At 43.2% G+C, this 72,089-nt stretch overlaps 1 long non-coding RNA gene across 1 annotated transcript; it reads right to left on the bottom strand.

Moving 5' to 3' along the window:
- Window positions 1-18,942: 18,942 nt before the first annotated feature.
- On the bottom strand, window positions 18,943-69,883 carry LOC118525078 (uncharacterized). Its single transcript, XR_013443733.1, has 3 exons — window positions 69,806-69,883; window positions 20,934-21,148; window positions 18,943-18,988 (listed from the first exon to the last, which is right to left on the bottom strand). It is a non-coding gene; the product is annotated as an uncharacterized LOC118525078 (long non-coding RNA).
- Between the last annotated feature and the right edge of the window lie 2,206 nt (window positions 69,884-72,089).

Here is a 72,089-nt window from a genome sequence, read left to right as displayed (position 1 = left end):
TCAGAATGGACTCTGGAACAAGAAACTGGAAGTTTCCTGTTGTGCCAGGAATTTACCGTTGAGTGCTAACTCGTGGTGGGGAGCAGTCCTGGAGGTGCTGGAGACAGATCTGAGGGGCCTGGGCCATAGGGGAAGGGGCACTCAAGGGGCTCAAGGCAGCAGCTCTACTAATGTTTTAATGATCTATTGTTGTGTAACAAACCTCCCCAAAACTTAATAACTTAACATAACTATTATTCTTATTTTGCAATCCAGGCTAGTTTCCTCTGGGTGGTTTTCCTGCTCCTTGTGGTATTCACTGGGGTAAGAATGCCCAAGATGAGATGACTTCTTCAATCACATTTGATGTCTTAGCTGGGAAGGCTGAAGAGTTGGGACCTGGCTGAACATCGTTCTCTCCATGTGGCCTCTCCGCACTGCTAGCTTGGTTTCCTCACAGCACTGTGGTCTCAGGATATCAGGCTTCTTCTGTGGCGGATAACATTGAAAGGGTAGAAGCAAAAGCCAACAGTTCTGTTAAGGCCTTGGCTCAAAAGCCTCATAGCATCCCTTCCGAGCATTCTCCTGGTCAAAGCAAGTTCCAAGACTAGCCTAATTCAGGGAAGAGAAAAGATTTCCCCTTTTGATGGGTGAAAAAGCATCAGTATACGCAGAGGGAAGGAAAGGATGGTGGCCATCTGAGGAAATGTCCATGTGGATATCTTAAATATCTTAACATGGACACAGCGGTATATTTGCTAGTAGCTGAACATCAGCCAAGTACATGCCTTTCATTTAAGTGATTGTTGCAATTTTACATTTGTTTGTGATTTATTTGATGAGAGTCTCTACGATGGCAGGAACTTGACTGCGTTTGCTCTTGTGTCAGGCCCAATGTCTGTCACACTGCAATATTTGCGAAGTATCTGTTGAATGAATGAATGAATGAATGTCCCTTTTAAGAAACAGCAACCACAAGCATCGCTGAACTGCTTCAGTGACTGAACTGCTTCAGTGACTGAAATGCTTCAACCTTTGTGTGGTGAACATTTGATGAAGGTTTTTTAAAGGTAGAAAAACAGAAAGGGTAGTGTCAGAGTTCTCCCTGGCAGAAGAACTAGTTTTGCTTAAAGGTACTAAAATGCATATTTTGGCACCAATACCAGGTGTCTGTGGGAGGCAGGATGGAGAAAACTGAAAGGAGAAAGAAAGATTTAATATAATAGGTTTCTCCCTCCCCTGTTTTAGGGATGTTCTTAACACCCAGCACAGATTCCCTACAACTGATAAGACCATCAATAAGAGCAGCCACCCACCACGAGGACTTGATGAGCCACCTCCCAGGAAGGCTCTCCCCAGGCAAGAACGAATACCTTCTTCCAGCTTGGAATGTGTAGTGTGAGGTAAAGGTTTTACTTGGGTAGCAGCCTGGGGTAAAGAGAAAAACAGGAATCAGAAAAACCCAGTTCCCTTCCAGTTCTGCCGCACTCTAAAAAATAACCCAACATCTGCAGAGGGCTCAGCTACCTCAGATCTCAGACACTCCTGACTGCCTTCATGAAGTCACGCTGTGCCCATTATAGGATATGACAATGCCACCCTTCCAAACTCTTTGTCCCCATCGGTAATGCCCATCTCCCTGCTGGTCCAGCCTTGATAGTATAGGATGCATCATTAATTCTACCACTCCTGAATCTAGGTCCTCCTGGAAACCAGCTTTGGCTTCGTTCCTCCAATCCCTGCTTCCAGGCTCTCACTTCTCTGCTCCTGAAGATTTCCGATTCTTCTTACGTCATGACAGCAGACGCTGATGGTTGTCTTCCCGGAAGGCAGAGGTAGACTCACCACTTACCATGAAGCCATCGAAGCTTAAGCTCCCAGGCCACTCACTTGGCTGGGCTCCTTTCCAAAGTCAGGAAAAAGAGATCCCACCTTCAACGTTACCTGTGTGTGTAAGATATTTTCACTACAATTGGTGTGACTACGGTCATTTTCTACCTCAGTTTTCTTCGCTCACATTTCCCCTCATGTTGCACTTCTTCTGCCAGCAACTGATTAAGTCATGCGCATGTGATGCAGTTCTGGCCAATGGATAGGAAGAAAGGTCTAAGGAGCATTTGGGGAAAGGTTTACTGCTTTGATTAAAGGGGAAGGGGGAAAGCCATTCAGGTGAGATGCCCTATCCTTGTCATCTGGATATTGTTAAGTTTGGGTGTGATGTCTGGAACTTTAGCAGTCATCTTGTGACCATGAAGAGAGCCAACCTCAGAACAAGCCATCAGAGAACAGCAGAAGGAAAAGGGTCAACCCTGGCCCTACATTCAAACTTCTAAATGAAGTCATATTGCATATGACTCAAGGCTAGGTGCCAGCTAAAAACAATACAACTGCATGTCTTGTTTTAGCTTTGGCCTATGTAAAATCCATATACATTTGTCTTCATTTGGAAAGATGTCAGTGCTAATTTAGCCAATTGTCTATTACAGTAGAAATAGAATCTCTTCTACTTTTCTCTTTTTAAGTAGAATTGAGTAGAATCAAGTTTTCTATTACATGCATCCCAAACCATCTGAACCAATACACATACTCTCAATAGCTTTCCATTATCTCCAGCAAATCTCTTTTAAAGTGATTTTGAAAGTTTCTCTGCAGTCTTGCCCTACCCTATGCATCCTACCATATTTCCCAGGTCTCCCAACCACACACTCCCTAATCTTAATGAGACACACACCATGTGTTCTTCTTCCCTCATTATTATTCTCACAATCCCCCATCTAGTTTGCCCTCCCCTTTGTCCTTAGGGTGCCATACCCAACTCAAGCTGTGAAAGTCCACATGAAGGCTTCTCAGATTAAATCAGCTTACTCATGTCTCTCTTCTATGTATTTCTATAACTTCTATAGCTTTTTATCTTATAATATGGTATATAATTTGCATTATGCTAAACGGTAAAAAAATCATCCCATCTCTGTTGGACTTATCTCATTCATTGCATCCTCATGAGGCAAAGACCAATTCTTATATATTTTTTCTATCTCTAAAGATACAGTAAGAATTCTATAAACATTTATCCAAACTCCACCATCTGAGACATACTTTGGAATTAAAATTACTTACAATATCAACAATACATCTCAATTACATACCTGTCAGTGATGCATTCAGTATTGCTTGAAAAAATCCTCAGACAGTGTTAAAGGATCAGCCCATCCCATGACCTGAAGAAGGCTGATGCTACAAACCAAGCACAACCCCAAGGACTTTGCAAATGAATAAAAATGAAGAGCAACATTCAGTCTGAAACTTAATTCTTTCCATTTACATATAAATAAATATGGCTTTTTCCTGATGAATTACTATCAATACTTGCTTTAAGAGCTACTTAAAATGCCTTTAAAATAATCACCTACTTCTCATTGCTGTAATAGACAATTAGCTAAATTAGTGCTGACATCTTTCAAAATGAAGACAAATGTATATGGATTTTACATTGGCCAAAGCTAAAACAAGACATGCAGTTGTATTGTTTTCAGCTGGCACCTAGTCTTGAGTCATGGCCAATATATAATGCTTATGTATTATTTTTTATGTCACTGAAACATGATTTTGTATTTGGCTTTATGGTGGTATACTTGCAAACATTCCTCCTATCTGTAGACTTCAAGTGTGCAGGTTTCTCTCTTCTGAGCTCTGAGGCAAGAAATCTGCTTGCTTTGGCTTGTGGATCACACCCCAATCTCCCTGCCCCCTCCCCCCACCTCCCCCACTCCCCACCAGCCCTACATCCCCTTCCTTCCTCTCCACCCCCACCTCTATGCCCTTGACATAGAGAGCTGCTCCACACCCACTACAACACTTAAGGAATGCTTACTGATACACATTTACATATATTTATTCATTCATTAATAGCTATTTAGGGACTCCGTGATAAGCAAATTGATTTGATCCTTGTTATCATGAATATTACTGTCTAGTTTAGTGAGCATTATTAAATAATCACAAAAATAAATAGATATAGTTAAACTGATTTTCACTCAAATCTAAGATGCTCCTGACCCCTTTACATGGCTCATCAGCTCTACTGCACAATTGTCATTGCCTCCCATCCTTATTTTATGCAATGAATATCCGTGACGAAGACTCTGGGGGGACAGTGGAGTCCTATGGAGAGAAGAGCAGATCCCACTCTACAGACTCAATCTTTAGAAAACCCAGTTTCTAGCTTTGAGAAGTCCCTCTTTTTTTTTTTTTTTTTTTTTACCTAAACAGACTGTAATCTGGGTATGCCGTCTCTTCACACTACATTGAGTTGTTCTCATTCTAGGTTTAAAAGAGATGCATTAATTAGAATGAGTTACATTATACTGTGGTCACAAACACTTTTAAAATACCAGTAGCTAAAAGCAACAAAGGCTGATTTCTCAGTCATGTTACATGTCCTTCCCATGGAACGTGCTCTCTTTTTGTCGTCCTCACTCAAGAGCCCAACCTGCAGGAGGCTTTGTCTCTGAGAAAAGAAGGAAGCATGGAGGTGAGTCCAACAAGGAAGTGGTCTAGCTTGCAACACCTATCATTTCACTCACAACCCTTTGGCCAGAGCTGATCAGAAGACTCCACCCAAGCACAGAGAGGGACAGGAGACTTAGCTTTTCATGTGCTTGGAATGAAAAAAGAAGTGGGTGTTAGTAGTGCTAATGATTGCCTCCGTGTGTTTCACAGGACCAAAGTCACCTGAAAGAAAGTCTCATGTCAGACCAGGAGCAGCAGATCCCTTGGTATCACTGGTCTTCCGGTGATGGTGTCTTCAGTCAGATAACATCCTACCTCTCTTCACTTTCACTCTGTGGTACGATGCTTCTCCAAGAAGTTGATACACATTTGAAAAATTAAAACCAAATATATTTGAAAGGTTCTTCTGAACAGAAGACATCCATGAGAATTATGCATGATCGGTATATATTTCTTGAAGATCCTTGGGGGTTAAGGTCATTGAGAACATATACAGATCAAGTGGTAGAGGAAGCCAGTGCCCACATCCCAGCCTGTAAGAGATGCACACAGGATTGAGTTCCCATCTGTACCAAAAAAAGTGATGGAATCCCAACTCTTGTCCTTCTAGGAACTGAAGGATGCAACCTCATTGACTACATAACACAGAGAAGGCAGTTACTGGCTTGTTTATTTTGAAAAGATAGTCTGTCACAAGCCTAACTCCAGCCCCAGTGGCCATGTTTTGTTCACCAAACCAACAGTGCCTTTGGAAACTCTAGAACTGTGCTGTTCAATCTGGCAGCCACCAGCCACATGCAGGGCTTTAAATTTTGATTTTTTAAATTATAAATTAAATACAATGTAAAAATCAGTTCCTTGGTTGCACTAGCCACATTTCAAGGGCTCAATAGGCACATGTGACTGGTGGCTACCATAATTCTACAACACAAATATAGGATATTCCCATCATCAGAAAGTTCTATTGAATAGTCCTACTCTAGAAAACCTAGAGCAAAACACGATCTAGGATGTGCTCTTATCAAAAGAATAGAACTTGAATCTGATCAAGTCTCTGTGATTTATAGGAAATGCAAAGAAGGGAAGAACATGCTGTCTACACCACAGAGATACAATCAGAAAAATTCAGAGTGTGGGAAATTTGATGGGACAAATGATACAGTTTCTTAAAAGGAAGGTTTCAAGAAAAAAAAAACAAGGAACCTATAAATACTTGTCAGATATATCAAACAATGAAAATATGTGAAATTTATTGGAATAAATTCAAATAAAAACCTATAAAAGTATATATAATAAGTATGAGACAATAATTGATAAATAATAATTGATAATAAGATATTTAATAATTGATATTAAGGAGTGACTTTAAAAAGCCCTTATCTTTTAAGAATGCATAATGAAATATTTACAGAAGAAATGATATAACATCTGGGCTTTGTTTCTAAGTAATTTAGGATGAGGGGATGGATGGGCATGTAGAGGAAATAAGATTGGTTATAGGGTGATGGCTGTGGCTCTGGCTGAGAGATCCATGGGCATTAATTTTATTATTCTGACTACTTTTGCATTTATTAAAAATTTTCAGTAGTGAAGAGTTAAAAAAAAAAATCGCAGTAAGGCAGGACCAGGAGAAGAGAGCTATGGGAAATAAAGATAGTCTCTGAATTCTCTCTCCAAACACTTAGTAGGCATTGCCCTTGACTTTGGTCTTTTCAGGCAGTCATTGTAGAAGGCCTGCTTCACACACAGCCCTGACAAAGGCATCTGGAAGTCAGAGCACAACAGGGGATGGGAAATGAAGTCTGATAGTGTGGATAAACACAAACCATTCCAACTTGTGGCTATGAATGCCTCAAACTCAATGGCTATGGGAAGTAGAGAGGGTGGAGGTGAGTTTGGGTAAGTCCCCCGGACGCCTGTGTATGGAACCTTCTAAAGGGGAAAAGAACTTTACACACCTCACCAGGATAGGGGCCCTGAGGGAACAGATAAACTGGTGTGATGGACAGAGTGTTTGTGAACCCCCAAAATTCATATGTTGAAACTCTGTGTGATGATGGTATTTGGATATGGGGCCTTTGGGAATTGCTTCGGGTTGTTTAAGCCATGCACACAGCCTACAGACGGGTTGTGGCTGCCCAAGCTGACTAAGACAGTTGGTCAAGGAAGACGTTATTTCGCCATGGTCAGCCTTAATGTTCCTCGACGGATAATCTGAGAATCTCTGAAGGAGGAAAGAATGTGACAAAGGTAAGGAGTTAATTTTTGTTAAATGATTCCTGCTTTATGAATGTGGCTGGATATTTTATAAGGTATAACATTACATGTTTTTTCTCTTGTATTTTTCCTTTCCTTTCTGTACTCATCACCTCAGGGAAAGGGAAATGGAGGCAGCATAAAAATATCTCTGACCATGATCTTGCAGAAATTTAAGGAGACCTTAGGAGTTCAAGACTGTAGATGGGATCTCGGCCAGAAACAGGGGCTGCAGCTGGGTTCCTTCCCCAGGTGCCTAGATGAGAGGAGGAGTTCCCTAGCTTAGGGGATGGAAGGGAAGAGAGAGAGATCTGTGGGCCTCTCCTGGCAATGCCACAGGGAAGGTGGTAGGATCCAGAGAAGAATGGCTCCTTGTCCACCAAGGCAAAGCAGACCCCAGGAGCCTCCTAAGGGTCCCTTACCTGAGTGAGGCCTGGAAGCATCAAAGACACCCAGTGGGTGGTTTAGACCCAGCTCTCAGCTCTCAGTGGTAACCTTATTGCCTACACCTCCCCCAACTTTGGCACTTACACGGGTCCCCTGGGAGGGATCTGAAAGAGGAAGACTAAGGTGAGGGTGTCTGTTTGTCCAGGTGAAGGGAATCTCAGACTCAAAATTTACAGGTAATGATAAAGTATAGAAAGAAGAGTTACTGTTCTCAGATACCTGAGTTGGAGACTGACTCATAACGTGCAACAGATACCTTATCTCATGTACTTCAGTGCCTCAACAACCTCACAAGATCAAAGTCTTTGTGTTGCCTGAGATTTATCCTTTCAACCACTCACTCTACCCACAGGCACCGACCCCCCCTCTCGGCCCCCCAGGTTCCAGGCACTCTGCTGGGTGCTGGCGAGATCGAGGAACAAAACTGATCAAGCATCTGTCCTCACAGAGCTCACAGCCCAGCCCAGTGGGAACGAGCACACAGAGACAACCAAACAAAGAAACAAAATCAGTACGAACTCTGATAAATTGCTCAGATAATAAACTGGATGTTGTGATAAAGAATTCTTGACCTATGAACAGGATAAGGAAGCCTGAAAAGATCTCTCCAAGCAGGTATTTTGTGCTCTAAGACCTAGAGCATGGGAGCCACCTAGTCCTGCCAAGGGTTGGGACATGCAAAAGAAGGGAGAGGAACTGCAGAGACTTGAGAACATGTTTGAATAATGAAAGGAAGGTAGCATGGTTGGCCTGAACAGAGGAGAAAGAGTGAGGAGGGGAGGTCAGATCACTCAGAATCTGGCAGAGCAACGTAGGGAGGTAGAAGGTGATTCTTCAAACATTGGGAAGCCACAGATTTGTCTTAGGTAGGGGATTCGTCTACTTGTAGTGTACGGATTAAATGAGGTAATACACGTAATGCACTTAGAACAGTGGTCAGCATAGACGGCACTCTAGAGGTATTCTTATCCTGATTCTGATTATTAATGATGGGTTGGAGGAGAACCGAGAATGGAAGCAAGTAGACAGGTTGGAAGGTTATTCCCCTAGTCTTTCCTGATGGCTGTGAAGTTGGAGAGCAGTGCTCTGCGCAGAGCATAATGAGAGTCAGACGTGTGATCGTTAGGGCTTCCTGATGAGCAGGGAAGAAAATGAAGGATTCCTCCCAGGTTTCTGTCCTACACTATCAGGCGAGGTTGTGTTATCATGCCGAGGAGGGCTGCGGAACAAAGGAATCTGGGACGAAGAAATGAGCGTCATTTCATTCTGTCGAATTAGAGGTGCCTATGAGGTATTGCATTGGAAATGTCAGATATGTCATCATCCTCGTTGCACATTGAGGAAACTGAGGCTCCTTGACATGAGGAAGCTGAGATCCAGGAAGAGTAAGTCATCTCAAAGTGGAACAACTATTAGGAGAGAGTCAAACCTGGAACTTAGGCTAAGAACCCGTCGCAGCTAGAGATCTCGCCTCCTCGTGGTGGAAGACCTCAGGAGGGGCAGCAGCTTCCTTGTCATAAACCAGGCCCAGAATCAACCACAGTGGCGCTGGCGGTATAAGCACTGACAACAGGATCCCAGCAATTCTAGGCAAGTGCTTGAGCCAGCCACAGAGGCCATGAAATGTGCCTTAGTTCTCTGAGTCTTGGAAGGCAGCTAATTTGCCTGGGAAAGAAGGAAAAGCCAGGTAAGAATTGTACACAATTAAGGGTAGTGACGTCAGCTTGCTAGGCCTGGTTTCCTGCTCTCCAAAATAGGGAGGGAAATCTAACACAATTTCAGGTGCATTATAAAGAATTATTTTCAAAAAGAGAAACAAGCATCAGCGAGATCGTGTATTTGGTAAGTTTTCCAGGGCTGTGTGTTCGTTGAACCCTGGCCATAAATTAAAAAATTAAACTGGACCAGGGGCTGGGGGTTTTGAGAGAAATGGGGACTTATTGCTTCATGGGGACAGAGTCTCATCACAGGGATGAGGAAGAAGCTCTGGAGATGGATAGTGGTGATGGTTGTACAACAAGAATACGCTAATGTCACTGAGCTACATATTTTTAAATGGTTAACATGGTAAATTTTATGCTATGTATATTTTACCACAATAAAACCAAATTAAACCAGACATTTCTTTATATTATTGAACAGAAGCTAGCATAACACACTTCCACTGTGTTTCTGTCATAGGAACCGAGCAATGAGCCAGTGTCACTCACCATTCCCACACACTTCGGATGTGAAAGAGAACTAGTTTTGACTTGGATGGGAAAGGTGCTGGAACTGAGAAATAAGCTATAAATAAAACCATAACATTCGTCTTAAAAAAAAAACAAAACTGGAATTAGAGGCTAGATTTCAAATGGCATCCTATTTTATCTGAACAGGATCACGTTCTGTAAGCAAGCATCTGTCTGCGTCAGTTTATGAGCCCCTCGGGCCAAGATCTGCCTCTGCCTGTCTTGTCAGTACCCTCACAGGGCCTCACATGAAAGTATTGTTACGTTATTGGGAAAGTTGACTGGAGAGATCTAGAGGCAGTGTAACCAGAGAGAGAAAACGACAGTGACCACCACTAGAAATAAAACTGCTAGGGACTGCATTCAAATGGAAGTCAAACTAAATTGAATGGATCTTTCTGAACTTTTGAAGCTAGTTGACTTTTTTCTGCTTCCAAGAGCTTCCTTTTTGTTTGTTTTCAAATATATTTAATTATGGTAAAATATACATCACCATTTTTAAGCATAGAGCAATGTTAAGTATATTCACATTGTTGTACAACCAAATCTCCAGAAATTTTTCATCCTGCAATACTGAAACTCTATACCCATTAAATACCTCCCCATTTCTTCCTTCCTCCGACCCCTGGTAACCATCATTCTACCTTCTGTCCCTGAATTTGACAACTCTGGGCACTTCATGCAAGAGGTATCCTACAGTATTTGTCTTTTTGTGTCTAGCTTATTTCACTCATCATAATATCTTCCAAGTTCATCCAGGTTGTAGCATGTGTCAGAATTACCTTTCTTTGGCTGAATAATACTCCATTATACGGATATACCCTATTTTGTTTATCCAGTCATCTGTTGAGGGACACTTGGATTATTTCCACCTCCTGGTTATTGTGAATAATGCTGCCATGAACATGGGTATATAAATATCTACTTTGAGACCTCGCTTTAAATTCTTTTAGTATATACACAGAAGTGGAATTACTGGATCATATGGTAGTTCTATTTTTAATTTTTAGAGGAACTGCCTTCTGTTTTCCATATTGATGTCACCCCTTGACGTTCCCATCAACAGTATGTTAGCATTCTAATTTCTCCATATCCTCACCAACACTTGTTATTTCATGAGTTTGTTGTTGTTTTTTAAATAGTAACCATCCTAATGGGTGTGAGGTAGTACCTAATTGTGATGATTTTTTTAATATTTAATAGCTAGTTTTTAGAGCAGTTTTAGGTTCCCAGAAAAATTGAGCAGAAAGTACAGAGAGTCCCATGTGCTTTGTGCTCCACACATGCACAACTTCACACACTACATATTCTGAACCACAGTGGTGCATTTGTTATAATCAATAAACCTGCATTGACGCCATCATTACCCAAAGTCCATACATTAGGGTTCTCTTGGTGTTGTATATTCTGAGTTTTGAAAAGTGTAAGATAACATGTATCCACCATTATGGTATCATACAGAGTATTTTCACTGCCCTAAAATTCCTCTGCACTCTGCCTACTCATCCCTCTCTGCCCCCTAACCCCTGGAAGCCACTGATCTTTTTACTGTCCCTAATTTTTTGCCTTTTCCAGGATACCATATAGTTGGAATCAGAGAGTATGTCGCCTTTTCAGATTGGCTTCTTTCAGTTAGTGATATGCATTTAGGTTTCCAGAGAGCTTTCATTTTGATATAGCTTATTCTCAGCTGGTTTGCTTCTCACTTGTCTATGATCTCCAGTGAAGACATTACTAAATGAAGGGAACTCCCTAGGTTCCACAAACATGAATGTCAATGGCCCATCAGCCATTCCTGGGAGCCTGGACCAGAGACTTAGAAATCAAGGCTCTCAGGCACCTCTCTGGAAGAAAGGCAAGCCAAGGCCAAAGTTTGCCCTGATCAGACACTGCTGTAGCCTAATCTCACAGCATAACCACCCATAGCTAAGAAATCTACCACTATTGGTCACTTGTGACCATATTATGTTAGCAATGTTAGATATCATGAAACTTTTTTTTTTTTTTTAAGACTCATTTATTTTATTTTATTTATTTTATTTTTATTTTTTTAAAGATTTTATTTATTTATTCATGAGAGACAGAGAGAGAGAGATGCAGAGGGAGAAGCAGGCTCCCAAGGAGCAGAGAGCCCGATGCGGGACTCGATCCCAGGACCCTGGGATCATGACCTGAGCCGAAGGCAGATGCTTAACCATCTGAGCCACCCAGGCGCCCATCATGAAACTTTTTTAATGGAAGAATTTTAGAACCCAGTATGAGCCCTTTTAATCTCTAAACATTTGGAAACTAAACAATACACTTCTAAAAAAAAAATCCACAAATCAGAGGAAGCTCAAAGAAGTAAAATAGTTACACAGAACAGAGAATTTAAATGAAGAAAAAGTGGTTTTCAAAAAAAAAAATCAGCCAAATTGATTCAACTCTAGCAAGACTGACAAAGAAAAAACAGAGAAGACATTAATTACCAGTATCTGAAATGAAACAGAAAATATCACTCCAAACCCTACATATACCAAAAAGATAATAAGGAAATACCACAAACAACACTACACACATAAACATGACAACTTAGAGGATATGGGCCAATTTCTCAAAAAGCACAAACAATCAAAATTCACCCAATATGAAATAGATAACTGGAAAATTTGAATAGCCCTACAACTATTAAGAAAATTAAACTTGTAACTTAAAAACTCTCAAAAAGAGATCTCCAGGCCCACATGGTTTCACTGAAGAATTTTTCCAAATGATTAAAGAATTCTTTCAATTCTTTCAATAAGATCGATAAACCACTGGCCAGACTTATCCAAAAGAAAAGAGAAAGGACCCAAATTAATAAAATTATTAAAGAAATGGGAGCGATCACAACTAACACCAAGGAAATAGAAACAATTATTAGAAATTATTATCAACAACTATATGCCAATAAATTAAGCAACCTGGAAGAAATGGATGCCTTCCTGGAAACCTACAAACTACCAAGACTGAAACAGGAAGAAATTGACAACCTGAATAGGCCAATAACCAGTAACGAGAATGAAACAGTGATCAAAAACCTCCCAAAAAACAAGAGTCCAGGACCTGATGGATTCCCTGGGGAATTCCACCAAACATTCAAAGAAGAAATAATACCTATTCTCCTGAAGCTGTTTCAAAAAATAGAAACAGAAGGAAAACTTCCAAACTCATTCTATGAGGCCAGCATTACCTTAATCCCCAAACCACGCAAAGACCCCATCAAAAAGGAGAGTTTCAGACCAATATCCCTGATGAATATGGATTCCAAAATTCTCAACAAAATCCTAGCTAATAGGATCCAACAATACATTAAAAGGATCATCCACCACGACCAAGTGGGATTTATCCCCGGGATGCAAGGGTGGTTCAAAATTCGCAAATCAATCAATGTGATAGAACACATAAGTAAGAGGATAGAGAAGAACCATATGGTCCTCTCAATTGCTGCAGAAAAAGCATTTGACAAAATACAGCATCCTTTCCTGATTAAAACTCTTCAGAGTATAGGGATAGAGGGAACATTCCTCAAGTTCATAAATCCATCTATGAAAAACCCACAGCAAATATCATCCTCGATGGGGAAAAGCTGAGAGCCTTTCCCTTAAGATCAGGAACATGACAAGGATGCCCACTCTCGCCACTATTGTTCAACATAGTACTAGAATTCCTAGCAACAGCAATCACACAACAAAAAGAAATAAAATGTATTCAAATTGGCAAAGAAGAAGTCAAACTCTCTTCACAGATGACATGATACTTGATGTGGAAAATCCAAAAGACTCCTCCTCCAAATTACTAGAACTCATACAGCAATTCAGTAATGTGGCAGGATACAAAATCAATGCACAGAAATCAGTTGCTTTCTTATACACTAACAACGCAACTGTAGAAAGAGAAATTAGAGAAACGATTCCATTTACAATAGCACCAAAAACCATAAGATACCTTGGAATAAACCTAACCAAAGAGGTAAAGGATCTATACTCTAGGAACTACAGAACACTCATGAAAGAAATTGAAGAAGACACAAAAAGATGGAAAAATATTCCATGCTCATGGATCAGAAGAATAAACATTGTTAAAATGTCTATGCTGCCCAGAGCAATCTGTACTTTCAACGCCATCCTGATCAAAATTCCAATGACATTTTTCAAAGTGCTGGAACAAACAATCCCCCGAATTGCCAAGGAAATGTTGAAAAAGAAAAACAAAGCTGGGGGCATCATGTTGCCTGATTTCAAGCTATATTACAAAGCCGTGTTCAACAAGACAGCATGGTACTGGCACAAAAACAGACATATAGACCAGTAGAACAGAATAGAGAGCCCAGATATGGACCCTCAACTCTATGGTCAAATAATCTTCAGCAAAGCAGGAAAAAATATGCAATGGAAAAAAGACAGTCTCTTCAATAAATGGTGCTGGGAAAATTGAACAGCTATGTACAGAAGAATGAAACTCGACCATTCTCTAACACCATACACAAAGATAAACTCTAAATGAATGAAAGACCTCCATGTGAGACAGGAATCCATCAAAATCCTAGAGGAGAACAAAGGTAGTAACCTCTTAAACATCGGCCACAGCAACTTCCTTCAAGACACATCTCCAAAGGCAAGTGAAACAAAAGTGAAAATGAACTTTTGGGACTTCATCAAGATCAAAAGCTTCTGCACAGCAAAGAAAACAGTCAACAAAACAAAGAGGCAACCCACAGAATGGGAGAAGATATTTGCAAATGACACTACAGTTAAAGGGCTGATATCCAAGATCTATAAAGAACTTCTCAAACTCAACACCCAAAAAACAAATAATCAAGTCAAAAAATGGGCAGAAGACATGAACAGACACTTCTTCAAAGAAGACATACAAATGGCTAACAGACACATGAAAAAATGTTCATCATCATTAGCCATCAGGGAAATTCAAATCAAAACCACATTGAGATACCACCTTACACCAGTTAGAATGGCAAAAATTGACAAGGCAAGAAACAACAAATGCTGGAGAGGTTGTGGAGAAAGGGGAACCCTCTTACACTGTTGATGGGAATGCAAGTTAGTACAGCCACTTTGAAAAACAGTGTGGAGGTTCCTCAAAAAATTAAAAATAGAGCTATCCTATGACCCAGCAATTTCACTACTGGGTATTTACCCCAGAGACACAGATGTAGTGAAAAGAAGGGCCATATGCACCCCAATGTTCATAGCAGCAATGTCCACAATAGCCAAACTGTGGAAAGAGTTGAGATGCCCTTCAACAGATGAATGGATAAAGAAGATGTGGTCCATATATACAATGGAATATTACTCAGCCATCAGAAAGGATGAATACCCAACTTTTACATCAACATGGATGGGACTGGAGGAAATTATGCTAAGTGAAATAAGTCAAGCAGAGAAAGTCAATTATCATATGGTTTCACTTATTTGTGGAACATAAGGAATAGCATGGAGGACATTAAGAGGAAAGAAGGGAGAAATGAAGGGGGGTATATCGGAGGGGAAGATGAACCATGAGAGACTATGGACTCTGAGAAACAAACTGAGGGTTTTAGAGGGGAGGGGGTGGGAGGATGGGTTAGCCCGGTGATGGGTATTAAGGAGGGCATGTGTTGCATGGAGCACTGGGTGTTATACAAAAACAATGAATCATGGAACATTATATCAAAAACTAATGATGTACTGTATGGTGACTCACATAACATAATAAAATTAAATTAAATTTAAAAAAAAAGAAAATAGAAAATAGAGGAGGGTACACTTCCAAAAATTCATTTTATGATGTTACTATTACCCTGATACTAAAATCTGACACAAAAAAATGACAATACCAAAAAAAAACAAAACAAAAGAAAAAGGAGACTATAGACTATTATCTCTCATGAATACAGATGCAAATCTTCTGAACAAAATATGAGAAAATAAAATTCAGTAATACATAAAAAGAATAATACACCATAACCAAGTGGCCTTTATTCTAGATATGCAAAACTGATTGAATATCTGGAAATCAATCATTGTAATCTGAGAAGAAAAAAAATCATGTAACCATATCAATTGATGCAGAAAAGTCACTTGGCAAAATCCAACAGGCATTCATGATAGAAATCCTCAGAAAAATGGAAAGAAAGAGGAACTAACTCAACCTAATAAAGAGCATCTACCAAAAAAACCTTAAAGCTAACATTATATTTAATGGTGAAAGAATGAATGCTTTCCTGCTAAGATTGAGAATAGGCAAGGATATCTCAAAGGGACAACCATGCATTACTTACTCAATATTCACCATTCATTCAATATAATACTGAAAGTTCTAGCTATATGGCAAGGCAAAAAAAAGTAAAGTGAAATAAGGTAAAAAAAACTGTAAATTTGAAAAGAAGAACTATAATTGCCTCTATGTACAGATTATGTGATTGCCTACAGAGAAATTCTCAAGAAATCTACAAAAAAATCCATAACTAATAAGTGAGTTCAGTAAGGTCACAGGATACAAGAACAAGATACAAAAGTCAATTGTATATTAGTATATATCAGTAATATAGTAGTAATGACTACATGGTAACTGAAACTTAAAATATAATACCATTTACCATAGCTCAGAAAAATGAAATACTATGGATAAATCTAACAAAACACATACAGAACTTGTATGCCAAAAACTTCAAAATGTTAATAAAAGAAAAAAAACATATGTGTCATATAGAAGTGAACTTGAACACTTCACATGATAAAAATGAAAATTGGTAGAAAGATTTAAGCCAATTCCTATTAAAATATCAACAAAAGTTTTTATGGATACAAGCAAGATTATTCAAAAATTTATATGGAAATGCAAAAGGAATAGAGCAGCTAAACAATTTTGAAAAAGAAGAATAAAGTGGGAAGGATCAGTCTACCCAGCTTCAACACTTATTCTGTAGCTACATGAATCAAAACTGGGTGGTATTGATGAAAAGATATCAGTGGAACAGAATAGAGAATGCAGAAGTAGACACACAAATATACTCAACTTTTTGACAAAGGTGTAAAAACAATTCGATGAAGGAAAGATAAGCCTATCAATAGTGTTGTAGCAAGTGGACATCCACAGACCAAACAAACAAACAAACAAACCTCTATCTAAGCTTATACCTTATACAAAATTTAACTCAACATGTGAATCATGAAGTGAAATGTAAGATGTAAAGCTATAAAACTTTTGAAAAAAATTATGAAGATATCTTCAGAATCTAGGGCTAGGCAAAGGGCTCATAGACTTGACTCCAAAGCATGGTCCACAAAAGGAAAAAGTGGTAAATTGGACTTCATCAAAATTAAAAACATTTGCTCTGGGACAGCTGGGTGGCTCAGTCAGTTAAGCATCTGCCTTCAGCTCAGGTCATGATCCCAGAGTCCTGGGATAGAGTCCAGCATCAGGCTCCCTGCTCAGCAGGGAGTCTGCTTCTCCCTCTGCCTCTACCCCTCACCCCTGTTTGTGTTCTCTCTCTCTCTCTCTCTCTCTCCCCTGCTCTCTCTCTCTCAAATAAATAAATAAAATATTTTTTAAAAATTAAAAAATAAAAACATTTGCTCCATGAAAGACTTTGTTAAGAGTATGAAAAGACAGGATGCCTGGGTGGCTCAGTCGGTTAGGCGTCTGCCTTCGGCTCAGGTCATGATCACAGGGTCCTGGGATCGAGCCCCACATCGGGGTCCCTGCTCAGCAGGAAGCCTGCTTCTCCCTCTCCCTGTGCCCACTGCTCTGCCTACTGGTCTTCTATCTCTCTCTCTCTGTCAAATAAATAAATAAATAATCTTTAAAAAAAAAAGAGTATGAAAAGACAAGATGCAGACTCAGAGAAAATATTTGCAAATAGCATATCTAACAAAGGACTAGTATCTAGAATATGTAATGAATTCTAAAAACTCAATAGTAATAAAACAAACAACCCAACTAAAAAATGGGCAAACAACATGAACAGACCTTTCACCAAAGAGGACGTACACATGCCAAATAAGCACATGAAAGAGGTTTAGCATCATTACCACTAGAGAAACACAACTCAAACCATAATGAGGTATCAGTATACACAGAACAGGAATGGCTAAAATAAAAAATAGTGACAAAAACAAATATTAGGGAGGATGCAGAGAAACTGGATCACTGATACATGGCTGGTGGGAGTGTAGAATGGCACGGCCACTCGAAAAAGGTTTGGCAGTTTCATAAAAAAAAAAAACTAAACATAAACTATCTTAGAGCCCAGCAATTATCCTCCTGGTGCATTTGCTCCAGAAAAATGAAAATGTTGGGTCACACGAAAACCTGTCCATGAACGGTCACTGCAGCTTTATTCCTAATAGCTAAAAACTGGAAACAATCCAAATGTCCTTCAACAGTTAAACGGTTAAACAAACTTCAGTTTCAATACCATGGAATATTACTTGGCAAGAAAGGAGTAAACGCATGATACATCAACAACTTGGATGAATCTCCAGAGAACTGTGTTAAGTGAAAAAGAAAATCAATCGCAAGAGGAAACGTGCTATATGATTCTACTTATCCAACATTCTTGAAATAACAAAATTATCGAAGTGGAGAACAGATTAGTGATTTCCCTGGTGTTATGAGTAGAGAGGGAGATGCAGGAAGGAATGAGGAGTATCTATAAAAGAGCAACATGAGGGATCCACGTGGTGATCGAAATGCTCTGTATCTTGACTGTGTCAATGTCAATATCCTAGTTGTGACATTGTACTCTAGTTTTGCAAGGTGTCACCATTTGGGAGAAACTGGATAAAGGGTACAAGGAATATCTCTGTATTATTTCTTACAACTGCACATGAATCTATAATTATCTCAAAATAAAAAGTTTAATTTAAAAATGTTTTGTCCATTAATTTGTTCAAACATTTATTGAGCATCTCATTGTGCATTATAACCAAATGGGTCTCCCCAGAGTTTTTATCTGCTGTTTCAACAGTTGGGATTATAAAACAAGATCCAAGAGCTTGCCCATGGTCTGGAGGAAGAATTTCCTTGGAGGGTAAACTCAAACTGTGAGGCAGAAAAACATTCCAGTCAGCTCTCCAATAAATGAGGGAAAGTATGTTGGTACAATTCTCTCTATATACTTCCAAATGTTTAAAAAGAATGGGCTGGCTGAGTGGTAGGTTCTCAGAGGACCACCTTTGCCATCTGAGGCCAACCAGCCACTCCCTACCCTTTCAGTTTTGCTCTCAGGAGAGAATGAGCCCTTCAGAGCCTTGTGTGATGCCAGCAGTCAGGATTTCCAGATTCCCAAGGGAAATGTGCCCAGATTAGCCTCAGCCCAGAGCATGCTGGGAGTGAGAGAAGCTGGCATGGGGGTTAAGAGCACTGGCTTTGACGCCACAAATACCTGGTGCTTGTTCTTTCTCTGCCATCTCTTGGTTGTGTAATCTTGGCCAAGTTACCTATCCTTCTGGAGCCTTGTCTTTTCATCTTTTTCATGGGGCTGTTTTCATTAGTTTAATACATTTTAATGGGGAACTGCAGTAGACCAGGCACTGTTGTAGGCACTAAAGAAACCACAATAAATAACACAAATTAGCAAGGAAAGGAGGAAGGAAGGAAGGAGGGAGGGAAGGAAAGAAGGAAGGAAGGAAAGGAGGAAGGAAGGAGGGAAGGAAAGGAGGAAGGAAGGAGGGAAGGAAAGAAGGAAGGAAGGAGGGAAGGAAAGAAGGAAGGAAGGAAGGAAAGGAGGAAGGAAGGAGGGAAGGAAGGAGGGAAGGATCGGAGGGAGGGAGGAAAGGGAGGGAGGGAGGGAAGGAGAGAAGGTCTAAGGCAGTGTCTAAAAATGTGGCCTACAATTCAGCAGCAGGGAGTTTGTGAGGAATGCAGAGTCTCAGGCCCCACCGCAGACCTGTTCATCAGAATCTGAGGGTGGGACTCAGGAGTGTGCATGCTCACCAGCTCTTTAAGGGATTCTGACGACCTCCAAATTTTGAGAACTGCAGGTTCAGAGGGAACACAGGAGCCTTTACCACGTGCCCTTGCTCAAGGCAGGGCTCACACATATTATCTGGATCCTCACACCATGGTAAACGTTTTAGTTGTCAGAAGGGACATACCCTCTGAGAATTCAGGACCCGGAACTCAAACCCAATTCCATGACCCTCCAAATGGCCTATTCTCTCCGTTGCCCTCATGCCTTCACATGCCATAAATGCAAATGCACAGCAAAGAGGGGGTGCTCCATTCACCCCGGGGCCCCCAGCACCCTGTGAATTGTGTGTCCTGTCTCCAAGGTGTCAGCGCCCTGCGGCATCCTCATGGCGGCCGCAGAAGCTTCATTCCCTCCTTGGAGATGATGGGATACACAACGAGACAGTAGCTTGCCCACCTAAAGTCAACTTTTTGCTTCTGAGAATTTTTGTTTAAACCAAAGAGAATATGACTTGGAAACAAATCATTCCCTCGTCTGAGCCTTCAGAGGTCTGTGGATTCTTTGCAGACTCTGGAGCGTGCACGTCTATTAGTGACATTGGATGATGGCCCATGTGCTTCCCGTATCCTCCTGCGTCCCGAAGCGGCCCACGGTCCTGCAGGCCTATTCAGTTTGTGCAGTGGAGGGGACACAGTTCCCGGGGTTAAGAGCTGGCAGTGGGGCGCGCAGGAGCCCAGCCACCCCCGCCGGGATGACCATTCAGAGCTCCGTGTGGGTCTCTTTTGTGCGGTGGGTGAGGCTTCCCACCATGGGTTCCGGTGACTTGGAATGCCAAGGGCCTAAACTTAATTAACTTCTCCGGGCTGGGACTCTTCCATCTCAGCCCGCATCCTGCTTCGTGGGGCGGCAGGACGAAAGTGCCCCCTGCACAAACAGAAGGCCAGGGACCTTAGTGGGAGCGTTGGCAAATACAACAGGGCCAGTGGCATCCTCATTAAACTCTGATTAGCAAGTGGACTTGATCCAGGCTAAATCAGAGCTGAATGAGATTTCTTTCTTTCTTCTTCTTTTTCTGCTGCCAGTTGATCAGATGTAGGCAATTAAGAAGCCCCACACCTCCAGCCCTTGTATTTTTTTGAAGCAGGGAGCCCATACCAGTCAAGCCATAAAGAGACTATTGTCCTAAGAACAATATTCCCCACTAATCTCACTTCTGGCAATTTACTTTTTTTTTTCCCAAGCAGATTTAGAAACTTAAAAAAAAAAAAATCCTTGAAAGAGTACAGTGGGGGGAGGAATACTCCACGGTATCTAATCCCATCGCAAAGTGGGAGTTTTCTTGTTCCATTCAGCTTTTCTTTGAATGAGCACGGGATAAATAAACTTCTGCTGCATCACCACATTGATGCGGGGACCGTGAGGGTCCAATTATGCATATGGGGGCGTGTGCATTCTGGTTTGCAAATCAAACACAAAGAAGGCAGCACAAGTGCCCCCTTGTAATCAGTTCTCACTACAAATTTACAAACCTGTGAGGTGAGATGGCCTTTTGTTAAGTGTTTAAAAGCAATTATTACCTTTCTTTAATTTTCTGGTGGTAATTAGGCTCCTGAATCTAGTCCAACCTGGTCTGTGCCTTGAAGGCTTCTTGCTCCTCCCTGTGGTCTGCACGGGTGAGGGGCAGGGGGTCCTTGGAGCCAGGCTTGAAGGATTCCTGAGAACTCCAGAACTTTTCCAGCCTGAGGGCCAAGAAGTCTGACAGGCGGACGCTGCGAAGCTGTGTCCTTTTTGCCTTGAAAAAGAGAAGATAAAAGACGATGGTGAAGAGAAGAATTCAGGGAGGGCAAAAGGAAAGACACAGGGTGGAGGGGAAATAAGGCAACAGAAACTTGAGAAGGGGAAACAAGACAGGGGGGATTATCTAAAAATGAGACAAGAAAGGACAGTCACCTCAGCACTGTTACTCTGTTCACACTTTTATATTCACTTGCAGGATTCCCGTTAATGAGCCCGGCTACTCCAGGCACCCATGCCTCAATGCATTCGGGTTCTTGCAATGAATGAAGAAGCTGAGGCTCTGCAAATAAAAGCCAAAGGGGAAAGGAAACAAGAGGATCCAAAAGCCCTGCGAAAAGCTAACCAAAAAGCTACACCTTGCACCATGCCCCAAAGGTCATCCAAGTTGGCAGACAAGAGAGCCCCCAGAAAGAACTGCCTACAGCTCTGCCTACCCAGACCCTGCGTGGAAGCCAGGCCAGGAATTCCATTGCTCCCGTCACGTGCTGTGACAGTACAGAACATGGCCCCATTCCTAATAGCTGGATCCATGCCCACAGAGGCCAGAGTTGACATCCTGTGGGTCTCTTGTAAGGACAAACTATTTTTCGATTGTTGAGTTACTGAGAATTGGGATGACTGAGCCTATCTGGGTGAGGGTGGGGTCAATTGTAAGGGAGCTGGCAGGGAAACCTGGCTGGAGTCAGAAGCAATCCCTGTCACTATGCACTGAGCCAGAGGACAAAGGATGCACAGTGAGCCATCTCACTACTGTCCGGGGGAATCCAAAGCAGAGGGGCAGTTTCAACACCAGGAATAAACCAGAGGTGGGAGTGGTCACCTGCTCTGTTTTCTCCTCAGGTACAACATTTCCTCCCAAGATGAAAGGGAAGAGCCTCTCCCCTTTCACAATGTAGAGTTTTGAGTCATCCTGATCTCACTTCAGGCCCTGGCCCGGTATCTACAGCTCCCCAGTCTCTCAGAGACTTAGTTTTTCATACCTGTACAATGAAGGGAATCCCTCCTGGAGAGGATAAAATAAAGTATGTAAATCACTGAACACATTATCTATGACAGACCCTCCATATATGATCGAATCAGAAAAGTAGTCCAGTAAATGATTAATATCTGTTGATTATGTTTAAGAGACTGGGTTAAAAAGAGAAGCAAGTACCATTTCCAAGAAAACAGCCATGTGGTTGAGAAAATAGATTAAAAGAGAGAACTAACTGTATGAAAGCATTGCTCTGAAACACAGTAACCGGGTTGCGCACGGAGCGCTAGTAACGTGACTTGCGTCCCGCCTCCACTGAGAGTCAGCTATGTGATGGGAGCTGTAAATATGAACATGCACCTCATCCAAAAAACTTACCATTTGGGGCCACGAAAGCAGTGTAGCTAACCCACCAGGCCGAATGTGATAATAGGCAAAAGAGTTGCATAAAGAAACACAGGAGCGCATTGAGGAAGGAGAGATTAGTTCCAGAGAGCAGGATTAGGAGAGGCTTTAGGTTGGAGCAGACATTAAACCAAGAAGTGAAGATAGGTAAAAATAAGAAAGGTGTGCGGGCAGGAGGGAGCAGAGTACATGCAGGAAAGGCAGGTACGCCTGAGTGATGGGGAGTGGAGCCGCCCGCTGGGCGCCAAGCTGTGCGTGGGGGTTAGGTGGCAGGAGCGCTCACTGGCCAGGGTGGGTTGGACCTTGATTTTGTCTGCAGGGGACGGAGCGGAATGGTTTGACTAACGTCGCCCCAGGAGCTGGGGTGTGGATTGGAGGTGGAGACAGACCAAAGGCCTTTGCAACGAGAGAGGAAGGCGGCCTGAGGAAGGGTGGTGTGAATGCACATGAGGGGTGCGGAGGTGGACACACTGGGGAGCTGCCTCGCGGAGGACTGGCGATGTGGGGAATGGGGGGGCGATGTGGGGAATGGGGGGGCGATGTGGGGAATGGGGGGGCGATGTGGGGAATGGGGGGGCGAGGTGGCGGGAGGAGCGGCAGAGAACACTGGAATCTGCGCCTGGGGAATCAGAAGAGCTGGAAGACCACGCGCACTGAAAGAGGACAGGAGTTGGGAAGGTTGATGCCTTCCCCTCGGGACCTCCTAATGCTGGCATGACGGCGTTTCAGCCAGGCAGTTGTCAAGCGGGGCTGCCGCAGGTTCGGCTTTCATCTTACCACGGATGTAGTTTGAGAGCCGAGCTATTTGGGGTCAGAGTGCAGGAAACAGGAATGTGACTGCGTCTTCCACGCAAAGGGAATTCAACGCAGGGAATTAGAGACATGGCGGAAGCCCAGAGAAGCCAAACAGGAGATGTTAAGGCACCCCAGAAATGAGAACAAGAGGAAGGTGATATTTCCTCTGAGGTTGAAGGGACGGTGAGTGGAGGAGAAGTCACCAGAGCGCCAGAGCTTGAGCCACCTTGCAGGAGCCACTGAGGAGCTGGAAGCAGAGCAAGAGGCTCTTCTACGGGAGGTGGCATGATGGAGGAGGGGACATGGCAGAGACCCAGTACACAACACAGAGGGCACTCCTCATCCTTCCACGCTCGAGCGGTGGGCTGCTGAGCCAGAACAGGCATCCTGGGGGGAGGAAAGGCCAGGTGTGATGGTGCCTTGGAGAAGAGACGGAAGGAAAGCAAACACTAGAAGCAGTGGTATCCCAGGGCTGGGGGAAACTGAGGAAAGAGCAGAGAGGAAGTGCCTATGAGTTCTTGACCTCCCTGCCCCACGTGGACAATGGCGGGTCGGGGAGAGAAAATGAGCCCACGGCTAGCTTCCCACTCGGGGCGGGCCTCTGAAAAGCAGTGCCCAGCGACCTCCGGAGCAGGGAAGATGGGAGGGCGGCCCTGACCCCCACTCAGGGCTGCGTGAGGCCTGCACGGTCCTCGGGCCCTGACACAATACAGTGGCCGTGTCCTTACTTCGCCACTGGACTACTTACCACTGAGGGACTCTGCCCCCATTGGGTCACCACTACCCCCTCCTACAAGATCATCGGGGGGCTGTAGTGCCTCAGTAAGGCTCTTCTCTCACGCTTTCCTTTTACTTCTTTAAAAAATCTACTGATCAGGGTGCCTGGGTGGCTCAGTCCTTAAGCGTCTGCCTTCAGCTCAGGTCATGATCCCAGGGTCCTGGGATCGAGTCCCGCATTGGGTTCCCCGCTCCGCGGGAAGCCTGCTTCTCCCTCTCCCACTCCCCCTGCTTGTGTTCCTGCTTTCACTGTCTCTCTCTCTCTGTCAAATAAATAAAATCTTTAAAAAAATTTTTTAAATTAAAAAATTAAAATTTAAAAATCTACTGATCAGAGTGCCTGGGTGGCCCAGTCGGTTAAGCAACCAACTCTTGATTTCAGCTCAGGTCGTGATCTCAAGGTCCTGGGATCAAGCCCTGCTTAGAGCTCTGCCCTCAGCAGGGAGTCTGCTTGAGGATTCCCTCTCCCTCTCCCTCTGCCCCTCCCCCAGCCCGTGCACACGCTCTCTCTCTCTCAAATAAATAAAGAAATCTTAAAAAAAAAAAAATCTACTGATCACAAGTGCTCTCATTAAAGCTTTTCCAGAGATATCCATTGAAGGGGACAAAGGAGCCCCTGGAAATATAAGGATATTAAAATATCATACCCAGGGGAGACCTCAAAAAAAAAAAAACAGATCTCATCTGTTCCAGTGTTTTCCAAATATTTTGGGTCTTAAGCATCACCTGGGCCTTTATTAGAATTATAGAAGAAAACCAATAAAATGCACCAAAACCATAAAAAACAATTCTAGATTCTTAGGCCTCATCTTAGATCTACTGAAGCAGAACCTCCAGGTGATTCATAAGGGGGCACTGATTTAACCCAGGCTCTTCACCTCCAAGACGAGTTCCAGAAAGGTGAGTTGCCAAGAATTCAGTCTCAGGGGAACATGGGATGAGTTTGCCTTCCAACACAATTTCCTGGGGGAGGAAAATGTTCTGGGTAAATCCATATATTGACCAAGCAAAGTTTTCATGTTTTTTTCTCAAGCTTGATTTTCACTAATAAATCTATTCACTACAACAAAAATGAGCGATCTTTTTTTTTTAAGATTTTTTATTTATTTATTTCTGCGAGAGAGCAAGAGAGCGAGACAGAGTGAGCACGAGCGGGGGGAGGGGCAGAGGGAGATGCAGACTCCCCGCAGAACAGGGGACCCTAAGATCATGACCTGAGCTGAAGGCAGACGCTTAACTGCCTGAGCCACCCAGGCAGGCGCCCGAGCAATTTTTCAAATACCTTTCTGTGTGTACTTTAGAAAGCAGGTTTGGCATGTATCTGTATTTGTCTATGTGTATGTATGTGTATGTATGTGTGTACGCTTATATGTGTGGGTATAAATACGCATGGATCTGTATGTGTGTATGAATATGTATCTGTATATGAATATGGGCATGGATATATATATAATGTATCCGTATAAACCCAGGGCCCAGAACCATCAGGTGAGGACCAAATGTGTGATGAATGAGTGAGTGAGCGACATTATCCCAGGATCTGGTCAGGCAGCTGGTTTTCTCAACCAGCAGGTTATGGCCACAGATACTTTCAGCCCAGAAGCAAGTCTTTCACTTTGAAGACCCTAAATCGGTAAGGGCAGGAGCGTGGATTTGCTGTGCTTTCCAAACCTGCCATGTTCAGGGCAGGATTTCTTTTGTAAAAGACTGTGAATGGTTCTTTTACCGGCATTTTCTGAGTGTGGAAGTGTTAGCAAGAGATTGTAGAGTTAATTAGCCAACCCCACCTCCCTCCGTCCTGTTTGCCCAGCTCATTCAAACACATAAATGCCACTACAAACAACCACTAAATCTACAGAGGCTTGTTCTGGCTGTCAAACACAGCCGTAAAAATAATATGCCCTCCAGCAGGGGAGGGGAAAGAGAAGATGGCAAAGCACTCACTAATTTTCAACAATCCCTCTTTAGAGACATAATCTTCAAATAAATATTTAACTTGCTCTGTCTTCAGTCTTAGATTATTTACAAATCAGGCTTTAAAGGCGATTTTAAATGATCCTTCCCTGAGCTATTTGCACACCTAGAGTCGCCCGGGGGAGGAATGAGCCTTCCCAGGGGCCGGGGCTGGCCGCCCCTTGCAACCCTACATGGCCTGCGAGGCGGGAAAGCAGGAGGCTCCAGACCACAGGCAGCCACGTACCCCCAGTTTCCAGTGCCCTCGTGCCTCTGTGAAGTGAAGCCTGCCCACCTCCAGAAAGTTCTCATTCAGGGCCCTTGTGGGGACAATAGTCAAGCACTAAGGGAAACTTAAGTGACAGAACCAGAAATCTGTCCTCAGGAGGCCCCTGGCACCAACTGAGACACGGGCGGGGCGGGGGGAAAGGTTCAAAGGGCAGGTCTCAAATCTCAAGATCACCAGGGGGAAGCTCCCAGCCAACACGATTCTATCTCTCAAGCCCTGCTTCCCAAGGCTGCACAGAGTGCAGTGGAAAGTGTGTGAATCACGTAGATGAACTGCTTCAACAAACAATACCACACACAGCAGAAGTTTATTCTCATTTGTATGAAGTTCTACTGGTGTTCCTGGTCGGTGGGCAGGAACTCTTCCACCCAGTAATTCTGGACACGGGCCCTTCCTTTTTGCGGCTCTACCATTCCCAAGGGTCTCCGAGTCTTCGAAGGGCTATGTCTTCTGCATCTGACCAGCAGTCAGGGAGGAGACAGAGGGAGTGAGGAATGGAGCAGAAGACTTTATGGACCAAGCAGCTCTGTGAACACCTTTGGGCCCTGCACCGTGGGAAACTCGAGGGGAAAGGCTTGGTGCCTCCCTAGGGAACCAAAGACAAGCCCACGCCAAGTGTATGGACTCTGTGTAAGTCTGTACATTGGGTCTTAACCTGACCTTCATACTATTTCCCATGCACCACAAAGGCTCTTTCTATTTATTTGCTTTATTCCTTTGTAGTGTCACAGTAAGCTACTCCAATTTATTTTAGCATAGGAGGAAATGACTAAATAAAATGTAATAACGAGTCATGTTTCAAGAGGGGGGGAAATGCCCACTGAGGTAGCTACCGTTAAAAACAAACAGACAAACAGAACAACAACAAAGCAGAGCAGAATTTACAGGAACTCTTGTGAACTTTTTCCTTGTTTGAGACAACACTCACGCGTGGATGGCTCTCTCCAGGTTGGCCTGGCCATGGCCGCTCCAGCATGGGAAACCCAGCCTCAACTCTGCCTCCATTCCAGAGACTGGTCCAGACAGAAGAATCCGGAACTCTGGCCTGTCTTTCCATAGTCTTGCTGCAGGTTGTGTCCTTCCATGAGTCTGAGTGGATTCTGAACCACAGGCCGAGGCTAGACAGGGGCCATCTTAAGGTGGGCCGGACCCGCTCCCACCCCAGCTTGGGCACCATCTTGTGCTTCCTGGCCTCCAGCTGCTCAGGGTCCACACAAGCACCAGCAGACACCCACAGACTACACATCCCACCCAGTGAGAGTTAAATTCTAACTAGGAAAAACTGGTGGGGAGGGAGAGGGAGCAATAAATCTCATCTCGGGGGAGAAAATGAATACTTCTTAGGATAGTTCTGGAATATTAACTGCCATCTTCCTGAGGCGGGAGGAAAGCAAGGAAGGATGACAGGCCTCTTGAACCACATCGTAGGACACATACTCATGTGCTTCTTTTGATATTCCTGACTGTTAACAATAATTTCTTTCATCAGGGAAACATTTCATCTTTAAAAAGCTGGATGTCCAGGAATGTAATTTTTTGAAAACAACGTGGAGACAATCTGTAAGCCGCACATACTTAACTCTACGAGCCCTCTTCCCACAAATAAAGTCCTACACTGAATGTGCCTTCCTCCTCTCCCAAACATAGGATTCTTTTGGAATTGGAATGATAAACTCAAATTTTTCTACCCTATCTCCGTCCCTCATTATTGTCACATTTCACATAAAACAATGACTAGGAGATGGTAAAAGTAATTCATACATCTGCGTATGCATTAACTACTGAGACCTGCAAGCGCACAGATAGATGAACCTATGCATATATATTTGTATCTCAGACAGTTCCCGAATTACATATTCGCATCTCATCTGCATGACAACGCATGAAATAAGCATGGCAGAAATTTCTCCCGTGTCACAGTCGAGGAAACTAGAATCAGCCGGGTGAATGAGGTCGTAGGGAGCCAGGCTCCGCAAAGCAGGCCCCAGACACGTCTCTGATAACGGGAGTGGGGAGTGACGGCCCCTAACCGGCCTCCTCCAGCGCTTTGCGCCCTGTGTCTGTTCACCCACACATCCACATCCACACTTGGAGTGTGAGCCACTCTTATCTCCTAGTCATGGCTTTGCAAGAGTAGCAAGAAAGAGGCCAGAGCCCACAGCCGGTGAGCTGGGACCTTCCCCGCACCGAGGGCGGGTTAAAAGCTGCAGGAGGCGTGCCAGAGTAGATGACACCCATCACGGCGCGGTCCGGTGGCTCTGGAGCTGTGTCTGATGCCCCTCTGACACCGGAGCTGCACCCACGCTGGGCACCGTGAAGCACGGAGCTAGGACGTCCGCCCTGCGCCCACCACCCCTAGCTGCCCCGGGGCTGATGCTCCTCTCGGCTCAGGCCGAAGCAGCCTGATCCCCGCGCTTCTGCCACGTCTGCGCAAGTGAGTTCGTCCAGCCTGGTGGAAAACTGCACCCCTAACCTTTGCAAAGCAGAAAAAAAAAAAAAAATCAGTGCTCTTGACAGAAATCCGGGCACGTTTATACCATCAGAATCATCTGATACATTCAAGTCCTGTTGTTTTTACTAACGTTATTGCTACCTTGTTTCTCCAGGCGTGACTCTTCTTTTAAGAAAACAGTCTACTCCCTGTACCTGGAGCACAAATGAACAGTGACGGGTGAGACATAAAATCTAGGATCCAAGGTACCGCTTTGGCTGTAACCCGGTGGCCGGGGCCTCAGTGGCCTTTGTCACCGCTGTTCCAAATACAGAGGGAAAGTATTTAATGTTCCCGATGTCAAGGAAAGAACGCTGTAAAAAATGTTACATGACTTAAAGCAAACATATATAAAGTGTATTCCTGAGGGAGAGGAAGAAAGGATGTACAAAACAGAAGGAAATTAGGATTGGAAATTAGGCTTTCTCCCCGGAGCATTCAGAGAACTTTAAAGACCACTGTGTCTTAACCGATTCTCACGCTAGCTCTCCCCCAGCCCTTTCTGCAGTGGAGTTGCCAACATTGAGAGGGGACGTCAGCCCCCTTGTGGAATGCGGGTAACCTTCGGAAGGTCTAGGACGGCAGAAGATTATTTCCAAGGCAAAACAAAGACAATGAAATAGTCTTGCGGCGACATACTGATTGTTTATACACTGAGCCGGTGACTGCACTGAAACCACAGAAGCACGGACTACCCTCGTTGGCCCTCGTCACACTCTGTTATGGGCTGAATTGTGTTCCCCCCAAAAACCATATGTTGAGGACTTAACCCCAATGTCTCAGAATGTGACTGTATTTGGAGACCAGGCCTTTAAAGACATGGGATTAAGTTAAAAATGAGGACTGGTAGGCTGGGCCCTGATCTCATCTGGTGTCCTCCTAAGAAGGGGAAACTTGAACACACGAACATCAGGCATGCGCACAGAGGGAGACCAGTGGGGGCACAGTGGAAAGGAGGCCACCTCCAAGCCAAGGAGAGAAGCCTCTTGAGAAACCATCCCTGTCGACATCATGATCTTGGACATCTGGCCTCCAGAACTGGGAGACATAAACTTCTGTTTTTCTGTTTTTGTTCTTGTTGTTTTATATGTTTCTGTTTTTTAAGTCCCCATCTGTGGTACTTGTTATGGCAACCCAGGCAGACTCATACACACCCGTTAAGCCTCAGAGCGGAACAAGGGAAAGCCTTTGGCCTTGGAATGAGGAGGCTTGTGTTCAGGTGGGGCTTTGTCGCTAAGTCATGTGCCCAGAAAAGTCGGAGTTTTGAGCATCACTCTCTTCCTGTGCAAAGTGTGAGGGTCAATGGGGACAGTGAGAGGTCCCTCCTCCCCACATTCCATGACTTCAACCGCCCCCCCACCTGCCCCCATCCATTAGCAGGACTCCCCACCCAGCCCTCAACTGCGGGGGTCCCACAGCAGCAAGCCTCGCTCAGTGACCCCGCAAACTATGAGCACACTGTTGCCTCGGACGTGAGACACGGGGGGGAAGGATCTGCGTTAATTCCTGGCAGGAATTAATGAGTTGGGAAGCCATGGTGTGGGTTTTGTCATTCTCCCTAATTGGCTCTTGTTGAGGCCAGGGACGCCTTTGCCTGGAGACCTTTGCAATTCTGACTGCTCAGGTGTGCAGCCCGCCCCTCACCCTCACCCTTCTTCCCACACACGCCTCTCTCTGAGGGCTTGCTAAGGCTTGCATGGCTGCCAGACTCCCACCCAATAACCAATTAAGTATACCAGGCAAGGTCTGCCTGTGCCTGATGGGGGAAGCCCTCACTTGCTAAGGGACTTAAATCACTTGACATATGCGTGCCAATTTTCCCCTCCATATCACTTGTACTGATTAGCCTTTTCTTTTTCCTTTTCTCAAGAAAATGACTGCAACTCATTATTTTTAAAGAAGCCTTGATGGGATTTGGCTCAGATACAAAACAAAAATCCAACCAATGGTGAAGAGCACAGATTGTTCGGAAGGATAAAAGGCAGAGGCACCCAAGACCACCTAAGTAAAGGTCCATTGAAATTGCTTGGCGTGCCCGCTCCAGCACCACCACACGTGGCCTCGCTCATTTCCATGCACCTACAGCAAGTTGGGCACATGAGTCCAAAGTCCCCTGATTGTCTGAGAAGCTGCTGCCCCCCCAGCCCCGTCTTCTTTTCTTTTCTGTTCTTATTTGCTAATTAACAGCAGCAACCTTAGTGTGTCCTATATGTAGCAAGGGGAAAAACCAACAGGGACACTGCAAAGTGATAGTGTGGTGACATCTTCACATTATCTTAAATGGCATTTTTTTTCAACCTTAAGTCTCTTGAATTATAGGAGATGGAAAATGACCAGAGAAAAAAAGAGTTTTTGAATACAGAGAAAACTGCCAAGTAGCATGTAGTCTGTAAGTTCCTCCTGTTTCAATCTGAAACTAGGTCACTGAATTTAAGCTTCTCCCACAGGCTTTTCTAAGGTCATATGTAAACAGAATTCTTGTTTGGAGGAGGGGCTCAAAAGATGTGTGAAGAGAATTGTATAAATCCATGCAATCACAAATAGGAAGAGAAATAGCTAGAATAGGATGTAGTCACATAGTACTGAGTCTTAAAAGCAGAACATCTCTGTGTTTTAGAAAACTGGACTTTGTGCAATTGGAGGAAGAAAGTGAAGATTCCAATATTATTAAGAGCTTTGATGCGGGTCAGATGTGGGCCGCACACCATATAGGGGAGGCAAGGGAACACATGGCAGTGGAATACAGGACCAGAACACAGAGGAGAGTTATGACCAGACATGTTGTTGTCCTCTCCCGGAGGAGATGTCACCATCCCTGAGATAGCACCCCCCAGGAGTCACACAGGTATATGATGAGCTGCTCCTCTCTAGATTTGAACTTTAGTCCCCTTCAGTGGGTCACTGTGGAGCTTCCTGGGCAGCTCTGATGTGATCCACACTAGCTGAGAGTAATGTGTGCAGGTGGGAAGCAGCCATCCCCTTGGTGCTTTATAAACAGATTAATAAAGATAGAGTTAAGATTACTCTTGAGTATTTTGGTTTTTTAGATATTATTGGAAATGGGATTGTTTTCTTAATTTCCTTTTTGGAGAGTTGGTTGTTAATGTATTAAATGCAACTGATTTTTTTGTTGTTGTTGATTTTGTAGTCTTTAATTTTGTCAAATTCATTCATTGGTTCTAACAGTTTTTGGTGGAGTCATTAAGGTTTTCTACATATAAGATCGTGTCATCTGCAAATGAAGATCATTTTACTTCTTCCTTTCTGATTTGAATGCCTTTTATTTCTTTTCTTGCCTGATTGCTCTGGCTAGGACTGCTTGTGCTTCTTGAATAGGAGTGGTGGGAGTGCTTTAGGTAGTGTGAACATTTTAATAGTATTAATTCTTCCAATCCGTGAACATGGAATGTACTATGATGTGAATGTTTGTGTCTGCCCCAAATTTATACGTTAAAATTCTAACCTTCAAGGTCATGGCATTAGGAGATAGGGTTTTGGGAGGTGATTAGGTCATGCAGATACAGTTCTCATGAATAGGATTAATGCCTTTATAAAAGAGGTCCCAGAGAGTTAGATCACTCATTCCACCATGAGGATCCAGTGAAAAGTCAGCAGTATATAACCCAAAAGAGGGTCTTCTCCAGAACTCAACTATGCTAGCAACTTGATCTTGGACTTCTAGCATCCAGAACTATGAGAAATAAATTTCTGTTGTTTATAACCTACCTGTCTGTAGTATTTTGTGATAGCAGCCCAAATGTATGAAGGCAGGTTTTCTTTCCATTTATTTGTGTCTGCTTTAATTTCTTTTATTAGGGTTTTATAGTTTTCAGTGTGCGTGTCTTTCACCTCCTTTCTTTGTTCCTCAGTAGAAAAAGAGACAGAAGACTCAAATAAATCAAATTAGAAACAAAAAAGGAGACATTAACCTGATGCCACAAGATACAAAGGATCATAAGATAATACTCTGAACATTTATATACCAACAAATTGGATAACGTAGAAGAAATGGATAAATTTCTAAAAACATACAAGCTACCAAGACCCATAGTTACTGATAGCTTTGAAGCAGGGGAGTGATGTGAACAATACCAAGAAACCTGTTTTAAAAGATGGATGTGGCAGGGCGCCTGGGTGGCTCATTCAGTTAAGCATCTGACTTTGGGTTTCAGCTCAGTTCATGATCTCAGGGTCCTGAGATTGAGCCTTGCATCAGGTTCCGCGCTCAGCACAGAGTCTGCTTGTCCCTCTCCCTCTGCTCCTCCTCCCCACTCACTCTCTGTCTCTCTCTGTGTGTGTCTCTTTCTCTCTCTAAAATAATAAAACAAATAAAATCTTTTAAAAAATAAATAAAATAAAATAAAATAAAATAAAATGCTTTTGTACAAGGGAAACTATCAACAGACTGAAAGGGCAACCTATATACTGGGAGAAAATGTTTGTAAGCCATCCATCTGTTAAGGAATTGATATCCAAAACCTAGAGAACATTATGCTAAATGAAATAAGCAAGTCACAGAAGGACAAATATTGTATGATTCCACTTACACGAGGTATCTAAAATAGTCAAACTCAGGACCATTTGTTACGCAGTTGAATCTTCCTGATTATGTGAGGAATGTCTAAATCAGTTTTACGGTTTAGAAAACTGGCACTAAAGAAGTTAGGTAGCAAGCAAGTCTGTCCATAACTGGCAGGCTCTGAGTCACTGCAGAGACCCAGGTGTGGCTTTGCCTGGGCTTCTCGCAACTCCAAGAGTGGCATTCCAAGGCTCAGGAACGCCATGGTGCCTCCTAGTCTGATGATAAATTGAGACCCACTGGATAGCGACATTCTGATAGGCCATCAACATCTTTCCCTCCAGCTCCGGTTCATCTCTCCGGGACAAGCTGAGAATGTAGCTCACTTAGGAATTCTTCCTGATTAACTCTGTCCTGTGCCACCCCAGCAAGCACTCTGTCGAATGCCCAGTTAAGTCCTCCTTCAGCTCTGCTCTATGCTTATTTCTAACATAACCCTTCTAGTCTGTGAACATTTGGAGTGTCCGTCTCTCACAATAGACTATAAGCTTTCTGAGGGGATAGACTCCTCATTTACCCCAGGGCTTGGCACGCAGTAAATGTCCCCATGTTTGTTGAATCCCCCGGTTAGTTATTAAAGATCACTCAGCCACAATTAGTGCCCCAGCCCCTTCCATGGGTCTCACTAAATGGCATTGAGTTTACAAAGCATAAAGAGCTTTCTTGATGAGGAAAGATGGATAGGAATGACTACATTAAAATGTAAAACTTCTAGATGGCAAGAGACACATAAACAAAATTTACAAGGCAAGTGGCCAACTGAAAGAAAATATTTACATAGAAAACAAAAGATTAAATCCTTACTATATAAAGAATTCCTATAAACTAATATTAAAGATGCATAGCACAATACGACAGGGGAAATTATAAATGGACAATTCACAGAAGAACAAATGCAAATGGCTAAACTACAAAAAGATGTTTAACATGACTCATAACTAAAGAAATGACTGTCAACATAGCAAAAATGCTAAAGGTGGTGTTTACTCAGTTGGAACACTGGCGTAAAGAAACATACCTTCACACAGCACAGGTATCAGGGTAAATCACTATGACCTTCCAAACAATATTTGCCAATATTCTTCAAAATTTCAAATGGACATCTCCTTAAATTCCATGATTCCACTTTTAGCAGCACTTACTAAGGAAATATGTCATGTGTAACTCAAGTTGTATGGAGAAATATATTTTCTGCAGTATTATTTATAATGGCAAAATTATAGCAAAGAACTAAATATTAACCACAGTCAAAAAGTAAAATAAATTTTATAACATTCTTAACTATGAATCTATTTCTTGAGGTCATTCTAGATGTGTTAATATATCTATGCCGTATAGCTGAAAAAAGATAGGTTGCCAAACAATACAATAGTCAATTGATTTTGTTTGAAAAAGAATGCATATTTGTAGAGATTTGCATAAGCACTCCAAAAAGTTCTAATGATACCCCCAAGCTGTTAACGGTATTTATTTCTGGGACTGGAAATGGAGTGAGCAAGAAAAAACTTTTCCTTCTAACTCTCTATTTGTCTGTACGTTCAGGTAAATGTGTTACAAATTTGTGGGGCGCCTGGGTGGCTCAGTTGGTTAGACATCTGACTCTTGATTTCAGCTCAGGTCATGAGCTCAGGGTTGTGGGATCGAGCCCCACGTTGGGCTCAGCGGGGAATCTGCTTGAGATTCTCTCTCTCCCTCTCCCTCTGCACCTCCTCAGCTCACACACACATGTGCACTCTCTCTCTCTTGCTCTAAAATAAATAAAATCTTTAAAGAAATGTGTTACAAATTGGTTACAATCAGTTTACACTGTTTTTGTAATATGAAAGAAAAGCAAGGAAGTTTGTTTTGTTTTGTTTTTAATTCTGTCACGTCTTTTCCTGGCTACATTGCTATTCTTTGTAGAGCTGGACAAATGGAGAAAGAGAGAGAGAGAGAGAGAGAGAGAGACTGAAGCTGGGCAGAGAGAACCCTAGTTTGAGAATGATGCATGCCTTAGCAACTCCCTCACCAACAGCCTCTTCTCCCCGCTACGACTAACGCAGGGAAGGGATCTTCAATCTTGCCATTTTATTGAAAGTGTCAGTGTTTGCTTACAAAATTCAGTGATGTGGTCTCTTCCCTTGAGGAGCTTACAAAGTCTAGTGAGGAGAACAACAATTAACATATAAAAGCATATAACCCACAATGAGGGATGGTTTATGGAATAATGGCTGGCCCTGGAGGATGAGTAAATGAGTCATCCAAGAAACATCATCGAAGTCTTTACCAAGGGGCATGTTTGTGAACTGAAACTTAGCCTTTAAGCAGAAATTTTTTTTTTCAGGTAATTACACATGTAATTTTTAATGAAATTTTATATAATGAAAAATAAAATTGTTGTTTGCATAAAACCATGAAAGAATTTGAGACAAAAGCAAATACACTAATTAAATAGGAAGCAAGAGAGTGACAGACGATTTCTAAGCTCTCTTCTAGCTTTAAAAACATTCATTTTGATCACTCGGAGTGTTCATGGAGCCCCTGCAATGTGTTCGGCTCTGAACTGACTGTGGACGGAGGGGGGAGAATGAAACTATGTGCTGTGGTCTCAGTCCTTAAGAAGTTTACAAACTTGGTAAGGAAACCAAACTAATATGTGGAAATGTGTACCCAGCAGTACCCACCCCAGGAGGCCATTTGAAATGTTCCTCTATTGACATTACATAGCTAATCACCAAATTGTATGGTGTAGAATCTGAAGATGAGGTCCATAAATGATACAACCAACAAACAAGACACTCTTAGATTTGTAAGCTGACGTTCAGGAGGTAAGCATTTTACCATATTTAATAACACTTTCAGTGACTTATTCCTTAAAGTAGTGAAGTTATATGAAATCTAAATTCTGGCAAAAATATACATAAATTAGCAAAATATATGAGTAGAGTTGACCCTGAACAACATGGATTTGAACTGCATGAGTCCACTTATAACTGGGTTGTTGTTTGTTTGTTTGTTTTCTTCAGTAAATATGGTACAGTAGTGTAAATGTATTCTCTCTTCCTTGTGATTCTCTTAATAACATTTTCTTTTCTCTGACCTACTCTATTGTAAGAATACAGTGTATAATATATATAACATAGCAAATATGTGTTCACTGGCTGTTTATGTTATCGGTGAGGCTTTCAGTCAACAGTAGGCTATTAGCAGTTAAGTTTCTGCAGATTGAAAAATTATGCACAGATTTTTGACTGTACAAGAGGGTTGATGCCTCTAACCCTTGAGTTGTTCAAGGGTCAACTGTATTTAATCATTTTTCTAAAGATCCTTTTATTTATTTTAGATAGAGAGAGAGAGAACAAGTAGGGGAAGGGGCAGAGGGAGAGGAAGCGAGAGAATCTCAAGCAGACTCAGCACTGAGCGTGGAGAAATCAACTGAGCCACCCAGGTGCCCCAGCTATATTTAATTATTACGCACTACAAATGTAGGTCAGAAGACAAAGCTCTCTGTGTCCACTGGAGAAATCAGAAAAAGTATGATGAAAGGGGGCTTGAGTTGAGCCTAATGGGACACATGGGATTTAGATCATAGAAGAGATTGGGAGGAAGATCATAGGTAGGAAGAACACCACGAAGGGTTGCAGGATTCTCCTTCATTCTGAACGACTTAATAATGATCCTTCACTGTTCTTTATTACCTTTGCTACCTGTCTATAAAATGCCCAGGCACAATCAATTTCACTTTTAAAAATCATTGTTGAGGCAGTAGGAGAAAATGGACATTTTGATATTTTACAAAGGCAAAAGTATGTGGGAAGCCCCTCAAGGATGCCAAGTGTTTCGAGACCCTTTACATTCAAAGGTTCAGAACTCTTGCTCTCTTGCCTCAGTAGTCTGAATTTCTAGAAAGAAAAAAGTATGGGAAGAAGATGACATTCCCCAAAGTCTGAGAGACTATCAGAGGTGACTTTACAATGCATGAGAAAGTGTTGTATTGGAGACTAGAACTGGGGAATGAGCAGTGGGGAAGTGAGCTGGGGAGGTCGACAGAAAGGAAGAAAACTAGCTCTTTCTAAGTTTATGGCCAATTTACATTTGCCATACTTCAGACTCCAGTGTTTCGCAAGGGCTTCTCAATATTGAAGGCAGCTCTTTGAACAATACAGTCCTTTTTTTTCTGCAGTTCACAGCTGTCAGAGATCATTTAACTCCCTATATATTTCCAAAAAGTGATGCCTTTAATGGGCAACATAAACAGTGGGCCTGGAGCATACTGAAGCTTGACTTGGACATAAGGTGTTAGGGCATCACTCGCATCTGTCAGGATGTGGAAAGGGGGCCTAAGTAAACAATTCTGAGCATTTAGAAAAAAAAAAACAGAAGAAAAAAAGGAGAGAGGGGGTGGAGTGGGAGGAGGAAAGATGAGGAACACAGCTAGAAAGAAGGGAAAGGTAAGAACGGAAGTAATACAAGGACAAGAGAAAGAGAAGCTAAGAATGCATTGATTAAAACTTCAATTTCCTTCTTAAAATAATCCATTTCCATTCAAATGCAAACATAGTCACAAAGGAACCTGTTAAGTCTCATGTGGCAGACCTAAACAAATTTCCTAGTTACTGGGAATTCAACCAGCGCTTATTATCTCAACACAGTTTATATTTAATTTCCAATTTGTTTTCCCCTTTTACAACAGATCCAAGTATGACATGTAACATGCACTGATTTTTTCTGTTGCTTTGAGTATTTTCAGTGGCCTTACTGTTCTCCAAGACCAATAAAACCAGTGGTATGATGTTCCTCCCTTTGGGCTGGGATTCTATATTGGAAATAGAAGCCAAATCCAGTTATTAAGAAGAGACTATGGAGGGCTCAGTCAGTTAAACCTCCAGCTCTTGATTTTGGTTCAGGTCCTGATCTCAGGGTCGTGAAATCAAGCCTCACATCGGGCTCCACACTCAGTGGGGAGTCTGCTGGAGATTTTCTCCTTCTCCCTCTGACCCTCCTCCTCTCCCTCTCTCATTCTCTCTCTCTCTTTAAAGTAATAAATAAATAAGTCTTTAAAAAAAGAAAGAGAGAGAATATGGAACTTACGAAAAAGGCTCACACTTCTGACTGGGCAAGTGTCACCTGCAAGATTAAATACTGTGTGAACTTAACAGTATTTGGGAGACTAGGAGAATCAAAAAATCTTCCTTTCAAATGAATAGCAAGAAGTAGTAAAACGGTCATAGTGATGTGATGATAAGTGAAATCCCAAATGCATTCAGGAATTTTCAATGGAATCTTAAAAATCTGAAATCTTTAAAATCTGAATTCCTAAGTGTCATCTAATTATCTCTCTTAACTGATACTTGTATTTATAATAAAAGTATAAAAAGCTTAGCAAAATAAAAAGTTCCAAGAAAGAAACAACTCACTCTCAACTTCACCATCCAGAAATAAGCAATGCTAAAAGTCTACAAGTATTGGGGTGCCTGGGTGGCTCAGTCGATTGGATCTGACTCTTGGACTTCTGATTAGGTCGTGCTCTCAGGGTCATGAGATCGAACCCTGCATCAGGCTCAGGTGCTGGGCGTGGAGCCTGCTTGAGATTCTCTCTTTGCCTCTCCCTATACCCCTCCCCCACTAAAAAAAAAGTCTACCAGTATTATAACAAAATGAGAAAAATACAGATTAAAGAATGAATAATATATGTCAATTCTATCTCAATAAATCTGGAAAACATAGAAGAAAAGAAAAAAATAAAAGTTTGACAGACATATAGATATAAAGACAAATAATGATTTCATTAGAATGAAATCATATAACATGTGTCATTTTAAAACATTTAATCTTACTTTACATACATTTAACAAAGGAAAAAGAAATTGAAGTAAAGGAAATATCAGAATTTTAGGTAGATATTTCTTTGCCATCTAAGATTAAGAGAGGAAGTGGGAAGTCATTAGCAGCCTGGAGTCATCATTTATTGTTAACAATTTAAAATACATAATTTTAGGAGCGCCTGGGTGACACAGTCGGTTAAGCGTCTGACTTGATTTCAGCTCAAATCATGATCCCACGGTCATGAGATGGAGCCCCACATCAGGCTCCCTGCTCAGTGGGAAGTCTGCTTCTCTCTTTCTCTCCCTCTCCCTCTGCTCCTCCCCCTGCTCATTCTCTCTCTCTCTCTCTATAAAATAAATAAAATCTTTAAAAAATAAAATAAAATACATATTTTATTTTTTAAACAGTTTGGATTGATTTCCCCACTAGAAAAAATTAAGTTCTCTTTCACTTCCTCCCCTCCCCTACACCTTCTAATTTTTGTTGCTTTGTATCATTTCTATACTGTCAGGATCTGAAACATTTACATAAACTTTAAATGTCCCAGTAGTTTCTTCTTTGATCCATATTCTAGTGGATCCCATGCTCACAACTAGTCTTTCTACCATCACCTTTCCATTCTTGAATTCTTTGTTATGATTCACATCTTGCCCCACGTTACTTTTTCAATGCAGGAAAACATTTTTTTTAATATATTAGAAATCTTTCAGTTTAATGCAAATCGCGGAAATTGGGTACATATAATTGTACACTTAGTGAGTTAGGGAAAACATAATCTGCTTAGGCACCTCAGACTTGAAAACACAGCAGGTCACTGGAAATTCAATTTGTGGAGGACGTGATATGCCTCCAAAGGGAAACCATGCAGAAAGCTCTGGGGGCTGACAGAAGAGGCCTAGGAAGATGGGATTAAGGTTCCAAGTCGGGGGGAGGGGAATGTCAGCTACATCCAGTCTCTTTGGAAGTGCCCAATTAGGCAGCAAATGCCTCTCCAAGTAAGAAGGATCTGAGAGTCGGCCTTGGTACATTAATTATTGAGAGGCAAGGAGGAGTACTTCTCAGTGGTGATTTGTCCCCTCTTCATGCCATCTCTGCTTGGGCATGTAAATTTCACCTAAACTCAGCCTATCAAAAATTAAACACACCATCTTCCCCTACCCGTCGGACTTCCTCACGTCTTCCCTAGTTGAGTGGGGCTCCCCACCCCCCACTTCCACCGGTTGCACAGGTCAGACACATTCTCTCCCTTACTTCTGCTTCTTATAACCAATTCACTCCAGTCCTCCCCACTGTCACCACCCTACCCTGCATTATTTCATTGGGAGATAAGTTAAGGCTCTTCTACATTCCATTCTCTGAAATATAGAAATGTACCTCTGAAACAACATTGATGTTGTTTGATGTATGATGAGATGGCCGAATGAAATTTTTTATCTTTAGGGCGCCTGGGTGGCTCAGTCCGTTAAGCCGTCTGCCTTGGGCTCAGGTAGTGATCCCAGGGTCCTGGGATTGAGTCCCGAATCAGGCTCCCTGCTCAGTGGGGAGCCTGCTTCTCCCTCTGCCTGCTGCTCCCCCTGCTTGTGCTCTCTTGCTCTCTCTGACAATAAATAAATAAAATCTTTTTTTAAAAAAGGAAATTTTTTATTTTTATTTTTTTCAGGTTTTATTTATTTATTCGAGAGAGAGAGAGAGAGAGAGAAAGCATGCACATGAGTGGGCAGATGTGGGGAGGATCAGGATTTTTTAAGTACTGTCAATATTTTACTCTGAAAAGGCAGATTTCTCAGTTTTCCATAAAAGTGAAATCTTAAGAGCAGGAAACAAGATGTAGAGTCTACATTGGGGGTCAGAACTGCTTGTAAAGACACAGATAATAACTAACTATTTTTGGATTTGCCGGTCATACAGTTTCTGTGGCAGTACTTGATCTTACATTGATAGTAGTGCAAAAACTCTCATCAGTGATATGTATACAAATGGATGCAGCTGTGTTCCGATAAAACTTTATTTATAAGAACAAAGAGTAAGCATTTAAAGAAGAATTAACACCCAACCTTCTCAAATTCTTCCAAAAAAAGAAAAGGAAGCAACACTTTCTAACTCATCCTATGAGGTTAGTAAGGGTCTAATATCCAGAGTATACAAAGGACTCTTTCAACTCAACAACAAAAAGACAACCCAATTTAAAAAAAATGGGCAAAAACTTGAATTAGACATTTCTCAAAAGAATATGTCCAAATGACCAATGGGCACATGAAAAGATGTTCAACACCATTAGCCATTAGAGAAATGCAAAATCAAAACCACAATGACACCACTTCACACTCATAAGTAGGTTTATAATTTTTAAAAGGTGGTAGAGGGGAAAATAACTGTTGGTGAGGACATGGAGAAATTGGAACCCTTCCACGTTTCTGGTACGAATATAAATGGTTCAGTCTCTGTGGAAAACAGTCTGGTGGTCCCTCAAAAACTTAAACATAGAATTACCATATGGCCCAGTAATTCCACTCCTAGGTCTCTATCCAAAAGAATTGGAAACAGGAACTCAAACAAATGCATGCACACACAATTTCATAGCAGCACTACTCACAATAGCCAAAAAGTAGAAACAACTCAAATACCCATCACCAGAAGAATGGATAAACAAATTGCAGCGTACACATACAATGAAATATTATTCAGTCAATAAAAAGGAATGAAGTACTGATTCATGCTACAACAGGGATGAACCTCAGAAATATCAAGCTAAGGGAAATAAGCCACACACCAGATGTCATATATTGTGTGATTCTACTGATATGAAATATTCAGAATAGGTAAATTCATAGAACAGAAAGTGGATTGGTGATTGCCAGGAGCTGCGAAGATGGGGAATGGAGAGTCAACACTTAAAAGGTGAGGAATTTCCTTTTGGAGTGATGAAAATGTTCTGGAACCAGATAGAGGTGGTGGCTGCCCAACACTGAGAAGGTATGAAATGCCACTGAATTGTTCACTTTAAAATGGTTGATTTGATATTATGTGAATTTTTACCTCAATTAAAATAAAAATAAAATGGGTAGGTCAGATTTAGCCCACACACCATAATTTGCTGAGCCCTGGTCTGGACTATGGGCGAGGAGCTCACGGTTTGCTCTAACACTGTCTTTTCAGGTGGCAATGAGACTATCAGTTCTAATTTAATCCATAGTGAAAGCACTTTGTCTTTCCACGTTCAGTGGAGTTATAATTTCAGGTGACTGCAGAGCTGATGGAACCCAGGACTACACACACACACACACACACACACACAGAGTTCTGGAATTCTCCTCACTGAGATGGGACATAAAGAATGAAACACACAGAGAAATCAGTCTACAGATCAAGGTCATGAAGAATACAGAAAGTGACTGTTTAAATGAAAATGGAAGAAAATGTACATTTCAAGAATGTCAGAAGCCTTTCTGGAAAGAGGACATAGATGCATTTTAGAGCATCCATCAGCTGGGAATAGTTGTAGTTGCCTCACATCAGCCCACGGGGATTCTTACAACCAGCCGTGGCATTTCCTACACAGATTCGACAAGCTGCAGCAGAGGGTCTACAGGAGCTTAGATGCAGAGATCAGCCTTAGGCTACGCGGTCCATTCCCTACCTTTCTACTAAGCAGTGCTTCCGCCCGCCAGGTGCCCAAGCCAGAAACCTGGCAGGCATTCTGCACTCTTCCCTTTCCTCCATTCCCCACACCACCTAGATCACCAGATTCCGGAATGTCCCCTAAAGTTATCCATTTCTGCCACACCCCTTGTTACTGTCCAAGTCAAGTGTGATTATCTCTCACCTAGACTATTGCAACAGCCACCATGCTGGTCCTCCTCCCTCCCGCTCCATCCACTCCAATGCATGCTCCCTACTCCAGCTTCAGTGTGCTTTCTAAGATACAGATTTGAGAGTTGCAATGCCAAGGTTAAGAACTCAGGCTCTGGGTCAGAATGCCTGGGTTCCATTCCTCATGGCACTACTTTCCATGCATTTGTTTGAGCTCCTGTTTCCAAGTAGACAAGTTACTCCTTCTTATGGGCCTCCAAGTTGTATGCTCCCAAATTCATATGTTGAAGACCTAACCCCGAGTACCTCAGCATAAAGCTATATTTGGAGAAGCAGCCTTTAAAGAGGTAATTACATTAAAATGAGGTCATTAGGGTGGGTCCTCATCTCCTCTGACTGGTGTCCTTCTAAGAAGAGGAAATGTGGACACAGACAGGGACTGAGGGGAGACCATGTGAAGACACAGAGAGAAGACAACCATCTACAAGCCAGAGAGAGGCTTCAGAAGAAACCAACCCTGCTGACACCTTGCTCTTGGATTCTAGCTTCCGGGACTGAGAACATGAATTCCCATTGTATAAGCCACCTGTCTGTGGTACTTTGCTAAGCCAGGTAGCAAGCTACTCACTTCTCTAAAGCCATGTTTCTTTGTATTGACAAAAAGGAAACATAGTTATTGTAATTCAGTGTAATTCTCAAATTCTTGGCAGCCAAGGTGAAAATGGAAACATATCCTTGGAAAAGAGTGTATCAGACCAAAATGCGTGATACTGAATTTATACAGTATCATAATACCAGGGTTTGGGGAGGTTGCAAGGCCTTTGCTACCAAGTCAGCTTAGCGTTTTTTCATGGGAAAGGCCGCCTGTACCGAACTCCCCAGGGCTGGTATGTGCTGCCCAGGTAACGAGAGAGGGTTGGCGAGTGTCCCCTGAGCTGGAGTGTGAGGGGCGCTGAGTGGGAGACAAACTTCATCAGGAGCCCAGTGATGGGCCTCCGAATGAAAGGCATTTGTTGCTCTCGGGCACATTCTTCACATTTCATTTCAGAAAAATTCCTGATGGCCAAAATGTCAGGAACATGCTTATAAATAAATTCCTTAAAGTTACCTAACACATTTCATCCTCTTTGTCAAAAAGAGCTTGCAGTCACCTCTTTGAAACCTACATTGACATATTATTTGCACACCAGGGCTTCTCCTGTCAAACAGAACATGTTTTCTCCTCTTGCAATAATTTTTAAAAATGCAGCTATCTACTGGAGGCCTCATCTTGAATTCTGGCACCTGGGCATGCGTCGCCTTGCTTTGTCAAGCTTTTATTGAGTGTGCAATGGGCAAGAGCAGCAAGGCTCCCACTGAAAGTACTGCTGAAGATACTGGGTCAGAATCATACATTCATTCATTCACTCACTCACTCACTCATTCATTATTCATTCAGCAAATATTTAAAGAGTTAGTTCATGGTACAGGTAAGGATCTGTGCTAGGGATCCAAGAACAAATCAGACACAATCCCTCAAGGAAGATAGGGTCTATTGGAAAAGTCTGGTAGGATATAAACAATTATTATACAGGGTGGTGGGTAGTATAATGAAATTAAAGATCAAGATTTCAGCGGAGGGCACAAGTAGGCAGAGAAAGATCCCTCAAAGATCTGATATCTGAGCTGAATCGTTGCTCTGAAGACAGAAGTCAGGGAATTGTCAGATTTTACTCTCATATTCAGCATAGAGGTAGAGAGCAGAAGCCTAAGCTCTGAGGGTAGGCCACCTGAGTATGGATCCTGGCTCTGCCCTCCACCAGCTGTGTGACCTTGGGGTACTTAGCTCCCCTCTGCCTCAGTTTCCCTATTTGTAAAATGGGGATGGATGGTTAAATGAGTTAATATATATAAGTAAAATGTAGACAAAGCTATAAAGTTATATAATGGAACTATATAAAAAAATAAATAAATATATAGAAAACAGTGGCTAGCACAAAGTAATCACTACAGCAAAATTTGTGATATGTGGTGATTAATATGAGTTGCTTCAAGTATTTTTGGGAAGCAGTTTAAGTATAAATTGTATGTGTATGGTATGGTAGTATTAATAAAATAGAGTTGCTCTAGGGGGACCCGGCTGGCTCAGTCAATATAGCATGCAACTCTTCATCTTGGGGTTGTAAGTTCAAGCCCCACATTGGGTGTAGAGATTACTTAAAAATAAAATCTTTAAAAATAATAATAAAATAGGGGTGCCTGGTTGGCTCAGTCAGTTAAGTGTCTGCCTTCGGCTCAGGTCATGATTCCAGGATCCTGTGATCAAGACCGACGTTGGGCTCCCTGCTCAGTGGGGAGCCTGCTTCTCCCTCTCCCTCTGCTCCCCTGCTCTTGCTTTCTCACTCACTCTCTCTATATCTTAAATAAATAAATAAAATCTTTAAAAATAATAATAATAATAAAATATAGTTGCTCTAGGGGCACCTGGGACTCAGTCAGTTAAGCATCCGACTCTTGATTTCAGCTCAAATCATGATCACAGGGTCATGAGATGGAGTCCTGCCTCAGGCTCCCTGCTCCATGGGGAGTCTACTTTTCTCCATCTCTCTCCCTCTCCTTCTGCCCCTCCCCCTGCTTGTGCTTTCTCTTTCTCTCTAAAATAAATCAATCAATCTTTAAAAAAATTTTTTAATATATAATTTCTCTAGTAATAAATATAATTTTTCTTTCTGATAAAGCACTGATCTGAACAAGTTTGATCCAGAACCTCATAGCACACACAAATACACACATGTGCACGCACGCACTCGCTATATTTATTTTGGAAGCAAAACTGTAGTAATATTCCAATCCTAAGCATGAATTTCTTCTAGTCTAAATTCTGTGATTTGCATTGCTACAATATCTATATTTACCAGGCAGCTACCAATCCTCGAATTTCACTACGTTTGAATAATTTGGGTCTCAAAGGGTTTAACAAGCCAAATAAAGAGAATAATGTGTCTCCATCTTAACAGTGTTGGAGGGGTAGCGCCTTACGCTAAACATGTGCACAGACATCAGACTATGTTGGCAAAAAGCCATGGATCTTAACATCTGTTTCAAAAACTACTTCCCACAACTATCGGCCTGGCAACAAAAGTATCAGAACTCTTTTTGCAGCATCCACGAGCCTTCTTTGCTCTGGAAGTGTTTGATTTGTGATTCAGAATTCATTTCCTGGGTGAGGGTCTTTTCTAGGGCACCAGGGGTGGAAGTGACAGACCCAGGTTCTGCTCACAGAAATAAGCGACCCAGAGGACAACACCATGGGTAAATAAAGAATTGCCATGTTGCCTGGACTCTCCTCTGCCTGGATGGGAGAAAGTCATAAATGATGTGTGAGCTCAGGTGTAACACTTAACCTCAAGCCACAATACGCATTTCCCCTACTAGCCACGATCTGCAGAACCTTCGAGTTTCCTGCCCTATCTGCCAGTCACAGAAACCTAGGTGAGAAATGAAAACAAACCTATGAGCCACTTTTTAAATGGCTGAGTTCATATTTTCAATGAAAACACTGGGGGTTCTCAATGACCACTACATCATCTCTTGCTCCACTTTTCCCCTCTTTCAAAACATTTTTAGACTCTTTGGAGCTTACGCTTTTGTTTACATTGTTTTCATTATGACTATTGATCAAATAAGGGGTATTTTCTGAGCTCCAACTCTTTGTGATAGAAATTATAGCATGTTCAGAAATAAAGCCACATAAAACTTAAATTTTGTAAGCCTTAAAGTACTGAATGCTGGGGGTGCCTGGGTGGCTCAGTCGGTTAAGCATCCGACTCTTGATTTTGGTTCAAGTCATGATCTCAGCCCTGAGCTGGGAATAGAGCCTGCTTAAGATTCTCTCTCTTTCTCTGCCCCTATACCCCAAACCCCACTCAGGTGTACAAGCTCTCTCTCATGCGCTCGCTCGCTTAAAAAAAAAAAAAAGTAATAAATACTATACTTTTTTCAAAAAGTATAGGATATACAAACTGAAGAGTGCCCCATTCCACAATGCAGACTCACCCAGCATGCACTGGGGAGGAAAGACATGGTCGGTGGAAAGATAAGGTTTGAAATGGGCTTTGAAGGAGAGATAATAAATGTATGTCTAAGGTATGGATAGTCTTGCCCCCGTGATTTAGAAAGGGAGAAGGGGTTGATAGAAGAGCAAGTAGCAAAGGTCTGAAGTCGAGAATGAGCTTGACAGGTTTGTAGAAAGTAGGGAAATCGGGCTAGAGCCAAGAGCGGGTATAAAGGAGGGAGCTGCAGCACAGAGCCCCCCACTCTCTCGGCTCTGTCTGTGCTTGTACACATCCTGAAATACCTTCCCCACAACACCTCATACAACTCAACGAACTGGAGTGCTCTAATAATGGAAATCCTTTTTCTACATTCAATGGTTGGGAAGTTATTTTCTTAATTATAATCCTGTATTGCTGATCCTGCATATAGAAATTTTAAAAATAGGCATTTACACCCTGCTGTTTTCCAAAATATATGTAAGATGGCTTGCAAAGATAATATAAAGTGCAATGAAAGCACATGAAACAGAATTAGATAAGAGCAATAACAATGAGAAAACAAAGGTATGCACTACATGGAGCCAGAAATAAGCTCAGTACTAATTATGTGTCACATGGGGCCATAAATTTGTCTTCTGCAGCATGAAGAGAGAAACCTGATGGTTACGGGAAAGTGGTCATTTAATCCATCATAGTCACACATATCGTTAAAGCCATTAGAAGCATTAGGAATCATTCATGTCCAACCCTGTCATTTCAAGATGTGGCAGGTGGGGCTCCAGAGCCTCTGAGTGCGATCACAGGGCTAGTTAGGGCAGAACAGAAGTCAGCTTTCAGAAGTGTGGAAATTACTCCCAGAGAGGAGATTAAGAATCAGAAGTGAACCAATGAATAGAGGTCGCCTTGCAATGGATTTGGAACCTCCTTCAAGAGCAGTCAGATTTCTTCTGTAAAAGCCGCCACTGAGACGTGAATCAAGGAGTATTGTAAGTTCCTAATTAGATTACCCTAATTGTTGCTACGCTCAAGTACAAAACCTGAAGGAATGTCTGAAATCCCCATAGTCTTTATGAGATGATGTGTTTCTTGTATGTCATTCGGCATCAGCAATAAATGCGATCTGCTATTTTACCATCTCCAGTGAGCTCATGCGCAGACTTATTTTCTGGTACTTTGGCACAGACATTTTCTGTTTGAGTTTTTATTCATTTCTAGGGAGGGCTGTAGCCACATATCCACAGCCTGGTGGAGAAATGGGCTTTTGCTAAAACTGTAATTTACTACTTCAGGTATCCCCCGACAGAGCAAAATGGTGACCCGGCAGGAAAGACCTCATGATGCAACTTGATTGTTGTAATGAGAGACTAAATGAAAAAGATTTAAGCCTTGTGAATTCAGTGCTAAGAACAGGTGCCGCAGGGAGCAACACAACTGTAATGCCTACCTGAAATAATAACAAAGAAATGTGACATCACATCCATGTGACAAAGACAGAGACTAAACAAACCAACAAAGTGGGCCACAGAAAGCATTCTGAGATGGAGAAAATGTAAGTGAAGCAACAACCCAATTATTACTGCCCTCAAAATGGCCGTTTAGACATATCATGTTCTGTGGAAGCTCCCCTGATGATGGGGCTGCAGCCAACCCTCAGCTGCCCCACCTTCCCTGATTCTCTGTCACCTTCTTCAGCTCCTGGGCCAGGTGCATGCTTCGCTCAAGATCACCCGCCTCACTAAAGTTGGAAGTGGTGAGAGACTAAGGGCTCTAGTCCATTCTCGTGGTTTCTAGCTCCCGCTTATGACCCCAGCTTGTCTCCCCACCCAACTTTCCATCCATCTTCCCTTCCATCTCCTCCAGCATCACGGCAGCTCCAACATCAGACACAAAGACCATTTTGCCAGTTCCCACAATTGCATAGGGTCAAACCCCTCTGAAAAATCCCTGGTGGTAATTTGCATCTCTTTGCATGGGACAGCCCTATTCTCAGTGGAACCAACAGCCCTCATTTTTCCAACACTTGGAAGTTATCTGTTCTCTCAGAGTTTCTATAATTAATTGTGTGATTTTTTTTTTAAAGATTTTATTTATTTATTTGACAGAGAGAGAGACAGCAAGAGAAAGAGCATAAGCAGGGGGAGTGGCAGAGGGAGAGGGAGAAGCAGACCCCCCACTGAGCAGGGAGCCCGGAGTGGGACTTGATCCCAGGACCCTGGGATCATGACCTAAGCCGAAGGCAGACGCTTAACTGACTGAGCCACCCAGGTGCCCCTTGTGTGATCTTTTTAACTGGAAAAAAAATATTGTAACATTATTAAGGAATATTTTGAAAAAAAAAATTCTTTTAATCCCTAAAGCATAATTCTTTCTCTGCAACATGCCAAATGTTTTGTTTTGTTTTTGTTTTTCTGAAAGTGTCCCCTTCTTTCATACCAGGAAGGGAAGAACAAGCTTTATCACCAGAGTTAGAGATGCTACCAGGATGGACCTACACAAAAAAACCTTACTAAAATAACCCTTATCTCAGGGAGCCTGGGTCACCCAGTTGGTTAAGCGTCCAACTCTTGATTTTGGCTCAGGTGATGATCTCAGGATCCTGGGATCGAGCCCAGCATCAGGCTCCATGCTCAGTGGGGAGTCTGCTTGAGGATTCTCTCTCCTTCTCCCTTTGCCTCTCCCCCCACTCATATTCTCTCTCTCCCTCTCTCTCAAATAAATAAATAGATCTTTAAAATAATAATAATAATAATAAAATAACCCTTATCTTCTGGTCACTTCCCTCAATATTTACCTTCCCACAATTTACCACCCCAGGAGCCCCAAGCACCTTTTCCCTTGTCTTGTGACTTTCCCACAGATTTATTGCCCTTTGTTAAAATGATATATAAGCCCACAGCCTAACTCCCTCTTTGGATCTTCTCTTCCTTTTCTTTGAGGCCTCTGTATGCTTACGTATAAGACTTTTCTTCCATCATGATACCATAAGTAGTAAACAGCGAACATTGGTCATTTCTAGAGGATGTTAAGGAACCAACTCATTCTGAGAATTGGTAAATAAAGAAAAATGACCAATGCATTTATCCTAGCTTTCTTGTTTAATCTGATTTTGAGGACAGCAAAATAGTTGACGAGGGAATTGTAACCAATAATGAATTAGAAAATCACCATTTGATAGCACTTACTGATCATCAGAGTCAGATAAAACCATCAGGGGAGAAAGGTGGATAAGGAACTGTATAATGGACAAATCAAGCTGCCACTGCCCAAAGCCACTGATCAACATTCACAAAAAAGAAAGACCATCACAGAGTAGTTACCCTCTGAGTTGAGGTGCTAGGATGAACAGAGCCCCACCTATAATATATCCTAGCCATAAAAATTGATCCTGAATCTAATCAAGCTTCGTATTAAACTGTCATGTACAGGAAATACAGGGGCCAGAAGAACATGAAAAATGACACCGGAAGGTACAATCATCAAAAGCCAGAATGTGGGGGCTAGAATAGAACATTCTCTTCCAGGCTAGATACCAGTGGGGTCATCTTTGACTCTTCCAATACCTCCATCTGTTTTCTTAATCTGCCTTCAAACCATGTTATTATTCCTCTGCCAACTCTGTGGAAAGTACTGTTTCTCTTCCTTTCCATGAATTGGCACAAATTTATTCTTGTCCTGATGAACAACATTTCCACTTTTTATAGCATTCACCACACTTGTTAATGAAATAAATGTCTCTGTTTAGTATGGGTCTTCCTCACTCAATTCTAAAAGCTGCACGAAAGCCAGGAGCATGACTCTTGCTGTTACCTGTTACCCTGACATGCAGTAAGCAGACCATAATCAGTGACCATGTCCAGTGACTGAAAGCTCCACTGACTGAATGAATAAATGAGCAAACATGCCAGCCTTCCAGGCTACAACATTCACTCTAGACTTTTGATCCCCTTTCAATCCATCCTCCATACCACTACCACATGAGTGTTCCTTTAAAAAAATACTACAAAACATTACCATAGCACTATTACTCAAAGTGACTTACTTTCATCCATCTCAGCAAGCTGAACTTCTCTGCTCCACTTTGAGGACTCCAAAATCTGGAGCGTCGTTCCTTGCTAGCCCAAAGACATTGCCCATCAGACCCGACTTTTCCTCCACTTCACAATTTCCTGTCCCTCCCCGCCTCACCCCTGCATCAGCCCTTTGCTGGAGTCGCCTCCACCCCCGCGAGGAATCCCCACCTTCCTTCCATCTGATTGTCTGAGTCCCACCCATTTCCAACATCTTCTCTACAGTAGCTTCTCCAGCTTCCCCAGAACTCAGTTATTTTTCCAAGAGTCCAGAGGGAATTAAATTCAACCCTTTGGGTGTTCATTTGATAAAACAGAATACAGAGGAAGTGAAGCAGCAGCTCTGAGCTACAGGGAAAGAGCCAAACCCCTGTGTACCGGCTCGCAGTTCAATGTCCCTTCCACTCCACACGAGGCTTCGTCTTCACAACACTCTCCATGGTGAGGCCATGACTTATTCGAGGGTTCTGTTCTCCAGAGCAGTGGACCCAGAAGTAGTGTGAGCAGGCCCCAGGGGTGCACAGCGGCCCCTAGTATGAAAGTATTGGCATGGCTAGTCGGGTTTTTCTCACTTCATCCTTTTATTTTTTTTAAGATTTTATTTGTCAGAGAGACAGAGAGAGAGAGAGGGCATGCACAGGGGAGCGGCAGGCAGAGGGAGAAGCAGGCTTCCCACCGAGCAGAGAGCCCTATATGGGGCTCGATCCCAGGACCCTGGGATCATGACCTGAGCCGAAGGCAGACGCCCAACAGACTGAGCCACCCAGGCATCCCTCAGTTCATCCTTTTAAATATTCTATTTCTGTATGTGTGTTAGTGTACTTTATATATCAGTATAATAGCAGAACATGAATATGACATACAAATACATGTAGTGCATATACAAAGGTGCATGCTTTCGTATATATAAAATGTTTTTAGCTGATAGATTGCTGCCTCTCCCAACACACACACACACACACACACACACACACACACACACACACACACAAATTAGCATCTGCAGTAGGCTGCCAGACCAATTCCTGAGCCTTAGTAGCCCTGGAATATTTATCTATCGCCTATTGTTAACCAAGAAACTGTGGAGCCATTTTGAAGGAGGTCTCCCTTCCCTGCTCTCTCCCCTACTCTTTGAAATGTCTATTTTTTAAAGCCATTCAGTGAGCCCCATAGCTTCAGGCAGTTTCAATCTGTTCAAATTCCTAAAGACACTTAAAGGCAATCGATTCATTTAGAGAAGTCTTTCTTGAGAATTGTGGAGAGGACAAGCAGGAGAGGAGGCTAAAGATCATGACCTCTGCGAGCCACAGCACCTGGGCTATATTTTCCTATGAGCTCACTAATAGTGAGTTTATTTTGGTAACTTTCTGGAGATAAATCAAGTTCTAATTGAAAAGCAAGCATTTGTATATTGGGGGAGAGGAAAGGTGAGAGCTGTTGGAATAAGCCACACGGCAGCATTATGACTGACAAGTGCTCTGTTACAACCAAGACTCAAATACTTGGACTACTCTGGATTTATAACTCAAATCCAAGGTTTATAATTCCTCACTAGGTCAAGAAATTACATCAAACCTTTGAAATAAAGGGTTCAAGTCAAGGATTGCTCATTATGGAAGCAGGGATGAATGAGAATGGTTTTTATTTCTGTTCCCTATGGAAGTATATTTGACTTAAAACAACTTAGCAATTAGCTCTTTCTAGAGAGAAAAAGAAAAAGTGAAAGTGAAACACAGTTCATTGATGTGCTGGTCAGTCCTACCTTCAAGTTTAGATTCCTGGTGATACTGACTATCCATCATGTCCTACTTTTCATGGACAGTCTATTTAGGAAAAATATTGTGTTCTTCCCCACTATCTTGCTCACCTAGAGAATAAAAAGAATAAACTTTGTCTCCTTAAACTTAAGCAAGAATTTTCAAAACTACATCTAATTCTTTCCATAAAACTTAAGAAACTGACAAAGTGATGAAAATGAATGACAAAATGATAAAAAAAAAATGACAAAATAAAACTTAAGAAACAAAAGATGATGCTTGGTCAACTGCTAATTCTAGAAGTATTCCTGAAGAGGCAAGAGTTCTGATTATAGAATTAACTAAAGGCAATTAGCTGCATTCAGTACTTAATTCCTCTGATCTAGTTCTTTTCTGTCAGTACAGTTGAATCAGTTGGAAGTAGAATTAATTATGTTTCTAAAGCCCTATCAAGAAGGCACTGCTGGACAGCTACGGATGGCCCCACACCTATTGACTAGAATCCTAAATGCAGCACCATCCCCTGAACAGGAAATTATCATTAGTTCTCTCTGGTTTCCTTCCTGCAGTCAGAAATATGCCAGATGATGACTTAGACCGTGCAACAGCATTTGCTCATCTAGAATTACAATCCATGAGGAGTGCGTTCCCACAGGCTCAGCACTGCCCATGATCTCACAAACACCTGCTAGGTAAGTGAGGGCCAGGACAGCCAAAATACTTTCCCCCAGGGAAGGTGAGTCATACTCCTCTCTGTGAGACCCCTACATATCAAGGCTGAAAAGGAAGAAGTGAAGGCAGTTTAACATCCAATAATAATCCTTAACCACAGCTGATAGAAAGTTACTGGAATGACTTGAATATGGTGACATTTTTCCTCTCAAAACAAAAAGGAATCAATCAAGTCTAGAAATACATTTGAGACAAAAAATCAATCCTGTATTTTATTGGTGAGTTGAGTCTCTAGGATTCTAAACACCTAGATAAAAACATTAAAAAGCCATCGATTATTAGGACATTTATTTGCCTCTATTGGAGAAGCGTGCACCAGGGACAAATGCAAAGAAACTAGCATAGGAAACACCTTCAACATCAAGTGAGCCAAATGGTGGTTAAAAAGGATCTCTGACCAGGGACACCTGGTGGCTCAGGCGGTTAAGCATCCGACTTGGTTTTGGCTCAGGTCATAATCTCAGGGTCCTGAGATCAGACCCCCGAGCCTGAGCGTGGAGGCTGCTTAAGATTCTCTCTCTCTCTAAAGAAAAGGGGGGAGGTCTCCGCCCAGAAGGAAAGAGGGTGGGGGTGAATTTGGAGAAGTTGTGCTAATCAGGGAAAAATGTTATTTGCATTCTTGAACCATGAAATGAGAAATAGGATTTAGCTGATGAAAGTCATACTAGTTGGGGGTAAAGATAGCTTGCTTTCCTTTTTGCAGATATATAGCCCTTTATTGGCCAATTAATTCAACTGTTTGGAGCTTAATATTTAACAAGGCCCAAAGGTTCAAACCCCACAAGGCCCAGCTAGCAATAAATATTATGATGGGGCTTTCTTTCATGACCAAAGATTGATCTATTCCTAAATAGACACCTAGAAGTAGGATCCTTTTTGCCAAAGACTACGATGAATTTACAGTAAAATACTGAGCCAAGTTGGAAAAATGAGGCATTCTATGTGACCTTGGGCAATACTTAACCTCTCTGAGTCTTAGCATCCTCATATGGAAATTGCAGTTTATATCTACCACACATAAGGATGTTGCCAAGACGAAAGGAGTTCCCACATGGAAAACTCCTAGGAGAATGTGAGGTGTGTAATAAGTGCCAAATAAATGTTAGCTGTGATGAATATGATTACAGTTGACCATTGAATAATGTGTGGGTTAGGGGCACTGAACCATCCCCCACACTGTGCAAAAATCTGCATGTAACTTCTGACTCCCCCAAACCTTAACTACTGGGTGGCGCAGTCAGTTAAGCATCCGACTCTTGATTTCAGCTCAGGTCATGATCTCATGGGTCGTGGGATTAAGCCCCACGTCCAGCTCCACGCTCAGTGGGGAGTCTTCTTGAGATTCTCTCCCTCTGCCCCTCCCCCTGCTCATGTGCACTCTCTCTCTCTAAAATAAATAAATAAATCTTAAAAAAAAAAACCTTAACTACTGATAGCCTCCTGTTGGCCAGAAAATGTACTGATAACAGTCGATTAACACATATTTGGGATCTATATGTATTATACACTGTATTCTTATGACAAAGCAAGCTAAAGAAAAGAAAATGTTATTAAGAATATCCTCAGGAAGAGAAAATACATTTATAGTACTGTACTGTATGTACTGAAAAAAATCCACTTGTAAGTGGACCCATGCTGCTCAAACCCTGTAACAAAAGGGTCAACTGTATTTTCTTATAAAGTATAAACGATGGATTGGTAGAATTGTCTTCTTTTGTGAAAGCAGGCTACTAGACAAGAATCAAGGGACTTGACGTTGGAAATTGAGGGAGAAGTCATTGACAGCAAGAGCAGAAACAATAATTAAGCATAGGATTCAGTGATTCTTAACCAATCGAAGTGCAAAAAAAAAATGTCCCTGAAGAAGCCTAAGGAAGGGCAGGCTGTGAAAAGGAAAGGAATCCAGGAGGCGAGCCTTGCTGAAGACTCACTTGATCAATCTTGAGAAACTGGGTGTGATTTACAATCTACACTTTCAACCTTGGGCTTTTCTTGAGCTGGAGGAGCCATGGCAAGAAGGCAAAGTTGTGGCCCTCACGCTTTCCCTGAGGGACCAGCATTATTCCTGCAGGAAGACGCATTTTGCTACAACCCTCACTGGAAACAGCTCCCATGTGGGTGACACTGAGGTTGCGGGTGGAAGGACAAAATCCAGAAGGCTGGAGAGAAAAGGCTCTGCCTAAAACATGAATATGTACACCCACACGTTCGCCCCCGCCTTGTCCCCTCTCAGAAGTCAGCTCTGTCTGCGCGGAGGTGTTGGGTCGGGGTGGGGTGCCAGCGCAGTCGCTGAATCAGTCCAGTGGGATCAGAAGCTAAGTAAACTTCCTCCACAACGATAAAGACCTGCTCAACAAAGGATTATCCCCAAGTGGGAAAAAAAGGATGTCTTTGCTGTCACTCATCGCTCCCTTGAGGGAACAACCACGTGAAAGCCAGCCTCAGATCCTTACAAATAGAGCAGCTTTCCCAAATCTGATTATGAGCCCTTTGGGCTTTGAAAATTATGGCAGCTTATGAAAAGTAACCACAGAGCCCTCTGTGGGCGTGGAGTAGGGCCTGGGGCAAGCGCCCTGGGAAGGGAGTAAATTCTCAACCGGAGCCCTCCAGGTCTAGTTGCCAAATAAAAATACAGAGCTTTCCATCAGCGTGCAGTTATTTGAAGCATTGGCTTAAAAAACAACCAAACACTAAATTCTTTCTGTTGCTTTGTTTTGCTTTGTTTTACTTATGTAGACATGGTGGTTAATACAAAATAAGATCTCTCCTAATGATACAAAGGTTGCAAATACGATATAAAATAGTACAAGCCAAGGAGAATTTAAGTGTCTCCCTTCATCATGTTGTCCGAAAGAAAATGTGAAAGTGTGCAATTTTTTTTTCAATCACAAATTGCCCCCAGAGAGCTAAGGAGGGCTGAAGCTGTTGACAGCTCTGTCCCTCCCTTCCCGTGACAGACCTTGCTAATCAATCATGGTACTATTTCTTCTAAGCAAAACAGTTCAGGCATTCACCCACCCATCCAAGATGACAGAGAAGTGGAGACTAAGTTGGGAAGATAATCTAAGAGTGTCTGAATGAACTCTGAACAAAAATATTTATACTTTAGGCAGGGCACCATAATGCAGAGAAAAGAAGCCTAGCTGAGGACAATGGTTATCAAACTGCAGGATGCATCCAAACCTCCGGACAGCTTGCATAAACACCAACTGCTGAGCCCCACTCCTAGAGTTCCTGATTGAGTAGGTCTGGGGCTTTCAAGAATTTGCATCTCTCACAAGCTCCCAGAGGATACAGATGTTGCTGGTCCAGGAATCACATTTGAGAACCACTGGACTAGGGCTTAAGGACACTGTGGTAGGCTGATAATGGCTTCCAGAGATATGTCCATGTTCTAATCACTAGGACCCATGAATGTGACCTTAAATGGTAAAGGTTTTACAGGTGTGATTAAGTTAAAGATCTTGAGACAATCCCTGGATTATCCAGCAGGACCTGCTATGGATTGAATGTTTGTGTCTCCCCAAAATTCATATGCTGAAACCCTAACCCCCAATGTGATGGTGGCAGGAGATGGAGTCTTTGGGGGGTTATTTAGTTTAGATGAGGCCATGAGGGTGGGACTTTCATGGTGAGATTAGTGTCTTTATTAGAAGAGAAAGGGAACAGAGTTCATTCTCTCTCGTGGGAGGACATAGCAAGAAGGCAGCCAGCTGCAAGCCAGAAGTAGAGCCCTCACCAAGAACCCAACCATGCTGGTGCCCTGATCTTGGACTTCCCAGCCTCCAGAACTGTGAGAAATAAATGTCTGTTGCTTTTGCCTCCAGTCTGTGGCATTTTGTTATAGCAGCATGAACACACTTAACACAGGCCCTAAATACCAACACAAATGTCCTCGTAGGAGAGGGGCAGAGGGAGATCAGACACAGAAGAGGAAGAGGCTATGTGACCACAGAGGCAGAGGTTGGAGTGATGTGACCACAAAGCCAAGGAGTGCCGGCAGCCCCTGGAAGCTGGATGAGGCAAGGGACAATTTCTCCTCTAGAGTTTCCAGATGGAGCCTGGCCCAGCAGACACCTTGATTTCAACCTGGTGGAACCGACTTCGTACTTCTGACCTTCAGAGCTGTGAGAAAATAAATGTGTTTCAAGCTCCCCAAGGTTCTGGCAATAAAACAATTAATGGCTGTCTTAAACCTGAGGGTATAAATATACAAACAATGGCTAGACCATATACAACAAAAGAACTCTGATCCACAGCCTCTGTAGCAATCGGCCCAGAATGGTCAGGACTTGATCAATAACTTCTAGCTTCCTTAATTTTGGTCTCTGTTTCCAAATCAGGACCAAACAGAGAAAGCCAAATATGTTCCCCAGACCAATCACATAGGATGCCCAGCTTCCAGTCAGCCTGCCTCTAGCTTCCCCCACCCCCAACAGCTTCCTATCAGAGCATTCCTGAAGCCTTGTCTTTTTTCCATAATAAAGGCTCCCCACTCACCTTCCTGCCTTTGAGTCTCTACAAAAGCAAGCAACAGTGGCTAGTTCCCTGGCTAGAGCATGCTCTGAATAAGTGGCCTTGGTTTGTCCTCATTTAGGTGCTTTTTGTTTATTTCATCTTGATGAAGTACTTTGCTCATAAAAGATATTCAGATTCTATATAAGTCAGCAATATAGCTGTATCAATTGTGATCGTTTTAAACGTATGTCCACAAATTCCTTGATACTTCTCCGCTGAAGAGATGGGACTCAATTTCCTTCTCTGGAGTGTGGGCTGGACTTGCTGACTTGCTTCTAAGAAATAGAATGTAACAGAAGTAATGAGATGTCTCTTCCAGGATTAGGTTACAAAAAAGGTTGTGGCTTGTGGCTTCTCCATCAGTGTCTATCTCTTCCTGTCTCTCTGACTCTCTCGTCACTCACTTTGGAGAAAGCTCTGCTGTGAGCAGACCTGTGGATGGTGAAGAACTCCAGCACGCTGCCACTAGCCCCAGGAGCAAGTTTGGGAGGTGACCCATGAGGTCCAGTTGAATCCTCCACAAATATCTGCCCTGGCCAGTAGCTAGACAACAGCCTCATGAGGGACCCTGAGCCAGAACCACATGGACAAGCTGCTCCCAGATTCCTGCCCCACAGAAACTGTGAGATGGTAAGCAAATGTGGGGGTAACTTGTTACACAGCAACAGATAACTAATACACAGATTGGTGAGACTTTTGCAGCAAGGCAGTATGTCCACCTTGGAGCACATGGAAGTGTTTCGAGTAAGGGGAATGTATGTCAAGTCAGTTCTGCAAATATTGGTGTGTCAGGCATTGTGGAAGGGTGAAGTTAAAATAAAGTCCTTGTTTTCAATGTGCTTAGTCACCAGACATGGAAAAACCCTGTTTCACCAGGGAAAAACACTGAAGATTGACCAAAACTTTGTTGACTGATAGAGATCACCAATACCCCAGCATCTGTCTTTAACGATCAATAAACGTTGCTCTGTTCCACCCATAATGGAATTTTCCTTTTGCCTTCATAATGTATTCGTCCCAGATCTACTCCCTGAATCTCATCAACAATTTGAAGGCCCCCAGATGAGTAAAGTTTGCACAGTAACATGTTAACATCAGTTATGATCATCACTGGGCATTTGGATTACTTGTGATTTCATCTCCTTCATTGTGAGTCCCGTTTTCAAATTTTCTGCAATAAATATGCATTAATTTGGAAAGCAAAACAAAACAAAAAAGAAGATAATGCTAAGGGGTGCCTGGGTGGTGCAGTTGGTTAAGCGGCCGACTCTTGATTTCAGCTCAGGTCATGATCTCAGGGTCCTGGGATCAAGCCCCACATCAGGCTCTGCACTCAGTGGGGAGTCTGCTTCAGGATTCTTTCTCTCCCTCTGCTCCCTCTCCCCCCTTCAAATAAATAAATACATCTTTTAAAAAATGTTAATTATTTTTAAAAGTTACCACATATCAGGGCGCCTGGGTGGTTCAGTCAGTTAAGCACCCGACTCTTGATCTCAGCGCAGGTCTAGATCTTAGGGTCATGCATTCAGGCCCCGTGTAAAAACAAAAAGTTACCATATATCAGTCAATTAACAAATACATGTAGTTTCTTTCAACATTCAGAATCTGAGTCCCTGGTTACCACCACAGAGTATTTAGCTATATCCCACGTGGCCCAAACATTACTCCCAGGTGGCTGGGTAAACCCTATAAAACCCTGTGACTGGTTCATATCCTAGGAGGAAAAAAAGTAAAGTCTTATTACCTGAAAGAAGAGATTCCTTTATTTTAAGATATCTCTGGGGCTGGTGTCTGTGTTGTGTTTCTAAGGCTCAGACCTGGAAATAGAAGGTGGGTTTGCCCCAGAGCTTCAGACCTCTAGCAGCTAATCTGGTTCTGGCTCCTACCTGCATCACAGAAGGGAGTTTCCAGGTAACCTGGAGACCCCCGTCTGCCCTGGGCCAGGTCTCTAACTTTGATTTCCTGTCTTGCCTTGACTCTTATATTCTAACATCCAGCTTAAACAAAAGCAAGGAACAGTGTGAATCTTCTCTCAACCCCTATCAATTTTCTCTTTATCCCATTTCTCATCTCAAATCTTCTTGCCAACCTCATCACCTGAAGCCTATTCTTATTTTGGGAATCTCTTCCTTGTCCTCATGGCGCCTCCTTTCCAATCCATGTGGCAGAGCACGGCTGGACTGAAATCCCCACGCTCCTCTTGTCACCTCTTATTCAAAGCTCTCCTGTGTGTTCATACTGCAACTACTTGAAGTCTGGGTGCTCAACACATTCAACATCTCCAGACCATCTTTCTCCAACAGGTATCTCTTTCCAGACATATCTCCACAACCACTCACAATTCCATCCAATTGGCTTGTATGTATTAAGTACCTGCAATGCCCTGGTACCATACTTCCTGTTGGGGAATAGACAAAAGAGTTAATAGTCTAGTAAGAGAGACAATTAATAATTACATAGACTGGGCTAAAAGTGCTTATAGGAGGTAGAGGAAGGGAGCCTCAAATAGCACAGTGGAGAAAAAGTTCCTTCAGATTGAAAAAGGGGGACACTGGTCTTGGAGGGATTTCCAGAGGAGGTGATGCTTGAGCTAGAACCAGAAGCAAAGTGGAGGCTAAGTTGCTAAAGAAGTGAGCAAAGGCCTTGACAGGCTGAGGGAATAGCACGGGCAAAGCCTTGGAAGCCAGAAGAAGTATTCAATGTAGGAGAAACTGATGAGATATGTTCCATGTGTGACTGAGCCGGAGGCAGAGGAGGGAAGATCTCATTCTGCGGGTGCAAAGTGATAATAATGGACTGATCCCAGGCCTTGAAGCATGATGGTGCCCAGACCAAAGACCAACCATGTGGCATAAGACAAGTTACTTAGCCTATCAGAGCCTCAGTTTCCCTATGCCTAAAATGAGATTTAAAATACCAACAATGTGATGTTATTTTGAAGATTGTAAAACAAAATGCACTTAAATCACCCACTTGAGTGTGTGTCCCATTATAGAAGTTTGAAACACACATGCTTCCTTTCCCCTATTATTACTTAATAAAAACAATAGCAAACAACTACATAGCATTTGCTGTGCACCAGGCACTTTACAATTCATGGAAAATAAATGCCTTGAGAGTCTGCATGACATGTTTAGTGGGTCTACAGAGAGTTCCTCTCCACCATGGTGGAGCGAACAGAGCTGAGAGATGAAAAGGTCAGAAAGGAGTCACCTTTTATTTAAGTTAGCAGAAAACTATAGATCAAAGAAGAGCAAAGACATCAGAAACGCAGAGCACTAGACTGGACTTGGAACAAAGGCCCTCAGACTGTGTGGAGAGCAGAGCTCCATGGCCTCGGCCATCAGGACGCTCAGTGTCCAATTCCAGCATCAGCCCTCCACAGGCTGATCCCTTACCACTCTCCCTTTCCCTCCATCACCAAAGCCAAAGCCTTTCCCGAATGAGTGGCTGCCTTCTCTGCTCACACCACTCTTCATTTGTAATGGATGGACAAAATTGTCTTATATTGTTGTTGATTCAATCGTTCATTCATTCGGCTGATATTTAACAAATGTGTAGAATGTGCCAACTGGAGGCTGAAAGTATAACAAAAATCAAAAGAGACCCAGACCCTCCCCTCTGGGAGCTCACAATGCTTAGAAACCAGCGAGAGAGGAAGACACTAATCATTACAGAAGTAAGGGTATAAATGTATTTTTTCTTGGAGGACCAGTATAATTGCCCCCAATTATTTTACAAGCAAGCTCCTGTAGGTATGACCTGATCATATTTATCCTTGCCTCCTCTACAACCCCGGCCAGGGGCATAGAGTAGCAGCTCAATAAATGTCAGCTGCAATAAAGAAGTTACCAGACCAATTCAGATCAAAGTCTTACTCCCACCAGAGTTAATAAAAAGCTCTGGTTACAATGCTTCTAAAGACACAACCTGTGATGTTTGCTTTCCCTCATTTTCAAGGAAGGCGTTCTCGAGTTCCAAACATTTAAGAGAAGGCTCAGGGGAGAAAGTTTGTATAGCAAATGATCCAGCTTGGGATGGTTTATCTCAAAGCCAGGGGAGGTTTGGCTGCGTTTGTGCTCTCAGCAGAGAACTGGTTCTGAAGATGTGGGAGATTACAGGAGCTTTCAAGACAAAGGAACATAAATCAAAAAGAATGAAAAGAAAACAAGATCCTTGATCCTCCTCCTGTTAATGTTCTTTTAAAAGTATTTTGCAAGTGAGTGGGGTGGGGGAGGGTAAACAAAGTTTAAAAAAAAAGAATTAAGCCAGAAGGTGAGTGGCTAAAGGCAGTGTAGAGCCCTGGTCGGGGCCCCCCTCCTCTGTCTTTTTACTTTTCTCTGTCTTACTATTAACAACCCCAAATGATTAACTAACAATTGGAAAAAGATATCAAGGACATAAGCTGTTTCCTTCCTCTCTTACCCACTCTTGTTTCAATTCCTATTTGGTTCAGAAACTCTGAGCTACAAATCTTCCTTAATGATGAAATGGTTTGGGCTCCACTTAATAATCAAGATCAGAATGCAAGGTAGTGATGAGCAGGTGGAACGGGATGGCTCTATTCCAAAAACATGAAAGTAGATCTGAATTAGATTGAAATAGTAACACTTCACCAAAGCTGCCCAAGAGCTGTGGAAGTCCCATGCCCTCCATAAATCGGGCACCAAGCCTGAACCCCTTACGAGAGCCCCGAATAGAAACCATCCTACTCCAGGGCCTCGTCAGGCTTCAGGTCTTCTCCACGCATTACCAGAACTATAGACAAGAACATTAATTCCCCTCCTGACACTTCCATGGGTAGTCCACTCTCATACATAAGAAACCACTTCCTCAAGAATTAGGGTTGCCATAGAAAATTCAGGATGTCTAGTTAAATGTGAATATCAAATAAACAACAAATAACTTTTCAGTAGGAGTATGGCTAAAATATCACATATTTGGGTGTTGTACTTTTACTTGCTAAATCTGGCAACCCTTCCAATTATCCAACTCAACAGATCCCTGCCAGACATTGCAGATCATTGCCGTACGAGCTGTAGGTTGGTCAGTTAAATTTGAATTTTAGATCAGTAACTAATCATCTAATCATTTTTTAGTATGTCCCATGCTACAACACTTGGGACATACAGATTGTTTAAAAAAAAAGAAACAAACAAACAACAAACAACAGATCCAAAATGGAGTCTCTCATGCTAAGTCCCAAGTCAGCAAACCAAGACTTAATACCTAACTTAATTGCAGTTCCAGCCTCTCCTAGGAATGTAACCTTTAACCAGACAATGTGGAATCACCCCATCAGCTCCAGTAAGGTAATTGGCAAGATATACTCCCACTTTTCCCCAAAGGAAGGTGACCTGGCCTAAATAATCCACACTTTGATAGAATAATCTCCTTGTCCCACTTTCTTCTGCCTATAAAAGTCTTCCATTTTGTACAGATCTTCAGAGTTCCTTTCTACTTGCTAGATGGGATGCTGCCCAATTCATGAGTCATTGAACAAAGCCAATTAGATCTTTAAATTTACTCAGTTGAATTTTGTTTTTTAACAATATAACAAAAAGATTTGTTGTCTGTCTAAAATTCCAATTTAACTGGGAATCCTGTATTATTTTCTGCACTTAGCAACCCTACTCACATAACTTGTTCCTTCCAATAATTTCATGGAAGTAAAGCTAAGAGAAGATGAAAATGAGAGCATTCTCAGCTGGGAGGAAAAATCCAGGAAGAGCAAGTCATTGAAGGGTACGTAGACAAGGAGGTAGGGGTGAGTGAAGTCTTACCCTTGTTCTTTAATATCTACGTTTTCAAAATCATGGGCTTGGAGATGTTCCTAATATGCTTTGTTTATTAAAATCTCTGTCATATCTGAATTTTCTCACCTTTTCTATCCCTAATTTTGTTTACCTGTTCTCGTTCTCTGGAGCTCTCGCACCCACGTGCGCACTCACTCTCTCCCACCCTCTCTCTCACGCACACATTCAGACACACATATCAATCTTATCAGAGATAGACTTTTTAAAGAACCAAGTTTCAATTTTAAAGAGTTTGCCTATGTCATTCATTTATGCTTTTATCTTTATTATTTCCTTCTATTTTCTTTCAATGTATTTTGGGTTATTGTTTGTTTGGTTGGGTTTTTGTCTTTTTACTTTCTTGAGTTGAAACACTTTATGCAATTGTTTTTTCATTACCATTAAGATTTCCTTTTTGGGGCACCTATGTGGCTCAGTTGGTTAAGCGACTGCCTTTGGCTCAGGTCATGATCCTGGAGTCCCGGGATCGAGTCCCGCATCGGGCTCCCTGCTGGGCAGGGAGTCTGCTTCTCCCTCTGACCCTCCCCCCTCTCATGTGCTTTCTTTCTCTCATTCTCTCTCTCTCAAATAAATAAATAAAATCTTAAAAAAAAAAAAGATTTCTTTTTTGTTTTTAATCCATGTATTTGGAAGTGATATTTTACTGTATAAATATTAGAACTTCTTTTCTTTTCCTTTGGTTCTTTGTCATTTCTTTCATCTAAGGGTACTCTTTTTACTCTCTTGTTTCATAATTTTGCAGTATGAGCTCATTCTCAGCAGTAGTTTCTCACCCATGTCCTGTGCCCCAGCTTATGCGGAGGTCACTTGCAGTGGTTTTGAGTTTGCTCTGCTGAGCCCCATCGCCCTCATCCTTCCAGGACCTCATCTTAATTTCTGTATTACCAAGGTGGTTCCGTTTCTCCTGCGTGAGGCCCCCAATGTGGGCTTGAGGTTCTGATTTGTCACAGGCACTCTGTGTCCATCTACAAACTAAGGTCACATTGAAAGTGGCAAGCCTGGGTTAACGGTTTGTACAACATATGAGAGCAGAGCAGAGTGGTTAGGAGGCTCTGTGTATGGGGGTGGAGAGGAAATCTTCTCCCTATCCTCCCAGGATGTGCATGAAGAAGAGATGAAGAGTCCCAGCACAGAGCAAATGCTCAGTAAATATGAGCTATTATTATGGTTAGTATTGTATTGTTAGTACGATTAATAATGTACATATTAATGAGGCACAAAATTGGCACACAGCATATGCATAATAAATATTAGCTCTTAAACAATTTCTGATCATTTCAAATAACAAGGATGTCTCTACTAGGTTCATTAATTAATGCTTTTAAATATGTGTATCCACTGTGTACAAGGCATTGGGACTAAAGCCAACACAGTGATCTTGGGTAGCTTTTGTGAGAACAGCATGATAGATCGAAGATTGCACCACACTAACACATGTTGTGCATGCACGCGTGCATGTGTGTGTGTAGCAGACCGGGGTGACACAACGTTCCTATGATGATGACAACTACAACAAAGCCTGAGTTATTGTTGTTGCTGTTTTTAGGCAGAAGAGAAAAGTCCCAAGAACACATATAAAATACAAATCATAAATGAGAGGGGACCCTGGGTGGCTCGGTCGGTTAAGCATCTGCCTTCAGCTCAGGTCATGATCTCAGTGACCTGGGATGGAGCCCCGTGTCAGGCTCCCAGCTCAGCGGGGAGCCTGCTTCTCCCTCTCCCTCTGCCCCTCCACCTCACTTGTGCTCTCTCTATCACGCTCTCTTTCTCTCTCTCTCAAATAAATAAAATCTTTAGAAAGAAAAAGGAGATTCATGAACCCAATTTGTTCTAAACATACTTAGGAGCTTCCCAATAACTGAATTGTGTACATGGTTTTTAAATTTAAATTTAAATAGATTGAAAAATCCAACCTTCAGTTTGCACCAGCCACATTTCAAGTGATCAGTACTTGACAATGCAGACCACAGATTAGGATACAAATTTCCAGCCCCCAGTTTTCAGCCCCCAAGAGACATAATCCATTTCTAGTCTTAGTGCCATATCTCCTGTTCTTTTAATATCCTGACTGCCACTCAGCCCACTCCATCTGCAGTAGGGTTAGCTCCATCTTCTGGAAGATAAAGTCTGAAAAGAAAAGGGGTTGACCACCAACGTACTCCAAAGAACAAAGCAAATTCATCGCCTGAACTCTACTGATATTTTCTTAATGATTCCATTCATGTCTGTAAATGCTACAGAAGCAGGGCAGGAATTCCATCTGTGCATGATTTGGAGTGTTTTTGCCAATTCCCTATTGGTATGCACAGAGCATTGTGCGTGGTACATATTCAACAAATGCATGGGGAATGCGTAAATAAGGGACCATTTGGGAGACATTCTCCAGTTAATTATGTTCATGGAAAAACTGAAGGAGATCATTTAAGAAAAATTTCTCTGACCTATTCTTTGGGTAATGTCTTTGACCAAGAGCCTTTCACCCAGAGATACCTGATGATAGCAAGAGAAAGACAGGGGGAGGAGGAAGTTGTCACCAGATGTCTCTGCTCAGATGAATGACTAGAATTGTCCCATCCTGGCGCACCCCTCATGTGTCGGGGGTACAGACTGCCACGGCCGGGACATGGGCCAAAGCGCTGGGAGCAGGCTTCAGGGTTTGAGGGGATGAAATAAAGTGCAGTATCCCCACCAGCAGGGACATCGCAGACACGGAAGGGCCAACCTACACCAGAGACCACAGCACAGCCCTTCAGGAATTGCTGAGAGTAGCTCAAGAAGGTTGGGAAGCTCTTACAAATAAATGCACAGGAAAAAATGCGGATACTCCGACAGGAAAGAGATGAGGAAAACTGCCTTTTTTTTAAAAAAAATGCAAATCACTTAAGAACTGAACAAAGAACTCTCAGATTAGGTCCACTTTGAGAAGGTCATGTGCCAAGAGAAAAGAAGATGTGGTGCCCACCTCCAGGAGTAATGTCAGCAGAGCAAAAGCCCAAAACGAGGTTAGGACTGAGGGAAACAAAGGCTCAAAAATTATAAAGGATATTTATTAGTTTCCTATTGCTGGTATAACAAATTGCCACAAACGTCATGGCTTAACATAACACAAACTTATTATCTTACAGTTCTAGGGGTCCGAACTCAAAACCAGTTTGACTGGGCTAAACACAAAGTGTCAGAGGGCCTGCATTCCCTCGGGAGGCTCTACCGGTATTTGATTTCCTTGTCTGTTCCGGTTTCTAGAAGGGTCCTGCCTTCCTTGGCTCATGGTCCCACATGGCTCCATCCTCAACTTGCACGGTTGCATCGCCTTCTCCCTCTCTGATCATCTCATCTCCCTGTTATAAGAACACTTGTGATGACAGTGGGCCCACCCAGATCAGCCAAAATAATCTCCCCATCTCAGGATCCTTAACCTGACTCACACCTGCAAAGTCCTTTTTACCAAATTTCCAGGGATTCACGCATGGCCCATCTTTGGGAACCATTATTCACCCAATGCAGGCATACTGTGAAATGAATATATCGTGGAGGCAACGATGTGATGCTGAACAGTGAGAAAGGAGAAGTGAACCTCCTTGATTCCCTTATGGATTCCAACTTCTCTGACAGGAAGCTTGATCCCTGGGCTGATAAATGTGGGACTCATGCCCCTTCTCTAACCCCCATAAGCTAATACACCCTATTTCCCCCAAGTCTCCATGAATCATTGTGCTTTCCTCTGTTAGAGCATTTAATCACCCAACAAATATTTATTGAGCACCTACTATGTGGAAGCAATATTCTAATCACCCAGGATATATCAGTGAGCAAAACAATTGAAGGTTCTTATCCTCAAAAAATTATCACACCAGTAGGGGTAGACACACAATAAAGAAGAAGAAGGAGGAGGAAGAGGAGGAGGAGGAGGAAGGAAGGAAGGAAGGAAGGAAGGAAGGTAGGAAGGAAGGAAGGAAGGAAAGTATATGGCATATTTGAAAGTGATTAAATGCTATTTAAAAAATGAAGCTGGGGAGAAGGGTGGGGAGTGCCTATCAGGAGGTAGTTGTGATGCTAGAAGCCAAATCAGTGGTTAGGAAAGACTTAGCTGGGAATATGGCATTTGAACAAAGCCTTGAAGGGTGAGAGAGGGAGCCACACCTTTCCTTAGATTCCCTAAGAACAGAAACAGCAAATAAGGCAAAGGCCCAGCAGAGGACAAGCGGGGGGAGGATTGGAGCAGATGGGGGCTAGCTGGGCTGCAGGAGAATCAACAAGGGGACAGTTGCAGGAGCTGAGAACAGATCCTAATGGGAGGGCCAGCCAAGGAAGGCCTTGTCACATTGGCTTGCACAGGACTGTGAGCTCCAGAGGGCAGGGACCTTGTCTCATTCTCTTTGGTGTCCCTGGCACCTGCAGAGTGTGGGCATGCATAGTTAGCGCTTGGGAAATGGGGCATGCTTTTCTCTCTTCTTGGCCGGCTTCTCCTTCCCGTCTGCATCTAGGACAGAGGCCTAATGTCTGTCACTAGATAGTGTGGAAACCACCCCCAGGCCAAAAAGTAGGAGTTGCAGGTGCCTGGGCAGAAATCCTGTGTGCTCTGCTCCCACCGTCTGCCTACCTACCTGCTCAGCAGTTAACCGACCGCCCTTCGATCGCTCCTAGTGTCCCCGGCCAACGCCATCTCACCTCTGCCCAAGGCCTCCGCAAGCCTTTTGTCCTGTCATCACCTGCTGGGAGCACGAGCCCAGCCGAAACGTGGAGAGACCGGCAGAACGTGCGGTGGGGAAGGAGGTGCGGGCCGGGCCGGTCTGGGGGCGGGGAGCCAGAGGGGAGCGGGTGCGCCCGAGCGGCCGGCCTGCGGGCAGGGGGAACAAAGGGTTAAGCGATTTGCATTACGGGATGCGTGCGGCTGGGCTCCGCGGCCCGGCGAGCTGCGCGTGGGTGGTCCGGTACAGTCGCGGGCAGCAACCTATTAGTGGTATCTCGGCGTGATTTATGCAGCTGTCAAGCTGCCTTCACCGCGACAAGTGAACTGCGGCCCCGCGCCGCGCTCCTTCCGAGACCATCAGTAAATGGGGCCAAAGAGAAAGGAAAACAGCCCAAGGTGCCACCCCTCGTCCTCCGGGTCCTCTAATGACGAGTCCCCCCTATAGAAAAACATCCAGCTGCCCCCAGGAGGGCGACTCACAGAGCCCCACTGTCTGGGGCGCCAGGCCGGCCGGGGGGCAGGGGGGCTTGGCAGGGAGCCACCCGCCACTAGCAGCAGGACAGACCAGCCCCCCAGGCGCGGCGCGGACAAGGGTCCCGGGGGCGACGGTGACTGTGCCAGGGGTGGACGTCGTCCTGCGGCGGGGGGGGGGGGGGAACACGGGCACACCAGCATGCCCCCCACGAGGTCCGGCAGCCGCTCCACCCCTTCAGCCACCGCCGGAGCTCCTTTACCCTCCGGCACAGGCGACACCGGGCCCGAGAGGACCGCGCAAGGGACCTGCGTCCATTCCCACGTGAGCCCGCTCGCCTCTGCGCTCCTCATCCCGCCTGCCCGCCCGCACAGGTGACCCTGGGTCCTTCCACGGCCACCAGACGCCAGCAGCCCCCCATGCCCACACCCACACCTGCACACACACCCCTGCATGCACACCCCCACCACACGCACCTCTACATACACACACCCCTACATACACACACACACACTCCTACATATACATACCCACACATACCCCTACACATACACACACCTACGTACACCCACTAGATACACACACCACTACCACACACAGTCCTCCATACACGCATATACTCTACACACCTCTGCCTACACGCATGTACACACATCCCTACATACACACACCTACACGCACACACGCACCTGTTCTCCACAGAGGCCGCGGCCCCCAAGGAGAGGGCTATCTCTTTTATTCAGTGCTTGATTGACAGTGAGGTAGCCAAGGACATGTGCAAAGCTTTAGAGGCCTGGGGAGTGCGTGTGTGTCTGTGTGAGAGAGAGAGAGAGAGAGAGCACAACAGCAGGACTGCACTTCTTAATAATGTCAGGGACTTTCATAGGCCTCTTTTCTCTCGGCTGCCAACCGGCATGTGGTGTATTGTGTTTGCCGGACAGCAGCGGAGGGCAGGTGTTCCGCACTGGACTGATTCCCGGCCAGAACATTTCCGAGGTGGGGGTGGCGGGCAGGGACGAATTCCTGATTGCTGCGGACACAGAGGGAGCAGCGGAAGGAGCTGCGCGCTTGCCGGCACGTCGGCCAGGAACCGCTCTTCCTTCCCTCCCTCGTCCTTCAATAGCTCGGCCTTCCCTTGACTCCATAGGACCCATGGCCGCACAATGCGGGTGCCCTGAAAAGGAAACTCTAAGCTGGACTCAGAAGGACACAGGTGGCATCGGCAGCTGCATGTTCCCTGGGTCTCTGAACTTGGCAGAGCTCCTTGGACTTGGTCATTTAACAGTCCTGTCAACACAGGCGGGAAGGGACAATGGCATTTTTAATAGGCTTCCTGTTTGTTCAGAGAGGAAGCTGGTAATGCCTCACTTCAAAATGGTGTCTGGAGGTAAATGTGCCAACTGGGCCTCCAAGCACCTGATCCGCCTCCTCTTTGCCCATTCAGCCGGAAGTGTAAAAGGTTGACGGTTAGCTCAGGGCATGGCAGCTCTTGTATTTCCCACTGCCAGGGGCCCCTCAAGGACCCTTGTGCCCTTCTGTTTTCCAGGGCACCATTCTTCTGCTCTGGTCTGGGCATAAAAGGGAACAGCTGCGCTGGAAGTTGAGACTGGACCCGGCTTGGCCAACATTCCTTGGAGAATTCCCATCTTGGCCCCCCTCCCCTGTGCCCCCACGTCCGGTTATTACAGGCAGTCTGTGGGTCCTTGCTTGGACTTTCAAATCCAAATCTTGGAACTTCTGAGGCTTGTGATCTCCTCCCTCAGGGGAATCCCTCACACCACACTGCACCTTAAAGGGTTCACACAACACAAGGGGCCTTTCTGGGATTTGTTTTCTGGTCAGCTCCCCCAGAGACCCTAGACAGAGAAGGTCACAAAGAGGTGGAAAGCATTCTTTTTCTTTCCGGGTGCTCTCGAGAAAGGAGGAGGCCAGTGTTAGAAGCATAAACCATGACTGTTTGTCGGGTGCTTTTCTGACATGCTCTGTCAGGAGGCTATACCTGGAAATAACAGTGGATCGGGCCCACATTGATTTTTTTCTGCTAATGCGTCCCATGTAGGGTCTTTTCAGACAAATTTATGTAAGAGTTGCTTTCTTTTCTGAAAAGTTGAGAGAAGGTAAAATTTCATACCAGAGTCACATGCTTTCTTCTGTGGGAGCTGTGAAGTCAGTTCACCATCTCCACTGTTGCCACATGGCCTCAGCCCCACCTCATCCCATCCAGGTCATTGCAATGATCACTCTTTCTTCTTTCACCATGACCACCTTTCTTAAATCCAAGCAAGATCTCACTTTTCCCTCCTCTAAAATCTTCATTGGCAAACCCTCTGCCTAAGTCCCAAACTTGAGAGTGCCATTAAAAGCCCTTGACAAGGGGTGCTTGGGGGTCTCAGTTGGTTAGGTGTCTGCCTTCAGCTCAGATCATGATCCCAGGGTCCTGTTATCGAGTCCCATGTCGGGCTCCCTGCTCAGTGGGGAGCCTGCTTCTCCCTCTCCCTCTGCTGCTCCCCCTCCCTGCTTGTGCTCTCTTGCTCTCTCTGTCAAATAAATAAATAAAATCTTTAAAAATAAAATAAAATAAAAGCCCTTGACAAGATGGATCTCTCCAGTGTCTATTTCTGTACCCTCCCGGCAGAAGATACAGGCGGCATGTGGTAATCTGGGTCTGCCAAGAAGTAGACATCATGATGGGATTAAAAATGCATAGATTCAATTAGGGCTAACACCTGTGGAAGAGAAAATGGGGGAGTAGCTGGAGAAAACTGCAAGGACTATCAGAATATAAGGAAAGTTTCACACACACAACACACACACACACACACACACACACACACAGTGAAGGAAATGCCAAGAATAGAATAGAATCTAAGAAAGTTGCACCAAGGCCATCAGGGAGTGATGTCAGCCCACACTGAGGGAAATTTAACCAACAAAGGAGTTCCATGGCTTCTAGGAATGGGCCAGTCTTTGTAT

The sequence above is a fragment of the Halichoerus grypus genome, chromosome 14, assembly GCF_964656455.1.
Source record: "Halichoerus grypus chromosome 14, mHalGry1.hap1.1, whole genome shotgun sequence".
Lineage (NCBI taxonomy): Eukaryota > Metazoa > Chordata > Mammalia > Carnivora > Phocidae > Halichoerus > Halichoerus grypus.
This window is presented reverse-complemented; position numbering and strand designations above follow the sequence as displayed.